The following is a 70,849-nucleotide window of genomic DNA, read 5'->3' as shown; positions in this document are numbered from 1 at the left end:
TGGTGAACCCCTCCAGTCTCTGTTCTCACTGTTACTGACGCGCACCCTCCTACTGCAAGGGAGAGTCAATAAATTATGATGAGCACTTTGTAATTAAATTGTTTATTATATAATCTTGAAAATGTTGCAGTCCAGTATACCGTGTACTATGTTTTATACCCTGTGCTTGCGAAACAGACTCTGGACCACCAGGACCCTGCGTTGGGGGAGCAGTTGTTCGTAGTGACTGAATAAATGGAAATAGAACAGCAAGACGCACATCTACTATGAGAAAGACAAAGTAACGTGAAGTTACCGACAACTTTTATTCGCCTCTGGCTGTCTTTTCCATTGCGACATTTGGTGAATTTGTGGTCCAATGCCGGACCAAAGGCCAAGTCTCTGCCAGATCGCTACAAACAGATGGTGAAATGGAGCAAGACCATTCCAAGAGACACTGATGCAAATACCCTCCTCAAGCGCAGGGTGTTATATAATGCCTTGTTAGAGAAGAGGGGAATGCGAGTGATGTTGGGCCTTGGGGAAGACATTTGGGCCCGAATTAAGCCAAAAGGGCTTGACAATAGACTGCAAGACTTAAACTGGCAGTGTCTACATGAAAGATTGCCCGTAATGGAGAAACTTTACAGGTACGGATTGACCGGACGTCCCGACTGCCCGCGACCCCAGTGTTTGGGTGCGGAAACGATTAAGCACGTTTTTTGGGATTGCAGTTATGCTAGGACAGTCTGGTCATTGGTTGAGCCCGTGTGCAGAGAGTTAGACAGCGAGATGGCATTGACTTTTGATAATATCATGAAGGGACTATCCCCCAAGGTAAGTAAAGCAACCTCTGGTAGGATTTGGTTGATTGTGAGTTTAACAAAGAAAGAATTGTGGAATGCACGGATTAACCTTGTCCGAAAGGTATTGAAAGTGGGAGCTTATGGTGCCTTTCTGAAGATTCGAGCTGAACTGAAGTTCAGGATAAAGCAGGATCTCATTGCCAGAGGCTACCACGAGGCAAAAGACAGATGGAAAGACCTCGTGGATAAATGTTTGAAACTCTGAGGTTGGATGTCTGCTTTATGGAACTGCATTCTTTTAAAACATATTGTACTTTCTTGTATGTTACCCCTTTGTATATTTATTTTTATATTTGTTTCTGTGGTTTTTACTTGTATAGTATTTACAGATTTTAGTAGTTTAGGGTTTGGGTTTGTGCACTTTTAACTAACATTTTTTTAACTTGTGTGGGTTTTACTTGCACAGCGTTTTATCTATAGATTTTAATGGTTTTGTTTTATTAGGTGATTCTGTGCACTTTGAGTTTTTATACTGCTAATTACTCGTGTATGTTTGTTTTGTATTTATGTTTTTAGGGGTATGATCAAGTTTTATACTGTAATTTAGAAGTATTTCATGTGTTTTGAAGGAAGCATCTATTATGATGATGACTTCGGTTGAGCTGCTACTGGGGGACAGTCCTTTTGGGTATGTTGGTGTGGGGAAGACATGGGTCAGTTATATTTTTTTGAAGCCAGAAAGGGATTGTTATGGGAAAGACTTTGTCTTGACAATGTATTTTATGTAATGGTTGTTTAGTAACTTTGTTGACCAACTGTAAGAAAATGGTGTTGGGTTTGTTTGATTGTGGATTTTAATGTATTGTTTTAGTTGTGTATTATTGATAACTTCATCAAAGTTTGGGGGAAAAAAAAAAAGTTACCAACTGAGAAAACGGGTGTGACACTCCGCCTGTCGTCTGCGGACACCTCCATCATCATGTGTTCGGACAGTGTTTTCTTCTGACATTATTATAAATAAAACAGTTTTACACGCGGTCTCTCTCGGATTCAGTGGTTTATTTCTGTAACCTCCTCCCAATCCTTCACAGTAAAAGAAAAATACATCTACTATAGGGCGAAAGTGCAGAAACCACCACTTTGTCTTTTTATATACTAAGCAGAGACTTTTTGCCAAAAATTGCCAAAAATTTTGGTAAATCTCGAAATGATTTGTTTTTCAGCACCGAAAGAAGATTCCTAACAACAATAAGTCTGATATGTCAGTTGTGATATGAGATTGACATTAACATGGTAACCATGATGGTTGAGATTGTCAGTGTGATACAATATTATTGTTCCGTATTACTTCACAGAAAACAAACTTAATTATGTACAGTACACTGTGTACAGTCAAATGAATCGGTTGTGTTCTGTAATTTCTTAAACGTCCCCATGATTGTTTACTGAATGTTTATATAACAGGGTGAATTAGCCCCAATTTCAGGGAACCTCACCGGTGTAGTGTTCTTGGGGTTTCAAGACACTTCATATTTAAACTCGGACACAGACATTTCTTTAACACTGCTTTGTGCAGGCGCCGCCATGTTAGTTTTTTTTATCATACCAGAATGAGGCAAAATGAAAGAAGCACCTCCCATCCCCTCATTATACAACGAAAATAAATTTGTTTGTAAGGTTACTTACAAACTTTGAAAAGATCGTACAAGTGAAATATACAACTGCGAGGTCCATTAACAGTATCCTTCAACATAAAGATGCTTCCACAAAAAGTATGTATCCGATGTATGTATCCAGCCTGGGGTCCAGGTTTTTAGGACCCTCACTTCTTGGCCGTGGTACAGTAGTGGAAGTGGATCTTTCCTGCATGGGCATCATACTGGTGCTTCACCGTCTCATTTCTTTGCATGAGTCTGTTTTTGACGGCGTTCTCTGCGTCTCCTTTTCACGATTGCAGAAGGGTAGCAATAGTTCTGCCAAACAGCATCTCAGCAGGGGATGGGAGTTTATTGTCAACTGGAGTGGCGCGAATGTTGAGAAGAGCTTGTGATATGCTTTCTCTGGCTTTAATGCACTTTTTGATGCACGACGTCACGGTTTGAACTTTGCACTCGATAAAACCATTGGATTGGGATAGTGGGGCAATGATGTTTGTGTTATACCGCATTCTTTGCAAAAGTTAGTGAATTCTCTTGCTGATTATTGTGGGCTGTTGTCAGATCTTATTTGGTCAGGCGTCCTGAGCACGCCACACAACTCTTTGAAGACGTTCGTGACAGACTTGATGTCACTGGACTTTGTAGTTCCTTTATGAATGGATACTTTGAGTAATAATCTGCAATGATGATGAACTGCCTTCCTTTAATCTCAAAAAGTCCATCCCAATTGTCTGCCATGCCTTCAATGGCACCTCGTTCTCAATCATTGGCTCTTTCCTATTTTGATCTTGGTCCTCTTGACAGAATCGACATGCTTTTACAGTCTTCTTGATATCCTTGCTCATGTTTTGTGAGTAGGCAGAATCCCTTGCAAGCAGTCTTGTTTTCTCCATACCAAGATGGCTCCTGTGAAGCTGTGTAAGGATGTCATGTCTCATCCTTTCTGGAATGATGACTTGCCTTCCTTTAAAGAGAATGCCATTATCAATACCGATTGTGTCTCAATATGGCCAAAATATTCTCAGATCACTGGGTAGCTCTGTGAGTTTCTCAGGCCATCCTTGGTACACCACCTCAGCCAGTGCATTGAAGACTGGGCACCATTGAGTCTCAATCTTCAACTCATTTTGTTTCTCGAGGCTGAAGTTTATGAGGTCAAAGGTGATTGCGTGGAAGGTTGTTCCATCTCCACGATGGTATTGTCCTCTGGGTTTGGCAGTCATGATAGCATGTCGGTCAGAACCATCTGATGTCCTGACCTATATGTGACAGTGAAGTCATATCCTTAGATTCGGAGGAGCATGCATTGCAGTCTTGCAAGGGCTGTTGTTATTGGTTTCTTGCAGATCATCTCCGAGGGCTTATGATCTGTGTTAATGTAGAAATGCCGGCTATAGAGGTAAGTATGGAACCTCTCTATTCCATGCACAAGCATTTCCCGTTTGATGTTGTAATAATTTGTTTGAGTAGGAGTTAGTCTTTGTAGCGAATACCACTGGGCATCTGTTTTGTAAGAGGGCTGCACCCAGTCCTTTCAGTGAGGAGTCAACTTCAAGTGTTACTGGAGTCATGGTGTCGAAGTATGCCATGCTAGAGTGCTCTGATACTGCACCTTTGAGCATATCGTAGGCTGCTTGCTGATCTTCTGCCCAGTTGTATGGCGTTTCGTTTTTCAGTAACTCACACAAGCTTGCAGATTTTTGGCTCAAGTTTGGTATGAAAGAATCCATGTATGTCAGTATTCCTAGAAAGTGTTGGAGATCTTCCTTGTCCTGTGGGCTAGGCATGTTTTTATATCTTTTCCCTTGTCTGGGTCTGGTGAGATTCCATTTTTGCTGTAAACATTCTCGAAGAATGCAATTTGTCTCTGCTTTATGAAGCATTTGTCCAAGTTGAACACCAGCCCTGTCTCTTTCGCCCTTTCAAGGAGTGACAATAGGCATGTGTCATGCTCTTCTTATGTTTTGCCAAATATGAAAATGTCATCTGCAATTCCAGCACACCCTTCCAGGCCTTCCAAGATTTCGTCCATGCGCTGCTGGAATATGTCTTGGCTTATGTTGAGGCCAAAAGGTAGGCGAGTGAAACAATAACGCCATAGGGGTGTGCGGAATGTAGTAAGCATTTTTCATCGAGTTGTACACTCCAGTACCGCGCTTTAGCATCGAGCTTGCTGAATCACCTTGCGCCATGGAATCCTGGATTTATCTCTTCTAGTGTAGGTTTTGTGGGGACATCTCGTGATCGCTTTGTTAAGTCTCCTAGGGTCCAGACACAAACGGAGTGACCCGTCTTTCTTGAGGCTGCATACCATACTGGAACACCAGTCTGTGTGTTGTTCTCTCACTTTCTTGATGACCCCTAGTTTCTCCATGCGACAGAGCTCATCTGTGATTTTTTTGTTTAAGGTTGATGTTGAATTTTCTTGGGCGATCAACGTGTGGCTCTGCGTCTTCCTTCAGCATGATTTGTGCTGGGCCTTGTAACTTACCAGTCGTGTCAACCTACGTTGGGTATAATTTTACTAGATCCTCTGTAGCGCTCACCTTCATTGGAGACTTTTCTATGGCTTCAAGACAGCAAGTGAAAGTGAGCAAATTCAGGGCAGTGCACATGGGTAACCCAATTAACACTGGGCCATTAGCACCTACGACATGAAATTCTGTATCCACCCACCCGTAGGTGTCGTACTTGCATTGCATGGGGAGCTTCTTGAAACATGGTATGGAGTGACCACTGTAAGACGTCAGCTTTGTCATACCCATCGGTTTGAGGACTTCTGTCGGTTCAATACCGCCGTATATCTATTGGAATGTACGGCGTGGGAGTGTATTCCCTTGTGCACCCGCATCTATTTCATCTTCATGAGTTTTGACTTGTTGCAGCCAGGATATTTGATTTTTATTGTATAAGCTTCATCTCGGGTGTGAACCTCTGTGCTGTGTATGTCTATGGTATGAAATTTTTTGGCAAATTCATCTTTGGAGCTTTCTGAACTGTCATCGGTTGCCTTGGAGCTGTCATTGCTTACCCTCACAGCATCGACTTTCTTTACACCCTTTTTCTTCCTCCATCAAGGGTTTCATTTTCTCGCTGTCGATACTGCATTAAGCTTAATCTGTGAATCCTGAAATTCACAGCAACCTTTAATTGATTTTCAAATAACTCCCATATTTTTTCGGGCCGTTACTGCTCGTTATCGGTCAAGCCGGACTCATTCAGTTTCCGTAGTCCTTCATCACGACCCCTATTTTAATCTTCCTCGCTAAATCGGGACCGTTCATGATGCCATTATCCTCGCACACCAGTAGCATTTTCTGCTTGAATAGCTTAAATGCTTCTGCGAGATCAGCAGCATCCAGCTGCATAACTGGATATTTCAACATCATTTGCACGGGTAAATTTTGCTGAGTGGCGGCCGAATTATTAAGCGATTTCGGCTTGAATGCGCCTACGGCGGCGGTGCACTTGCTGCCATGTGGTGAATTTCAATACGGGAAAAAAAAACTGCCATACTCACAGCCTAAAGCTTCCACGTCCGCTGGGACTGTATGTTCTTTGGTCCTTTCTATCACCACTGCCACCATGTAGTGTTGTGTTCGTGGGGTTTCAAGACGTTTTATATTTAAGCTCCAACACAGACATTTCTTTAACACTGCTTTATTGTGCGGGCGCGGCCATGTTAGTTTTTTATTATACCAGTAGGAGACAAAATAAAAGAAGCACCTGCCACCACAACCGGAAGCCAAAGATTTACGCATGGAACTACGGACCGAAATTTTTTCAGGAAAACGGGGAATTACAAGTTTATATCTCTTATGATGTTTAGTTCCTTTTTATAGTGAATGTTAGCACATCACATAGCTTTCTGATTTCAGTTGTTTAAATACAGTTTTTTTCTTAATCTTTTTTCTCAGTTTTTTATTTCTGTTTATGGCATCCCCTGTAAAAAGTGCTTCTCTCAGTCGATGTTCTTGTCACAACCCCTCAAAATCGGACTTGGAATGAACGTAGGGGGTGCTGCTCAGCCATATCAAGTACACCTGAACCCAATAAACACTAAATCCCCAAAGCTATAAAAGGAGTGACGGATAAACATCTAGTTGTATATTCTTGATCAGCTGTTTACTGAATTTTCTGGCGATTACTTAGCAGGTCTCGGCCCATGTTCTGTTCTCAGCCTGTTTGTGTCCTAGTCCAGAGCTCTAGTCCCGTCTATGTTTGTGCTCTTGTTCCAGTCCCGTGTCTCCACCCAGTCTAAGCCACTGTGTTGTCGTAAAGACAAGGAAATTCCCTAAAAATCTATCCATGTTGGTTCTTTTCACGTAAATTATCTGCCTCCAAAAGGAATTATGATGTCAGGAACAGGGAACTATTAGCAAATAAAGTTGCCATGGAAGAATGAAGCACTGGTTTAGAGGGGGCTACTTTCCCATTTGGGGTTTTGGCTGACTACTGCAATCTGGTGTACCTACAACAAGCAAAGGTCATTTTCCAGGCAAACAGGATAGTTCTTGTTCTTCATCTGCTTCAATTCAGTCACGTATTGTCCGGGAGTCAGGAATGGTAAAGCAGATGCTCTTTCCTGATTGTACGAGGTGTCCCCAAGTCCGCAACCTGCAGAGCCCTTACTTTCTGCCACACGTTTTGTAGCCCCAATAATGTGGACCATTTTCCATGACATCAGGGCAACCTAAAAGGAACCAGCTCCCAGCGAGAAACCACAGGACCAAGAGTATGTGTCATGCCCCCAGGAACAAGCGGAGTGGCAACACCTGTGGCTTACTGACAACTCTCGGGATATAAGGAGCTCCGTGTCCACATCACGACGTACATTCTTGCAATCGCTCTTGTGGTTTTCAGTCTCAACGTTCTCGTCTTGCTCTGCTTTGTTCTCTTGTTCCTGGTTTTCGACCGTCACCTGTTTTCCTCGACCACGAAGTATCGCCTCTCCTGGATAGTGACATTTGCACCTCGTAGACCTTTGCCTGTACCTTACCTTCGAGTTTGTCTTGCCCTACGAACCCTGTCGAACGAATAAAACTACCCGCACTTGGGTCCACTACTCATATGTCTGTCTCCAGTCAGCCTGTTGAAATGACAGAAGAATCCGTCTTTACAATGGACCCAGCGGAGTTGGAGCATCTGCAGGAAGCGGTGTCCGCGCAAGGAGCCCTGTTGGATGCACATGAGCTGTTCCTACAGCAGAGCCTTCAGAAGCTCTGAGAACTGGTACGGAAGCCGCCTGTCTCCAAACCCGCCATGACGCTGAAACTGATCGCGGGAGTATGCCTGTGTCCACTTTCACTGTACTATCTACGTCATCAGCAGTCGCCCCGCTCCTACCATTGACGGACCCCCGACTGGCCATGCCCGAGAGGTATGACGGGTCGCCCAAAAAATGCTGGGGATTTATTTTACAATGCGAGCTGGTGTTCGCGAGCCAGCCTCAAGTGTACCAATCTGATATGAGCCAAATCACATACATAGTTTCTTTGATGACGGGACCCACGCTAGACTGGGTGACGGCACTATGGCACAAGAGGGAGACTACCACCTATGCGCACATCCTTGAGCAATTTCAGGCTGTGTTTGACCATCCACTGTCTGCGCATGCGGCCAGCGACTGATTGATGGAGATCCAGCAGGGGAATCAGACCATGGCCGCTTACTCCCTCGAGTTCCGGATCCTGGCCGAGAAGAGCAGCTGGAACCAGGCGGCCCTACTGGCCTCCTTCCACCGCAGGCTGCATCTGCAAATTCAAGCCGAATTGACGTAGCGCAGGGAAGACTGGAGCCTGGACTGCTTCATTGAGCACGCTATCCTCATGGACAACCTTGCTCGGGACCATCTGCCCTGTCCAGGTCTGCCCTCCTGGGAGACGGTGATGCCATTGGAGGCTCCAGAACCAATGAAGCTGGGACAGGGGCACCTCTCTCCTGAGGAGTGATAGCGGCGGTTCCGGGGCCAGCGGTGCCTGTATCGTGTAGGGTCGGGGCATTACCGTGCCACCTGTCCTATGAAGCCACCCAGCGAGTCCCGACCTGGAAATGAGGTGAGTGCCACCCTCCGCACCGAGTCACAGTTAACCCTGCTACTAGAGGCAAGCTGAGGGTCCTCCCGGGTACAGACCCGCGCACTCATTGATTCAGGGGCCGCTAGCTGCTTTATGGTTGCAACAGTTGCCCAGCACCTATTCCTGGTTCTGACTGACGATAAGAACCTTGAGTATCTGCAGAAAGTGCGGCATCTGAACCCTCGGCAGGCACGCTGGGCCTTGTTTTTCACCCGGTTAAGATTCACGGTGACCTTCTGGCCGGGATTGAAGAACACCAAGGCCGACGCCCTGTCGAGGGTACATGGCAGGGACCCGGACCCAGCAGAGCCCACCCTAATCTTGCCAGAGCAATGGATCATGGCTCCAGTTCAATGGCATCTCCAGCAAGAGCCAGAAGAGGATTCTGGACCACCAGACTAACTGGAAGGTAAGGAGTACGTACCAGTCCGACTCCGACCTTCCCTCCTGCAGCGGGTGCATGACTCACCAGCGGTAGGACACCCGGGCACCCGACAGACCCTTTCCCTCCTCCAAGGCCGCTATTGGTGGCTGTCCATGAGGGAGGATGTGCAAGAGTACATCGAGGCCTGTGAGACGTGTGCTCAAGCTAAGGCTCCCACACAGAAGCCCGCCTGTCTGCTGGGGCCTTTACCCATCCCTGCTCGGCCCTGGTCACATGTTTCCATACACTTCTTGGTGGACCTGCCCCCGTCCCAAGGTAACACCATTATTCTCACTGTACTCAACTAATTTCAAACTCCTGTCGCCTGATACCCCTGCCACAGCTACTATCAGCCTTGGAAACTACAGAGGCCTTGTTCCACCATGTTTTTCGTCTCTATGGCCTTCAGGAGGACATTGTCTCTGATTGAGGACCACAATTCACCTCAAAGGTCTGGAAGGCTTTCTGGTGAAAACTGGGGGTAGAGGTAAGCCTAACATCGGGCTATCATCCGCAGGCGAATGGGCAGGTTGAGAGGCCTAGGACGGTACCTCAGATCATATTGCAGCTGGAAGCAGCATCAGTGCGCCCAATATCTGCCCTGGGTGGAGTACGTTCGTAACTCCCTGTCTCATTCCTCTACTGCACTCACACGGTTCTAGTGCGTTCTAGGGTATCAGCCTTCCCTATTCCCCTGGAATCCAGAGTGTACTGAGATCCCGGCAGTCAACGACTGGTACCGGAACAGCGAGGAAATCTGGAGAGCAGTGACAGCCCAGCTACGTCGCAGTGTGTGCCAGTACAAACACCAGGCCAACTGCCACTGCCGTCCAATTACCTTCCGTCCTGGACAGTGGGTCTGGCTGTTCACGAGAAATCTGAAAGTATGCCTCCCATCCCGAAAATTCAGCCCCCGCTATATAGGCCCATATCAGGTCATCCACCAGGTTACTCCAGTAACTTACCGTCTGTGTGTGCCTCAGTCCCACCGGGTCCATCCAACTTTTGATGTCTCCCTTCTAAAGCCATACAAAGTGTCGCACCTCCAGGTCCCGCAAGCTTCAGAGCCGCCCATACTGGTGCAGGTGAATGGAGCCCCTGCGTTTCGGGTTAGACAACTCCTGGTCTCCGGAAGACTTCGTGGCTGGCTACAGTATTTGGTTGACTGGGAAGGGTATGGCCCGGAGGACCACAGCTGGATGCCAGCATGGGACATCCTGGATCCAGACCTGATCGCGTCGTTTCACAGAGACCACCTGGATCACCCGGCGCCCCGGCCTCAGTGGGTGGCAGGAGCCGCCCGTAAGGGGCAGGGTACTGTCATGCCCCCGGGAACAAGCAGAGCGGCAACACCTGTGGCTAATTGATGACTCCCGGGATATAAGAAGCTCCGTGTCCACACCACGACGTGGATTCTTGCAATCGCCCTTGTGCTTTGCGGTCTCAGTGTGTCTTGTCATAGTCAACTCCAGCCCAAGTGTCAACAATGTGAACATTGCTCGTTGAGGTTGCAAAATGTCAGTACTAGGCCTTGTTGTACCGGAACAGGCTGATGACATGATGGTGGGCTAAAATGCTATGAAGCATTTAATAAGGGAACTAAAAGGAACAGAGTGGTACTGGAACAGCGTCTTCTAGAGAGCCACAGAAGACTTGTTCAAGATGGCATTGTAATGACCCACGTTACTAAGGAGTTTCATGTTTGAGTGGCAACAGATGTTTCTTGTAAATAGTTGTGGATGTTGGGAATTATAGGGGGAAAGGTAAAATAGTTATCCAAATGCTGTGGTGGCTGACAGTAATTACAATGGGGGTGCGGTGACGGTTGGACAGTGTGAAAAGGTTAAGAAAAGCTTGAGATAGGCTAAGCAGGCTGGCGATGCTGGCTTGAGGAAAAGGGGCTCTCAGGCTGAGAGCATCATTTCTATTGCTGCACATTGGCATTCCAAAAAACATTCATAATGATGGGTGTCCATGTGTCCTTCTTTGCCCCATCTGAACATATGGTGCAGCACACTACACTATTATGCATGCCTGCCAATGTAGATTTCTGGGATAGTAAAATCCCGGAAAAGGATGGAATTGCTCTTCTGAAGCAGAGTGTGACTGTCATGCCACTGCAGGAACACTTAATATGGGGAGTATTAAAGGAACAGGTGCCTCTTTTGGTCAGCAGTATAATAGTGGTAGAGCCTGCTAAATTAAGGGCCACAGTTCTAATAAAATAACTAGGGATGGAACCATGTGGTCAGGAATAACCTATAAGGGGTTCAGTGATGTGTGCTTGTACTGTCTATGTCTTTGTCAGGACCGTGCAACGCATATTTAAGAAAGCAGAACGACTGCAGAACAGGCAGAAATGTTGTACTAAATTCATAACAATGCTGTAAGGAAAAAAGGTATATATTTGAACTCATTAGAATCGTTAATATTCATAGTACAGTACCATGTTATATGAGGGATAGGTGTATATTTCATTTACAGTGAATTAAGGGAAGACGCTTCAAAGACCTGTGGAAAACAGGCAACACCACCTCTCAGCTAAAGGACTCTGGTTTGAATCTTGCTCCTTCTACAGCACCACTGAGTAAGTTACACAGCACTCTAACAAATACTCCACACATATAATGAAATAGCACAGTATTAAAACAGTAGAGACATGAAAATTAACAAATATTACATGTTTTTTTCAGTATCTTTATTTCATGAAGATAAGAGTTGTCCACTAGGGAACAAAAACGATTGTTTCAATTTATTTTTATATAGCGCTCCTACTCCACAGGGGGGTGCAGTAGCACAGCGGGTTTGGCTTGGGCCTGCTCTCTGGTGGTTCTGGGGTTCGAGTCCCCCTTGGGGTGCCTTGTGGTGGGCTGGCGTCCCATCCTGGGTGTGTTCCTTCCCCCTCCAGCCTTGCCCCTGTGTTGGCGGGTTAGGCTCTGGCTCACCACGATCCCAATTGGGACAAGCGGCTTTAGACAATGTGTGTGTATGTCTTACTCCACAGTGACAGAGAGAGCTGAATAAAGGACCAAGAACCAGAACCATAACAATAAGAAATATAAGACAATATGTAACACTACGGGGGCACAGTGGTGCAGGGGGTTGGACCACAGTCCTGCTCTCCAGTGGGTCTGGGGTTCGAGTCCCGCTTGGGGTGCCTTGCGACGGACTGGCGTCCCGTCCTGGGTGTGTCCCCTCCCCCTCTGGCCTTACGCCCTGTGTTACCGGGTTGGCTCCAGTTCCCCGCGACCCCGTATGGGACAAGCGGTTCAGAAAATGTGTGTGTGTGTGTGTGTGTGTGTGTAACACTACATTAAATTACTGAAATAACTATACAAGATATTAAAGCTATAAAGTAAGCCAAATGGTCAAGGAGGAAAGGAAATCAACCTCAAACCTCCCAAATGGAAGGCAAGAGAGAAAAAAAATATCTGGGGTTTCAAGTGCCAGTGGCACATGCACATTGTATTATACACAGAGATACACAATGTTCTCCACATTATTTACATGTTTCTTTACAGATTTACAGCTTTAAGATACAATTACAGCTGCATCAGTTCAAGACATTAAAATTATCAGTGTAACTCTGTGTGTGTGTGTGTGTGTGTGTGTGTGTGTGTGTGTGTGTGTGTGTGTGTGTGTGTGTGTGTTACCCCAGTTCACAAAGTGACACAGCGGATCTCCAGCCTACCCCAAATGCGGGACAGAGGGGCTCAGTGAATGTGGAGGTGAACCTGTACAGGAGGGTCAGTTCACCAAAGGAGACGCTGTAGAAGGACAGAGTGCCTTGACACACAGTCCACATACATTCCTACTCTGGGGGAGGGGGGGGGGGGGTGCAAGTAAGTCAGTGTGTGTCTTATTGTGCCACACAGTGTAAGTCTTATCAGAATAGCACAGAACCCAGGACTTGTCATTGAGACCAAGCCAAGAGTCATCGCTGTTTTCTTTCCACCTGATTCCTTTGTAAGTCACCCCTATTTCAGGCCCATTTATTCCAGTCCACTGAACCTCCCAGTAACAGCGACCAGACAGACCCTCTACACACAGAACTTGGGACAAACAGTCAAATCTGTCTGGATGATCAGGACGTCCCTGTTTGTCTTCAGTCCATGTCACCTTCCTGTTGTCCTCAGACAGATACAGGTGTGTGTTTGCTGTGTTGGGGTCCAGTGTGAGCTGGAAGAAGTCTGCAGATGAAACAGTTAAAAACACTTAAAATAGTGTTAATCAGATTAAACACAAATTTTACCAAATCCTGTTAATGTTACTGTGCAGTACTGTAATACAGGCATCTGTACCAGACAAACTAACTATACTTTGAGAATCACGTTTCTATATCTGTATCTGTTGTTGATCTGTAACCCACACTGATTAACTTGAACTAAATTGCTTGTGGAGTATGGAAACTGAACCTCAGTGTGAATGATGCCTCTTCCATCAACAACCAATAATTGGTCCTCTGTCATATATATACATGTACTTTAAGACCTATGGGTGTGCAGTGTGTATAGCAGAGCAAGGTATGTTTGCTGGAGGGGAAATACAGCCCAGCAGCTGCTGCTCATTGACAACAGAGTGTTATACAATATGTGTATAGAATAAACATGAAAGAGAGCAAATAATGTGGATCTGATATCCTTCAGAAAACACTCCCAAGTGTCCTGACATCAGTGACACAGCAGTGATGAAGAATACACCAGTCACACAGACAGGAGGAAGAGTCACACACACCATCATCTTGATGGGAAGGCAACACTTCAGTACAAACACACTTACATTTCCTTGGTCCTGGTCTGATCCTGCACTGTCCAATATAGTCCAAACTGTAGGAGAAGCATAAGGACACATAGTGAGTGAGAGACACACACAGCCTGTCTATGAAGTGTGTGTGGAAACTCAGAGCCCTGTGACAGTGGGAGAGCAGTTGACACTACGAGCACTTTACTGTTCTCACACTTGGACTCATTCATGGAACAACTTCTACACACAAGTATAAAGGTTAGTGGTAATCACACACACACTACTTACAGCAGTATCTCCAGTTTACAGTGTGGATCCTCCAGTAAATTAGAGAGCAGCTTCACTCCTGAGTCCCCTGGGTGATTGTAGCTCAGATCCAGTTCTTTCAGGTGTGAACAGGGGCTGTGACACAACAGCCAGACAGTCTGCAGAGAGAGAGAGAGAAAAACACATATTATGTTTACATTTACATTTATTCACTTAGCAGATGCTTTTCTCCAAAGCAATGTACATCTCAGCAAAAATGCAAATTTGTGCATTACATTAAGAGAAAGAGACATAACTGCAGACGTGATTCTTAAGTAAACCTGTCGTTTGTTACTTTCCACTTGATGCACCGATGTTCATCACTCAAGTAGGTGCATAAAACGCAGGATAGACGAATCCTGATAACCTTCCTACAGAATTTTTTTTCTTTTTTTTCACACTAAACCCTACATTCCCCTAAAATACACTTCAATGGTTATTTACAGCATTTATTCCCCAGTAGTACTGACCTCAGTATCTCCAGTTTACAGTGTTTGTTCCCCAGTCCAGCAGAGAGGATCTTCATTCCTGAATCCTGCAGGTCATTGTCACTCACATCTAACTCTCTCAGGTGTGAGGAGTTTGAGTTGAGAACTGAAGCCAGAGCTTTATAGCATCTCTCTGTGACACCACAGGTAGATAGTCTGTAAATACACAGACTGAACACTGTATTCTCACTGATACACAGACATTACAACATTTTGTCAAAGTTGTGACATGAATAAACAGTATTACTGCAGTGTTTGGCTCCAATTCAATAAGCACAGTGTGGTACACCTGAGTATGCTGGGTTCAGGCAGTGACTAGGTGTAGGGCACTAGTGGCTGAATTTTTACTTGTTCTTATTAAGACAATCCATAAGAACAGCCAAAAATCTCTATTCAAACCATTTAAATATCAAGGAAATGGCTTTTCAGGTATCACAGAGTATCATATACACATGTGTGTTGTGTTTGTTAGTGTTGAAGTGTACAGTGTGTAGGAATTCATAAACACCTGAATGAATGCAGTTACACAAACATTATTATTATCATTACTATTATTATTATGGGGTGCGGTGACGCAGTGGGTTGGACCAGGTCCTGCTCTCCGGTGGGTCTGGGGTTCAAGCCCCACTTGGGGTGCCTTGTGATGGACTGGCGTCCTGCCCTGGGTGTGTCCCCTCCCCCTCCAGCCTTACGCCCTGTGTTGCCGGGTAGGCTCCGGTTCCCTGCGACCCCGTATGGGACAAGCGGTTCATAAGGTGTGTGTGTGTGTGTTAGTGTTATTACTATTACTACTACTAATAATAATAATTTTAAAAAAACAATAATAGTGTTCTGCCTTGCTCACTTTGTCATTTATCCTCCTTCTTTCTGTTTAATCACTGCTGGTTAATTGTCACGTCCCCCGCAGCCGGCACATCGGCGACACCTGCCGCTTCCTGATAGGAGCGGCAATAAAGAGGGAAGCCGAGGAAGCCCAGACGCGGAACCTTGTTTTGCCTCCTTGTTTCCCCGCGAGCCATGTTTCCGAGAACCTATTCCCGACCACGTTCTTTGCCTAGCCCTTTGTACTACGTTTGCTGATCGCCTGACCCATGTCTGCCCCTCGACTTTGCTTTTGGATTCTGATTCGGCTTCATTGAACATGGCTACGGGAACTCTGCACTTGAGTCCGTCCTCGCTACGCGCAACCATGACAAACACAAGACAATTTCTCTTCATTAATGATTCTATAACATTTTATGGCATGTTGTTGTTAATAATATATAAATAACCCAGTTTATGTTTAAAGCTTGTTGGTCACTCCACTGAGACCGTATCTGACGCTCTCCAAGGTGCTAGAGCTGCCTCCCTCTTCTCGGTCCTCAACCTCCTCGATCTGTCTGCAGCATTTGACACTGTTAATCACCGGATTCTATTCTCCTCTCTTAACCAGCTTGGGATTGAAGGTGGGGCACTAAGATGGTTTGAGCCATACCTCTCTGACAGATCCTATCAGGTGATCTGGCGGAGCTCTCGTTCTTCTCCTCTGCCTCTCAACCGGTGTTCCGCAGGGCTCGGTATTGGGTCCTCTTTCCTCAATCTACACCTCTTCCCTTGATCCGGTCATAGCCTCCCATGGATTCAAATACCACTGCTATGCTGATGATACCCAGCTCTTCCTCTCCTTTCCACCTGATGCATCAGACATCTCCGCACGCATTGCTGCCTGCCTGTCGGACATCTCTTCATGGATGTATGATCACCACCTCCAGCTCAAACTCTCCAAAACAGAGATTCTTTACCTCCCAGCTGGCCTGTCCTCCTGCCACGACCTCTCAATCAAACTGGACAACTCACTCATTTCGCCTAGCTCCTTTGCTAAGAGTCTGGGAGTAATGATTGATGCGAGTCTGTCATTCTCTCAACATATCGAAGCCACAACCCGGTCCTGCAGATACATCCTGCATAATATTTGAAGGATCTGTCCCTACCTCACAATTGATTCTGCCCAACTACTTTTCCAGGCCATGGTGACTTCCCGTCTGGACTACTGCAACTCTCTCCTCTGTGGCCTTCCTGCTACTGCCATCAAACCTCTGCAGTTTCTACAGAATGCTGCTGCACGAGTTATGTTTGATTTGCCAAAGCGCTCCCATGTACCTCCTCTACTCATCTCTCTGCACTGGCTTCCTTTAGCTGCCCGAATCAAATTCAAAACCCTGGTTACTGCGTACAAATGCATCAATAGAACTGCTCCCAGCTATTTACAGGACTTGATCAACTGGTGCACCCCAGCCAGGCCCCTTCGCTCATCTACTTCTGCTTGCTTGGTGGTCCCGCGCACGAAAGGCAAAGTTTGGAGGTTCTCGGTTCTGGGTTCTGTGGTGGAATGACTTTCCCCTGTCACTCAGAACTGCGGAATCTCTGTCTGTTTTCAAGAAGGGTCTGAAAACCCACCTTTTCCAGATCCACTTCGCCCAAGATCTCTCCAGCTCATCTATGGTGTAACGCATCGTAACTCCAGGAGCATCCCCAGATACAACCTTTATTCAGCCATTACTCTGGTATTGTACTGCTCATGTGTGTATCTTATAAAATTAAAAATAAATAAAATTTGAAAATAAAAAAAATTGCTGTGGGTATTGGGATTTGGCTATCCTGTGTCTTATGCACCTACTTGAACAATGAACCTCGGTGCAGCAACTGAACTGGTAGGGAACAAACTAGGTTTGCTTGAGACTTTCATGTCTGCAGCTATGTCTCCTTCTCTCAATGTAATGCATAAATTGTAATTTTGCTGAGATGTACGTCGCTTTGGACAAAACAAAAGCATCTGCTAAGTGAATGTGAATGTAAAACTTGCCTTCCTGAGTGAAAGCCTTCGTCAAATTTGTTTTTCTTTTTTGTACTTTATACATTTATTTTGTCATATTACCGTAATAGCGCACAGTAATCAAACAGGCTTTTTTTGACACGGTCTCCTTCCCAAAATCTGGAGTTTCGGATTGCCGGTAATACATAATGCGGCTGGCGCTCAGATACAACTTAGGCCAGCCTGTAGATAGCTGTATGTTTCAAAAATAAAGGAATTCGTTTCATCATATGAAGATTTAGCAGCCATCCGAAGAGGCGTAAGGTTTGTATATGTAATCTATTGTTATGAATACCTTTTATTATATTTAATTCAGTTGTATTCATTATTGTTCATTATGTTTTCATGATTATATGAAATCATGAGACGATCGATTTGTGTTTGTTTCATACGTATAGTGAGTGTATATTACATTCACATACATTGTGATTGCTGAAGGAAGGAATGGAAATTAAATGTTAAACATCTGTATCTCTTTTTTTTTTTACACCAGGTCACGTTGGTGGAAGCTGACAAGTAAGGTTTCAATATGATCAACCGAAACCATCATCACTCAAGTCTTCATAGTGCGTCTCACTGTCACGCGCACAACACTCGCACCTGCCTCCATAAGGAGGCACTGACGGTAGGTATAAAGAGACCGGGACTCCACGCCTGCTTGCGGAACCTCTTTTAGAGGAACCGCAACCCACCTGCGATTCGCGGTCCTGATTCGCTCCTGTTCTTGGGTTTTCTGGTTTCCGACCCTCGTCTCTCGTCTCATCCCACGAAACCCCGCTCGCTCCACCTGACCACCCCTGAGTGTTTCCGACCTCTGCTCTGTTTTTGCCTGTTCCTTTGCTTTTGTTATTAATAAAAGAACCCGCGATTGGGTCCAACTCTCCAACTCCCCGGCTTCCCTCCGGCACTCAGTAATAAAATAAAAGAAGTTTCCTTTAAAATTATCTGCTATATCTGACAAAACAAATGTTAGGTACATTTGGAAAGGATGTAGAGAATTTATACAAGTTTGTGTTCTAGGGAAAGAAACCACACACACACACTTTCTGAACCGCTTGTCCCTTGTGGAAAGAAACCATGACGCATTTATTTTTTGACTGTATTTACAGTAAAATATTCTGGTTGGAAATGGAAGAATTTACTGTCAGGACACCTAAAAGTAAATGTGAAGTTCACAGGTAATTTCCTTGTATTTAAGTGAAATGACAGTCAAAATACACACACACACACACACACACACACACACACACACACACACACACACACACACACACACACACACACACACACACACACACACACATTTTCCGAACCGCTCGTCCCATACGGGGTCGCGGGGAACCGGATCCTAACCCGGCAACCCAGAGCGTAAGGCCGGAGGGGGCCAGGACGGGACGCCAGTCCACCACAAGGCACCCCAAGTGGGACTTGAACCCCAGACCCACCAGAGAGGAGGACCTGGTGCAACCCACTGCGCCACCGCACCCCAATATACAATCAAAATATGTGTTTTTAAATAAATCTGCATATTATTTTCAGCAAAAAATTATATTCACAAGCAAAAATTGTTAAATGCTAAACATAACATTACCCTTTTGAAAACTGAACTGAAGCAAAATGTTAAGACTTTAAAACATAAAAAATAAGAAAGATCCACTGCTGAGATGTTTGAATTGCATAACTTGTGCGGAATATACTGTAAACTGACAAAAGTAATTAAAGGCATATACAGTAATGCTTGCTCACTGTTTTGTTCATTATTGTTGTAATTATACATGAATGTTTGTTTTCAGGGGGGTGTGGTGGCGCAGTGGGTTGGACCGGGTCCTGCTCTCCAGTGGTTCTGGGGTTCAAGTCCCGCTTGGGGTGCCTTGTGGTGGACTGGCGTCCCTTCCTGGGTGTGTCCCCTCCCCCTCCGGCCTTACAACCTGTGTTACCGGGTAGGCTCCGGTTCCCCGCGACCCCGTATGGGACAAGCGGTTCAGAAAATGTGTGTGTGTGCGTGTGTGTGTTTGTTTTCATGTTGAAATAAAACAGAAAAAGATTGATTTGCAGATTAACATATTTTAGGGTTATGTTGGGGAAACAATAATAAAAGTATTATAATAACTGGCGTTACTGTGTTTGAGTGGGAAATGTGTTTATTGTAAATGGTTAGATTTTTGTGATGTATGGGGAATATAGGTGGGTGATTGCATCTGCCAGGAAAAAAAAGGGAGAGAGTTAGGCAGGCTGGGAAGGAAACGGGGTCCTCGGACTAAGAGCATAATTTCCCTGTGTGCCGGTGTTCATTAAAACGTTCCACATGAACGCTGTCTCTGTGCCCTTCTTCACCCCATCCAAACCCACAGCGCTGCATGCCACATTGGTGTTAGAAGTGGGATGGGGCAGGACCATGAGAGGCTAGATTCAGGAGCAACTGAACCCTGAAGATGAGGAAGAGGAAAATGGTGTGAGAACGAAAGCCGGCGGGATGGAACAGCAGTGTCCAGCAAAAGAAGAGCCTGCGACGGTGGAGGTTGCGGCGGAGGAGCTGTTGCGGAGCATGGGTGTCCAGGGGGACCCCAGGGAAGCGCACACTGTGGTGAAGATGGCAGAGAAGGGCTGCGAGGTGCCGCCGGAGACGGGCAAGCAGGTCAAGTGGGGTTTCCCTGCGCTCAGGAAAAACGCGGCAGAAAGAGGCAGCAAACCGCCGGCGGGTGCAGAGGAAAGTTGCCCCACGGAGAGCGTCACTTTCCCTAGGAGGTCGGACGATGTGGTGGACGACGCGAAGCAGCGTGCCTTGTCTGTGGACAGGCAGGGCTCTATCTATGGTTGAGGTGAACAAACCTGCCAACGCGAATTCGGCCGCAGATGAACATTTCGCCACTTTCATAGAGAAAGCACCCAGCTTGCCTAGAGCCCCAACGCGGCGGAAAAAACGTGAAAAAACCAGGGGGACTGTGCAACAAGAAGCAGCTGGTTTTGCGAGCATCACGGCACCTCGACATGCGGCGAAGCGGCAGAGATGAGAATGGCAAGCCAGGTGGATTGCCCAGGTCCTCCGCCTAAAGGTGGAGACGGCAAGGGGCGCAAGAAAGATGTTTGCCCCCGAGGATGGAGCTGGGACGGCGCGGAGCGGTCACGGAGAGTCGACCCAACAGTCCTATAGGGAGCTGGTCAACTGTGGCGAGCGCAAGGTGGTCGGCAAAAGCGACGTTGGCGCCACCGAACTTGGTATGTGTCACGGGCAAGGAAAGAAGCCGTGCTTGGACCGAGGCCAGGCAGACAGGGGACGAGGATGGCTACCTCGCCCCCCGAGCGCACTGTCATGGCAAGCTACTGCGATTGTCCCCGCCCCAACAACCAGCGCTGAGCTTTCGGGGCCTGCAGTCCTGACTGGAGGCATTTGAGACAGCGTTGGACAGTGGGACATTTGTGGGGCAGGCAGCAGCGGGGACGCTGCTCTTTTTTTTGACGGGGGGCAATATAACTACCCGTGTTACTGTGTTTGAGCGGGAAATGTATTTATTGTAATTGGTTAGATTTTGGTGATGTATAGGGAATATAAGGGGGTGATTGTGTCTGCCGGGAGGAAAAAAGAGGAGAGAGCCTGGGGGCGCTAAGCAGACTGGGAAGGCTGGCTAGAAGCTCAGGTCCTGGAGGAAACGGGGTCCTCAGACCGAGACCATTATTTCCCTATGTCCCAGTGTTCATTAAAACGTTCGAGATGAACGCTGCCTGTGCATCCTTCTTCGCCCCATCCAAACCCATGGCGTCGCATGCCGCAGTATTAAAAATGAATTTTACAGAAGTTATTGCAATGTGCTCCTGTTTACTCACTGGAAAGTTTCTGAATATAGGGGGACAAAAATGGCCACTGGGCATTGACGTTGTTTGATGCCTCCTTCTCCCATATATCCTTCCAGTATTGCTCAGTCTCAGTCTTGGATGGGTCTGCTTTTCTCGTGTATCTCTTCAGCCTAGCAGACAGAGCTGTGAATCTTTGTTTGGCAGTTTCAAGGGCCTACTTCTTTCTCATCCAGGATCTGTCTCATTACACCCTTCTGCACGTTTGTTAGCCAACTAACGTCACTCCGGGTTTCCTTGATCTTGGCCTCCAGCCTTCTTCTCCATGGGGGCAATCGCTGCATCTTGTTATCTTGATTACAAGCATCTCCAGGATTATTGTTGAAGTGGCATATACAAGCTCACTGGTTTCTGTGATGGTGGTAGTGGGGATAGTGAGTAGCGCTGTGTTGACATCTGCGAGCATGTGTTCTGATGGGAGTTTGTCAGTGAGCCAGGGAAGCTGGGCCTGGGGATTGACTGTATTCAGTCTGGCCATGATTTGCATGGTGAGGTCAGAGGATTCAGCTGTCATGGTCAGTAGGGTTGCGTCACCTGATTCTGTGAATCTACTCTCCTCCATTAGGGTTAGCCCTTCATTTCCATTCTGCTGAGTGCCATGGCCATTCTTTTGTAGCCTCTCAATCTCCAGCTATGACAGCAGCTTCCTTCCTTGAGCACTGAGCTATCAGGTGCTTCTTGGTTAGTGTGGATGTTGGTCTTCTGCTTAGCCATAGTTCCCACATCTGATGTATGTAACCCCTTTCCTTGGGTCTGTTGTTATAGTAGCACTCCATTAATTCCATGTTCTCAGTCCGTGTCCATGAATACTCTGTTTTATCTTCTTGCTGCTTGAAGGGAATTATTTAATTTTTACTTCCACTTTTAATGTTGTTGCATACATATAGAAAAAATAAAAGATCAAAACTACAAAACCGAATTTCTTACAGCTGAGATATTTCAGTCCACACTGACCAAATGAACACTTTAAACTATTGGGTCGTGTACAGATCAGCATTTTCTATATTTTTTTCTTAGTTGAGTTTAGCTGGGTTTTATATTAACACAGGGAAGTCTCTGAAAAAAGCTTAAAACGGCAATTAAATTTTAAAATGTTACTCCTGACAAAGACATCCCTCTGTATCTTGACTGAATAAAATTTAGAGATGAAATTCAGTTATTGTACTGTAACGTGTTAGTTATTGCACTGTTTGTCTCCTAATTACAGTCTTTACAGTGTTTTTTTTGTTATTTTCTTATTATCTTTTGCTTCCACTTCTGAATGGTTTTTTTTCTTCTGTTGATCCTTGTACACCTTCAGTTTTCAGCAAGTTTTCTTTTCAATCTCTGGCCCAAAAGGAGTTGTGATGGAGAAAGGCCACACTGCAGGGGTGTTGTGCGAAATACAAGCAGGCCTTTGTAGATGTCACTCTTTCAGTCTTTATCTTCCTTCATCAGCTGCTTCACTGTTTTTACTGACTTCTCCACCAATCCATTTGACTGAGGGAATCGTGCACTTCAGGTAGTGTGTGCAAAGTCCCTGTCATGGTTGCGCTTTGCGAGGACGGACTCAAGTGCAGAGTTCGTAAGCAGATGATTAATAAAGCCAAATCGGAATCCAAAAGCAAAGTCGAGGGGCAGGTGTGGGTCAGGCGATCAGCAAACGTAGTACAAAGGGCTAGGCAAAGAACGTGGTCGGGAATAAACAGGCAAAGAGTCGATGTCGGAATAAGTTCTCGGAAACACGGTTCGCAGGGAAACAAGGAGGCAAAACAAGGTTCTGCGTCTGGGCTTCCTCGGCTTCCCTCTTTATTGCCGCTCCTGTCAGGAAGCTGCAGGTGTCGCCGATGTGCCGGCTGCGGGGAACGTGACAGTCCCAATCCTCACTGAAGACTTTTAACTTCTCGTTAGCAAAGTCTGGCCCATTATCAGTAAAACCGTCATTTGCTGTGCCATGTCTTGAAAATATAAACTTTATGCACGTTATCACAGTATCTGCAGTGGTAGTATTCAGTTTGCATGGGTGGCACAGCAAGTAGCTCTGCTGTCTCACAGCACTTGGGTGGTGTGACAGGATGTGGGTTTGATCCCTGCTTAGTCTGTGTGGAATTTGCATGTTCTCCCTGTGTCTGTGTGGGGTTCCTCCTGGTGCTCTGGTTTCCTCCCACAGTACAAAGACATGCTGTTCAGGTTCCCCCATAGTGTGTGTGACACAGAGAGAGTGTGTTCCACTGATGTATGGATGAGTGACCCATTGTAAGTAGTGTATCTAGCAGTGTATGTCACCTAGGTAAATAAGCTGTGTGGGCTGAGTTCATTGGAAGTTATTTCGGAGAAAAGCATCTGGTCTCTGTAATGCACAATGTGGTTTTGCTGGGTTCCCTGATTGATATTTTTGACATGGGTCCCAATTTGAAATTTTAGCCATCACATCCCGGCTCAACCAATACATTTCCTCACATGCTGTCTTCTTGCATGCCTCAGTCTCTAGATGTCCTTTGTGAGTCTTTTTCAGATTCTTTTTTCTCAGGGTCTTTGCTTCCTATGTAGATTATGTTACTCAGTATGTTAGTCAGTTCAGCCCTGCAGTTCCAGTATTCTGTTCATATCTGATGAACAATCCTGTTTCTCTTTTGGTCATCCACACACACACACACACATTTTCAGAACCGCTTGTCCCATACGGGGTCACGGGGAACCGGAGCCTACCCGGCAACACAGGGCGTAAGGTTTTGGCCATCCATTTAGTATTATTTGTTTCAGTCTGTTTAATGTTTCATCATTTCTTGTCTCAGCTCAAATAATGTCCATTTTGGCATCTGAAACTTGAACTGATTCTGTGATCAAGTCTACATAAACTGTCACCTTGTCAAATGGAACAGAGGATGTGGGGACGGTTGGACCCAAGTGCAGGACCGTTTGTCAGGAACCGAGGGGTCATGCGAGTTCTCGTTGTCGGGGATGGGCGAAGAGTTGGTCGATAGGCGGTCAGAGTAGGAGCGAGAATCTGTGGACGTAGTCAGGAGACAAAGTGAATGGTCAGAAGCCGGGGAACAAAGAACTGGGACTAGAAATGAAGGCAACTTGGCCATGAGCAGAAGTCTCATGTCTTTCTCAGTCTGTGATCGTGTTCTTCTTTGGATCTTCCCCATATACAGCATTATGTCATTCATTGATGTGTCTATGCCATTGAGATGCTCATAGATTATGTGTATAGTTTCATGGTAGACCTCAGGAACTGATGAAATGCCAAATGGGAGTCTGATGAACCTGTATTTGCCATACAGTGTTAAATGTACACAGTTTTGAGCTGGATTCATCTACCTTCAACTGCCAAAATCCAGAACATTCATCTAAGTTGATAAAATATTTGGCTTTCGCAAACTGTGACATTATTTCTTATCGTGTTAGCAATTTGAAATGTTCTCTTTTTATTGCACGGTTCAAGTCTCTTGAGTCCAGGCATATACTCAGTTTTCCATTCTTTTTGTCACAATGAGCAGAGAACTTACCCATTCAGTTACTTTGTCTACCTTCTTTATCACATTCCGCTTTACCATCATTTCCAACTCTACATTCAGCTGATTTTGGATAGGAAATGGTATATTTCTACATGGATGAATGATTGGTGGTATGTTTTTGTCAATTTGTATTCAGTGTTCTCCTGGCAGACAACCTAGTCCATTGAAGAAATCACTGTATTCTTGTACCAGTTCATTGTACATTGTTTCTGACCGCTCTTCTACAAAAAGAACTGTCTTTACTAGGTTCAGTCTCGCACATGCTGAGAAGCCCAGTATTGCCTTCAAGTCCTTCTGTACTACAGTAAATGAAATAATGTGCTCTCTGTTCTTGTAAGACACCTTGGGCATATACTTTCCTTTCACAGGTATGCATGTACCTCCATATGCTTTTACTTTCACTTTGGCTACATGCAGTTTTGGTATGGGTTGCAAGCTCTTTAAATCCGTTTCAGAAATAATATTCACGTCTGCACCTTTATCTAATTTAAATTTTATGTACTTGTCCTTTACTTTCAGAATCAGAATCCTTTTCTTTTTCTGGTCTCAGTTTTCTGATACTGCATCCACGTAGAAATCTTCGTCTTCATTTTTGTTGACTGGATCTACTTGTGTTTCTGGTTTGCTTTGGCTCTTACAGCACTTGGCATAATTATTACTTTGTTCCATTTGTTGCAAGTCTTTCCATAAGCTGGACATTTTCTTAGAAGATGTTGCTTTCCACATTGACAACACAATTGCTTCTGATCACTTTCCATGTAATTTTTATTTTTAATTGTGTTCTTGCATTTTATCGCAAATGTATTCTTTGTCTTTAACACGTGTGTCCTGTTTTATTATAAACCATCCACGGTTCACGTACCATCACTGACAAGTTCTTTAACTTGTGTTTTCACTGTCTCTGCAGCTCTACACAACATTTGGGCTTTTTCCAAGTCAACATCTTGCTCACTCTCAGCACATTCTCTGGAATTTCTCACACAACACATTCTTTTATGAACGAGTCCATCAGTGCTCCGGATTCGCCAGTTTTGCTTCTGTTGCACAAATCTGTCAGAGAACAAAGAGTGGCTGTAATATAACTGTAATATTTTTTGGATGTGCTAACAATCATGGTTGCTGTGTTTTGACCTGTTGAGAGAGAGAAACAGCAATTTGAGCTGCTGGATGGCAATGAATTACAGAAATGAAACCTGCAAGCGATAAAGACATGATCCATTTTTTCAGGGATCTGAAGGAAAGGGCTTTAATTTGGAGGATTTCTTCTAGTGCAGGAAGAAAGTCTGTAACTAAGCTGATATGGAGTTTAAATTATAGCTGCGGTTGAAAGACAAGATCATTTGTAGATGATGCAACACTGAAATTCAGGCCTTCCAACTGACATAGTTTGCTGCTGGGAAAATTTCGGCAGTAAAAGTGAGATAACCAGTGTCCACCCAGGTCTGGATGACAATGAGACAGGTGCAATGTACTTATTATGTTTGATTGCTTCGTGGACAGGTAGAACGGTGTATCATTGACATAGGAGTGGAAGTTATTATTATGTTTGCATAATATGCAGTAGTACAAGAATAACAGACCCAGCACGGAGCCTTGAGGTGTTCTTTATTCGACAGGAGTTAATGAAGACAGACTTGTGTTGTCATTAACATCTAAACACTGAAATCTATTTGTGATGTAGGATCCAGAACACAACTTGTTTTTCCTGATACCTGTTGAGTTTCCTTTATAACCTTTGTCACATTATCTGATATTTTTTATTCATTCAATATTCTTTTCTGAAATAATTTAATAATTTTACTTTTTGCAGTCTGATTTTTAAGTTTTATGTACTTTGCTCTATGAGGGGTGGCGGTGTGGTGGCGCAGTGGGCCAGACCAGGTCCTGCTCTCCAGTGGGTCTGGGGTTTGAGCCCTGCTTGGGGTACCTTGCGATAGATAGATAGATAGATAGATAGATAGATAGATAGATAGATAGACTTTATTGATCCCACAAGGGAAATTATTATGTTACAGCAGTAGAATACAAGTCTGAAAATACTTGCAATATAAAAAAATATAAAAACAAGTGGAAAAATACAAGACAAAAATATGTACAATTATATATACAGTTGGAGGAATAGTAAGTATATTAAATAAATAAATCAAAACAGTATGTAGTGCAAGCAGTGCAACAGTATATAGTGCAAGTTGTGCAGAATGGAAATATAATCATTATGAGTAGTAACAAAATGAACTAACAATAGTGCTGAATAGTTCATTTGTCACACAGAGGTGAGCTGTTGTACAGTGTTATTGCGAACAGTAGGAATGATTTCCTGAACTGTTCTTTACGACAGCGGAGCTGAATGAGTCTATTAGAGAATGAGCTTCGCTGTCTCCGCAGTGTGCTGTGAAGCGGGTGGGATGGAGTGTCCGTGATGGAGAGCAGTTTGTTCAGTGACCTCCTATTCCTCACTGACTCAGATGTCTCCATGTTCTGTCCAATGATGCTACCGGCCTTACGGATGAGTTTGTTCATCCTGCCGGGATCTCTGGCATTGATGCTGCTCCTCCAGCAGACCACGGCAAAGTAGATAGCACTCGCAACAACAGACTGGTAGAAGATCTCCAGCATCTTGCTGCACACATTGAAAGATCTGAGCTTTCTCAGAAAATAGAGTCTGCTCATTCCCTTCTTGTACACAACATCAGTGTGGTCCCTCCAGTCCAGACTGCTGTTCAAGTGGACACCTAAGTACTTGTAGTTCTGAACAGTCTCAACCTCCTCCCCCAGGATCTTTATGGGTCTAACTGCAGTTCTTGTCTTCCTAAAGTCGACGACCATCTCCTTGGTCTTCCTGACATTTAGGAGCAGATGATTCCTGCTGCACCACTCCACAAAGTTATCCACCAGGTGCCTATACTCCAACTCCTGACCATCTCTAATACACCCCACCACTGCAGAGTCATCAGAGAACTTCTGCAAGTGGCATGATTCAGTATCATACTGAAAATCAGAGGTGTACAGAGTGAACAGGAATGGCGACAGGACAGTTCCCTGTGGTGCTGCTTTGTTACTAACCAACACATCAGACAGGAAGCTCCCCAGCTGTACAAACTGAGGCCTGTCTGACAGATAGTCAGAGATCCAGGAGACCAAAGATGCACAGACACCCATCCCCAGCAACTTCTCACTCAACAAAAAAGGTTGGATGGTATTAAAGGCACTGGAGAAGTAAAAAAACATGATCCTCACAGTGCTGCCACTACCATCCAAGTGAGAATGAGCTCGCTGCAGCAGATAGGCGACGGTATCATCCACACCCACATGAGGCCGATAGGCAAACTGAAGAGGGTCCAGACTAGGTTTTACCTGTGGTCTCAGCTGCTTCATCACCAGTCTCTCCAGTACCTTCATAACATGTGATGTTAGGGCAACTGGTCTGAAGTCACTGGGGCCAGATGGGATGGCTATCTTTGGCACTGGTACTAAGCAAGATGTCTTCCATAGCACCGGAATCCTTTCCTGCAACAGACTCAGGTTGAAGATGTGTTGCAGGATGCCAGACAACTGGGCCGCACAGGACCTCAGGACCCGAGGGCTGATGTGATCCGGGCCTGCAGCCTTGCCTTGGTGGAGTCTCTCCAGCTGTCTTTTCACCTGGCCGATGGTCACAGTCATGGGGGTTGGAGTTGGGGGTTTGTGGTTAGACGTACATAGTGGGGGGTGGGGGTGGGTATGATGCAAGGCATGAGAGGGTGACAAAGAGGGTGTGAAGACTGGTCCAGTGTGGGGAGGGCCAGCAGGGGGTCCAGTGCTGAACCTGTTAAAGAACAGATTCAGCTCATTGGCTCTGTCCAGGCTGCCGTCCTGCTGACGATCTTTGATGTTATAGCCCGGGGTCCTGTCCTGGGTGTGTCCCCTCCCCCTCTGGCTCCCTGTGACCCCGTATGGGACAAGTGGTTCAGACTCTGTCTGTCTGTGTGTGTGTGTGTGTGTGTGTGTGTGTGTGGTGGGTTGGACTGGGTCCTGCTCTCCAGTAGGTCTGGGGTTCCAGTCCCGCTTGAGGTGCCTTGCAACAGACTGGCGTCCTGTCCCGAGTGTGTACCCTCCAACCTTATGCCCTGTGTTGCGGGATTAGGCTCTGGCTCCCTGTGACCCTGGATGGGACAAGTGGTTCAGAAAGTGTGTGTGTGTGTATAACATGATCTTGAAGATTCTTGTAGCTGTTAAGAAGACACATCTCATCCCCAAAAGTGTTATACCAAAGTTCAGTAGGGGCAGCTGGTAGCGTAGTGGTTAGCACTACTGCCTTTAGATCCGAAGGTTGCAGCTTTGATCTCTGCCTCTGGCTGTAGTACCCTTGAGCAAGGTACTTACCCTGAATTGCTCCAGTAAAATTACCCAGTTGTCTAAATGGGTGGGTAAAGGTATAACCTTAACAGTGTAAGTTACTTTGAAGAAAAGCATCAGCTAAATGATGCTTAAATAAATATATATATATATATATATTATATGGTCAATGTAGGTGTTAAGGGAACAAGATGAGTCCCTCAGGTGTATAAAGGGATGTTGCTCTGGTCCCAGGGTTGGCTCTCTTTGGCTGCTCCAACACTGCTCTTGGTGAACCATGTGAGGAACAGCACTGTGTAATAATTGATATGGTTATAGACAAGAACAATATTCTACACAACTGATATGTTTTCACACTGGTTTAGGAAAAGGCTTCATAAACAATGTTCTGTTCGCTTTTTCAAATTTCCACACTTTTCTCCTCACATCCCCTTTCTCCAGAAGTTTATACTGTTAGTTTTCTCTGTTTATATGTGTACTATATGTCTGTTTATATGTGACTGTTAAGATTTTCAGAAAGTTTTGTAGCATTTTCCTGTTCTCTGCTGGACTGGTGTTTAATACCAATTTATTGGCTTGATGATGTTTGCATGGTTTCTGCATCTTTGTATATACCTTTTACATACAGTATCTTGCTACATTTGCTGCCTCAACTCAGATCAGAGAGCTTTCTTGGTGTGGTAAACAGGAAATGAATTAGCTGCCTGTTAAATTTTGCATATGTAATAACGAAGACAGAACATTTTGTTTACTACTGCTGTCCAATTTCAATATTTCTTTTAGTTGCTTGAAGACAAAGCTATGAAATTTCTGAGAGATGAACTGAAAAAATTCAAGAGGAATCCGAGTCAGGATTTCTTATCATGCCTTGAGCCTCACGATGACAATGACATGGACAGTGAAGCTGAGATCCAGAAGATGTGTGGCAGAGAGGGGGTTCTGAAATCACACTGTACTTCCTGAGGACCATGAATCAGAAGGACCTCCCAGACACACTGGAGAAGAGTAAGAACTTTGTCTGTTTCCGTTAACCATCCTGTATGACTGAAATGTTGCTGAGATACATTTGTTCAGGACCATCTAAACAAAATTTTCAGTCCCGATATTTTTTATGATAATTTCAGACAAACTGTATTATTGTTCTATTATTTCTCAACTTGAAGTACTTCAATGTAAATATTTTCAATGCATTTCAGAACAAGGGTTCCTGCTATTTAACATATACTTATTTATAGTGATTTCATTTACACAGTAACTCACAAATCAATAATGTAAAACTAGTTGTACTGTTGTTGTCACGAACCACATTGCAGCTTCTCAAGTTCGCAAATGACGAGACCGACTCCTGGGTTTCTAAAAAAACGTTACATTTACATTTATTTAATTAAAATACCAACAAACATCCGTCGCTCCACTTGTACACTCTGAGGCAGTACACTCTTCTTCTCTACTTCTTTTTGCATTTATGCAAAAGACCAAGGAACGTAATTAACGTATGGACATCTAGTGGCAGTTCTATAAATCGCATTTCAAATTGTACAATTAAACTCAATGCCAGTCATTCATCAGCAATTACAAGTTGACAACCAAATACAAACAACACCTTTCCACACAACACCAACACCACCAACTCAAACAATAAAAATACAACATGTACATTGACTTTAAATTTGTTTTTTAATCTAGAATGCCCAGGACGAGTGGGCAACGGGTGGCACTTAGAACCCCAGAGGTTTTTTTTCCTTCCCTTGACTTCTGGTTAGGAGTTTTTTTGTTCCTTTCCTTCATGGCCAGAAGGCATACTTATAGCTTTAATAAATGCATACATCATGTAGTAATTTAGTATATAGCCAACTATCTTTTTTGTTTATTTCTCCTATCCCTTTGTTCAGTGCTCTGTGTCACTGTTCGAGAAGGGTGCTCTGTGAAAATGAATTGAATATTATTATATTTTTTCTACTTTTTTGCTGTATTGTTCTGTCAGATGAACTCCAGATGAGATATCAGCATAAATACAGATCCAATGTGAAGAAGTTTGAGTGTGTGTTTGAAGGGAAAGCAAAGCAAAGAAATCCAGTCCTGCTCAATAAGAGTTACACAGAGCTCTACATCACTAAAGGTGGAACTGGAGGGATCAATGATGAACATGAAGTGAGACTTATTGAAACAGCCACCAAGGGTCCAGCAATACAAGACACTGAGATTCAATGCAGTGACATTTTTAAACCCTTACCTGGAGAAAAGATACCTATCCGAACTGTGCTGACAAAAGGGGTTGCAGATATCGGAAAAACTGTGTCTGTGCGCAAATTTATTTGTGACTGGGCAGAAGGAAAAGCAAATAAAGATATTAATTTCATATTTGCTTTTCCTTTCTGGGACCTAAATCTGATGAGAGGTAAAGACTATAGTCTAATAGAACTCATTCACCACTTTGTCCCAGAAATGAAAGAGTTTCAATCAGCTGAACTTGAAAGGTGAAAAATCTTGTCCATCTTTGATGGTCTGGATGAGAGTTGACTTCCTCTAGATTTCCAGAACAATCACAGCTGGTTTGATGTAACAAAGTCAGCATCTTTGGATGTGTTGTTTACCAACCTCATTAGGGGTAATCTGCTTCCATCTGCTCTCATCTGGATAACCTCCAGACCAGCAGCAGCAGGTCAGATCCCCCCTGAGTGTGTCCACCAGGTGACAGAGATACGAGGGTTTAATGATCCTGAGAAGGAGGAGTACTTCAGGAAGCGATTCAGTGACAAACATCCAGTGCCTTAAGCAGTTCCGGGCAAATCTCATCCACCCCTGGTGCTTTGCCACTGTGGAGCTTTCCAACTACCTCAGTGACTTCCACCAGGGAAATGGGCTCTGATACCCCAGAAGCCTCTGGCCCTGACTCCTGTAAGGGAGGCATATCTCTCGGGTTTAAGAGTTCCTCAGAGTGCTCCTCCCACCTCCCGACAATGTCCTCATTAGAGGTCAGAGTTTCTCCAATTTTGCTGAGGACAGCTTGAGTGAAGCTCCTCCAACCCCTCCTGAGCTTCCAGATGGCTCTCCAGAACCTCTTTGAGGCCTGTCAATAGTCATTGTCCATAACCTCTCCAAACTCTTCCCATGCTCTGGATTTTGCTTCTGCAATTGCAGTCGCTGCTGCCTTTATTGCCTGCCGGTACCTATCTGCTGAGTCAGGAGTCCCCAGACCCAACCAGGCCCTAAAGGACTCCTTTATCAGCTTGATGGCTTCCCTTACCACCGCTGTCCACCAGCGGGTCTGTAGGTGGGGCCCTGTCCAGAGCCCCACCCACCCTCTCCAAGTAGATTGAATACTCTGAACTGCTCTTTGGTTCATAAGCATGCACAACAGTCAAAGTTTTCCTCTCTGTGACCTTAAATCGTATTGAGGCAACCCTCTCGTCCACAAGGGATAAACCCCAACTGTATGGCAGCTAGCCGTGGGCTTGTGAGTATCCCCATGACATAAAGGGCTAAAATGTTATGATCAGCCATTGGGGTACGTTATTACAAAACAAAACAGCAAAATAACACTAAAATAAGATTAAAAAACTGGCCATTTTTTTAATCCATTAAACCCCCCCCCCATGAGGACACTGCCCACACTGCTCCACTAGAGTCCTTGTCTGGCAGGTATGCCTCCGAGTTTTGTGTCACCTGTCCTCCCTCAAACGACCACCTCCGACTCTGAGACATCGACAGGAAACTCCGCAGGATATCCATTTACTCTGGGGAGGAGGGACGCTCTCAGCCTTCTTCCAAAGGGGACCCAGCTGCTTCCATGTTTCAGCACTTGAAGTGAGTGGTCTGCTTCATTTTCGGAGCCATGCTGCTGGTAGACTGCTCCTCCATCTCCGAAGATCCTCCCGAGGCAGCGGAGCTCTTCTTCTTGGGCCTGGCCGACTCTTCTGCAGGTGAGGCCGTCGTCGCTTCCACCCCTGCAATTGTCATGTTCCTCCATCGTTGACTCCGCCACAGTGTTTGGGTTCGCCACCTCCACCACCAACCCTCCTCCAGCTGGCGGTGGTGTTGCAGCTCCCTCATCCCTGGTGGTCCTTCTTCTTTTGGGGAGCTCTTCAGGTGGGCGGTGACTGAGGGAAAGCAGCTTGATGCTGCTTTCCTAGAGGTGATGGCCTCACCTGCTCCCCAGCAGTCGTCTTCGCCCTTGTCGTCCTCGGTGCCATCTTCTCCGCCGAGGCCATCGTCGTCTTCTTTCTCGCTGCAGTCGTTGTCTTCGTCCTCGTTGCTGGCATTATCATCGTTGATCTCCCTGCCAATGTCTGCAATGCCTTCATCCCAGTGCAGGGAAAGTGCTATAAGAAGCCTTTAAAAAGGCTGTGAAAGTGCGCTTTTATACCCACTGACGGCAAACCGCAATACTACACTTGAACTTAGCCAAAAGACCAAGAAGTGTAACCTTGACAAAATACAATAGACAGTACAAAACAGTCTTCTGAATAGTTAACAGTTCCCTGAGGTCACTCTCAGCTTCCTTCATTCCACACAATGGTTAGGGGGTCACCCCTTGAACCCCCAGAATCCCCCAGTGGCAAACAGTGCATCAGTAACATGACAACCAATCAGAAAGGAACACAGGACTACGTACCGGAAGTCAAAGTCAAGTCAAAGTCTCACTGCCACAATATGTTTAAAACATACATCGGAGTGAAGTAGCATTTCTCCTGGACCAAATAAATGAATAAAGTGTAGTGCTGTGGTCAGTACAATAAATAGAAATGTAAACAGATTTAAAAGTGGTAGTTGAAAAAGAGTGAGTTTTTTGTAATAAATACTTTTGCGGCCTTACGCCCTGTGTTGCCGGGTAGGCTCCGGTTCCCCGCGACGCCATATGGGACAAGCGCTTCAGAAAGTGTGTGTGTGTGTGTTTGGAATGTTCGTAACAATAAATTTTCTGATATAATGTACTCTTGTGTTCCTCCAGAAGAAATAAAAAAGGATCCAGTCTATTGTATTGTCCTACTAGTTTGTTTACCAAGTTGCACAGATAGAGCATCATATGTTAATCTAACGATGCCCTCTGCCTTTGTAAATAAGACTCTACGTTTCAAAGAAAGGTCTCTTTGGAGCTAGAAGTGGAGTGTCTTCTCAGTCAGTAATTTAGTAACTGTACTGAAATAGAATTTTAAAATATATATATATATATATTTTATACGGCAAATACTGTAAAGTTCACAATCTTTAACTGTAATAACGTGAAAGGGAAATAAAAAGAATTTGTTCACTATCTCTTAGAAAACTTGAATTGACATACGGATGACATCAGGGTACACTGTTGAACCGGAAATACTTCTGTTCTATGTCGGAGACGCGCCCGATTCTGGTTGAATGCTGTATTGCGCTGACAACGACACGATGGATCCCGGAGGAGCAGAAAGCGACTGGCGGAGTCTGGCTTTCCGTCAGAAAGTGGTCGCACAGATGTAAGTATGGCTCTTTGTTTTTTTTCTGAGCGTAAAAGTTTATATTGAGTAAAACGGCGAGTTATCGCTGGTTGAAATAACTATGGTGGAAGTCGAGAGAAGGCCGCAAACACCTCCTCGCGCTCGTCGTGAACTCTACTGCTGACGGAAGTCAGATGATGTCGGCTCTGCGAGTATAAACACCCTGCGGCCTGGTTACCGTCGTTAGTGGGTGTTTTCAAATCAACAATTTCACCCGTTAGTGTGTGACTTTCGAATCGATGTCGGTGGTAATTATTTGCTTAATAAGTATTACTTTTAGAAGCATTGCTATCAGTATCAGTAACAAAACTAGCTCAGTTTGACGATCGGTGTGAGTACACACACAGCTAACGTGGTGGGAAGTGTTTAAATGTACGGATATGTTAAGCTTGCTGGCACGTGACCTGGTGTAGTGGTTCGAGCTGCTGCCTTTGTCTTTGACCAGGTCGCCGGTTCGAATCTCACCGGCTGTCGCCTGTTGCAGCAAGGTATTACCCAAATAAATCGCTTCAATAGCTGAATCATTCAGTGAATGGGTAAATAATTGTAAATATTAATATTGTAAGTCATTTTGGAGACCGTCATCAACTGAATAAATGTATTGTAAGCCGAGTCAATATTTAATGACTAGGATACAGAAAAACCCTGGCCTGGCCTGGGTATTGATTTCTGGGAAGGCACTATACTCGTAGGTCCCCAGGATTTTAGCTACAAATGAACAATGATGGAAAAACAACAGTGTACATTGGTGGTAAACAATACTGTTCATTGCTGAAGATCTGCTCTGAAGTTTTTTGACAATGACAGTGAGTAGTGCTAATAACAATGACAGTAAATAACGGTAACAGTAATTACAATAATACCAGTAGACAGCCAGAGAACTCAGAATGTGAGAATGAGAATGCTTAATGTGACAGTGTAATTTCCCAATGTGCTTGGAGGGAGCAGTCCAACTCTAGTTACTAGAGGTGGCATATTGGTGAATGTTGTATACTCTTACAGCACTGGAGTAAAAACTGTTCCTGTACCTAGCAGTGTGGGTTCGAATAGACCTAAGCCATTTTGCAGATGGCAGGGAAGAGAAAAGTGCCCGTGCGGGGTGACTATGATCTCTCATGATGCGCATCGTCTTTCTGAGGCAGTGTGTGGTGTAGGTGTCCTGTACTGCTGTTAGCTGTGCGCCGATGATTACCTGAGCCGTTTTGACCACCCTCTGTAGGGCTTTCTTATCCTGTATGGAACAGCTGCCACCCCAGGATGTAATACACCCTGTGAGGATGGACTCCACAGCACACCTGTAGAAAGTGGTGAGGACTGTAGTGGACATCCTAGCTTTCTTCAGACGCCTGAGGAAGCGGAGACATTGATGGGCGTTTTTGATAGTTGATGCTGTGTGCTCAGTCCATGTGAGTTTGACAGTGAGGGTGACCCCTAGGAATCTGAAGCTGTTGACCCTCTCTACAATGTCCCCTCCTATGTAGATGGATGTATGAACCGTATCCTGTTTCCTGAAGTCAATCACCAGCTCCTTAGTTCTACTGACATTTAGAGACAGGTTGTTGTCCCGGCACCACTCTGCCAGGAGCCTCACCTCCTCTCTGTAGGCCGGCTTATCGTTGTTGGTGATCAGACCCACGATGGTGGTGTCGTCGGCAAACTTTATGATGGTGTTGGAGCTGTGCCTGGCGACACAGTCATGTGTGAACAAGGAATACAGCACCAGGCTCAGGACGCTTCCCTGTGGAGTGCCAGTGTTGTGGGTCAGTGGGGAGGAGGTATTACTGCCAATCCGCACACGCTGGGCTCTGTTGGTGAGGAAATCCAGGATCCAATTGCACAATGTGGCACTCAGTCCTAGTCCTAGTAGTTTGTGAATCAGCTTGGTTGAGATGACAGTGTTAAATGCCGAGCTATAGTCCACAAATAATAGCCTTGCATAGCAGTTTTTATTGTCCAGTTGAGCCAGAGTGGTGTGAAGGGTGTATGATATTGTGTCTTCAGTGGCTCTGTTGTGGCGGTAGGCAAACTGCAGTGGGTCCAGAGTGTCTGGGATGGTGTCCTTAATGTGTCCCAGCACCAGCCTCTCAAAGCATTTCATTGCAATAGGGGTCAGTGCCACTGGGCGATAGTCATTAAGGCGGCTCACTTTGTTTTTATTAAGAACGGGGATAATGGTGGTGTTTTTGAAACAGATGGGTACAGTTTAGCTTTTTAAGGAGGTGTTAAATATGTCCGTGAAGTCAGCAGCCAGTTGCTCACTGCATGTTTTTAAAACTCGCCCTGAAATTCTGTCCAGACCAGCAGCTTTGCGGATGTTGACTCTGTTAAAAGTTTTTCTCACTTGTGCCACAGAGACGGTGAGACTGGGGTCATTCAGCGCTATAGGGATTTGGACTGGGGGGGTCTTTGTTCGCAAGCTCGAAACGGCCATAAAATGCGTTGTTTGTCGGGGAGATACGCAGTGGCAGCTGTCAATGTTTGCATCTGTGGTTTATAATCTGTTAAAGTTTGGATTCCCTGTCACAACCAACGTGCGTCCTGAGTGCAGTTAAACTCTGATTTCACCTTCCTGCTGTATTCCTGTTTCGCGCTGGTGATGGCTTTGTGGAGCTCGTACTTACTCTTCTTGTACGCGTCCGTGTCTCCGGACTGAAATGCGCAGGTTCGCGCACAGATCTTACTTCAGATTTCAACGGTAATCCACGGTTTTTGGTTGGGGAATGAGCAGACTGTTTTATGACATTCACACAGTACCAGATGAAGTCCGTGACCACTGTGGCATACTCGTTCAGATCGTCCAGAAATAAACTTCATTATCAGTGATCAAAATAGGAAAAATAAATGATGCATTCATAAGCCAGGATGGATTCACTAATTTTTCCTCCAACAGTGGTAAGATGTCATTCAGGATCAAGTCCAGAGTATGAGAACTGCCCTGGACACTTTCTGATCCAGGCTTCAGACCCACATGTTCGAAATTGTTTGCATGTAACACATCTCTTCAGCTTTTTCCCCTTCCTTTTTCCATTTTTTGCTCGTCATTTGCCTTACGATTACAGGCACCCCTCTACTTACGTAAATTTGATATACGCAAAAAATTCCCAGCATGCACATTATTTATGGATAGTGCTTTTACTTTACACAACACCTCTGAAATATGTTAAGCGCAAGTCGGCATAACCATTCAGGGCAGGAAGCTGCATCTTTCCAGTTACCGCGTGTTTTGAGCCTTGAACGCATCTCCTTGTTAGTGTAGTCCTTTTTTTGCATATTTTTTTCTCATTTCATTATTCACAATGCCTCATGGTAAATGTGCACTTGATGAAAAACGAGAAGCATCTTGCAAGTTTACAGCATTCGATTTGGAGATGAAATTGAATATAATGAGAAAGTGTGAAGGTGGACAAAGATTATTGTCTATAGCACAGCAACTGGGTTTAGCCGTATCGACTGTGAATACGATAGTGAAGCGTGCTGTACGTAAAAGGAACAGCTGGCATGAAAACAATAATAATGAAGAAACATCAAGGTGCAGTAACTGAGATGGAAAAATTATTAATGTTATAATGTTGAATGGTGGGGGAGGAGGAGGGGGAATTTGACATACGTAAATTTCGACTTGCGTAAGGCGTTAAAGAAACGGCCTACTTGCATAAGTCCAGGGGTGTCTGTATTGTTGGGAGGCTCTGCGGTGCTACAGGTAGTGCTGATGCCTCACAGGTCCTCAGAGGGTCCAGAGACATGTTTCAGGTTAATTGGTGACTCTGAATTCCTCTTAGTGTGTGTGTGTGTGTGAGTGAGAGATTGCCCTTTGATGAAGTAGCATCCTATTAGGATGCCTGTTTGCTATGTACCCTCCTTCGCACCCTGTGCTTTTCGGATGGGCTCCAGACCAGTGTCACCTTGTACAGCACAATCAGTTATAATGGAAATATTTTGTTGTTTTTCTGCTGTAATTTTTTTAAGTCATTAATATCAATTGTAAAACTCTGCTAGAACTGTGACTCGTGTGTCTTTTTCCTAAAGCATTTTGAGAGCTGGTTCCAAAGGTGCTATTTAAACTAAAAATTATTAGTTCTTTTATTATTATAATAGCCCTAACAAGGCAGTTCTTAAAATGTAACTGCTGTAATAATTCACTCCTTGTAACTCTTCTCTGCAGAAAGGTTATAAATGAATTGTAAACCTGAAGCAAATCACAGTCATTTGCAGCGATATTGCCTTTTATGAGAATTCCCTGAATGAATTGTATCATTTCAAGTTTTAAACTAAGTAAGGTCTTCCTCTATCTTTCCGTTCTCTTTTCATTCCATTCTCTGTCAGTGAGGAGGCCATGAGGAAAGCAGGTGCTGCTCACAACAAGTCCAGCAATGATATGGAGAACCATGTGTTTGTTAAGGCCAAATCAAGGGTGGGTGGTGTTTCCTTCCTAGCATAAACACTTGAATTAATCTCTTTGTGTTAAAATGAGTGCTTAGCAGACTGACTGACTAAAAGATGGTTTGTGTTTGGAGAACAGGATGAGTACCTGTCCCTAGTCGCAAGGCTGATCATCCACTTCAGAGACATCCGTAAGTATATCTTGGATCTGTCGAATGAGCTGTATGGTACATTTCATGTCCAGGCACCTAGCATGGTCACCTTTCAGTACTAAATACTGTTCTCTCTTTTACTTTGACTGTTCTTTTTCTTTTACTATTCTCTTTACATTATATACTGATCTGAGTGTCTGGAAGTTAATAGACTCACTTTTACTTTGCAGATAAGAAAGCACAAGGAGGACCAGGTGAGTTTATTCAAATCTTAAAATGTGTCTTTCTTGGGGCAGCTGATAGCATAGTGATTAGAGCTACTGCTTTTGTACCCAGAGCTCACAGGTTTGAATCTCACCGGCTGTAGGTACTTTCCTCAAACTCCTCCAGTAAAAATTATCCAGCTGTGTAAATGGGTAAATAATTATAAACATATTAACATTGTAAGTCGCTTTTGAGAAAAGCGTCAGCTAAATGAATAAATCTAAATCTATTGATAAAATATGTAGTAGCTATAATAGATTATGGAGTTTCCTCATTGCTAAATGCCCTTCTCTTCCTCCCCCGCTTAGACCCCATGAATCCTCTTCATAATCTGACGGGAGTCGGTGCGCCTGGGGCGGGTAGCATTGGCATAGGGCCCCGTCCCCCGGGGGCTCCCAACCTGGGGCCAATGCAGATGCCCCAGCATGTGATGCCTGGTGTTGCTGGAAATCCTCAGCCCAGTGAGTACCATTGACATATCAGAACTGTAACTGGAACAGAAATCATGACCATGAATGGTGAAGTTCTTCAGTTGCCTTTCATCCTACAGTGCTGAACCAATGTGCAGCAGGCCAGTTAGTCATTCCCAATTAGATATTTGAGTTTTTTGTTAAGTTTTTCACACCTAGTTCATGTCACTTCTGGGCCATGTATCTCGATGCTCTGTACATGACTGTGTGCTCTCTGTCATGCAGTTGCGGTTCCGGCACAAATCCAGATTCAACAGATGGTTCAGCAGCAACAGCAGCAGCAACAGCAGCAGCAACAACAGCAGCAGTTCCCCCAGTTTCAGGTACAACAGCCGCAGCAACAGACAGCCCTACAGCTGCAGCGGCTGAAGCTTCAACAGCTGCAACAACAGCAACAGCAGCAGAATCAGCAGCAGCAGAACCAACAAAGCCAACAGGTAAACACAGCTCTGATGTGGGAGGTGGGATACCTGTGGCTTACACTATTAGTAAATTTACATTTCAGCTCAGCTCTTGTGTAACTTCCATACACGTCCTTGGTGCACTGTGGACAAAGACACAACAGACGGCACAACCACACATGTCTACCCAACACCACATAGATGATTCGCTGCAACATTTACAATATAACAATTGAATGGCACATGTAATATTTTATTTCAGTAATCTATGCCCCTGCATCTAGCAAGTAGTCTTGATAGTGAATGGAAATAGATATTGTTTGTCCGTCGTGGTCGACGAGGACCATCTAGTCAGACTGGGGTAGGGGCGGGGATGCGTTGTGCGTGCGCAGATGGCTGATTAGACCAATTTGCGCATGAAATGTTCTCTGATACCGCGGACATGTGATTGTGCCATTTTGTTGGGAACAAGCGCCTCGAGATTTTTGCATGGCTAAAGTTGTTTTATTAGCTTTGTACAACACAGCGCCTTTATGTATGGAGGTGCGCCATCTCGTTCTGTTCTTTGCAGATTCTTCCCAGCTATCCGTGTCAATGCCAAATAGATAGATAGATATACTTTATTGATCCCACAAGGGAAATTATTATGTTACAGCAGCAGAATACAAGTCTGAAAATACTTGCAATATAAAAAAAATAGAAAAACAAGTGGAAAAATACAAGATAAAAATATGTACAATTATATATACAGTTGGAGGAATAGTAAAGAAGTATATTTAAATACACCATACAGGGTCGCGGGGAACCGGAGCCTACCCGGCAACACAGGGCGTAAGGCCGGAGGGGGAGGGGACACACCCAGGACGGGACGCCAGTCCGTCGCAAGGCACCCCAAGTGGGACTTGAACCCCAGACCCAATAAATAAATCAAAACAGTATGTAGTGCAAGTAGTGCAACAGTATATAGTGCAAGTTGTGCAGAATGGTAATATAATCATTATGAAGTAGTAACAAAATGAACTAACAGTAGTGCTGAATCGTTTATCTGTCACACAGAGGTGAGCTGTTGAACAGTGTTATTGCGAATGGTAGGAATGATTTCCTGAACCGTTCTTTACGACAGCGGAGCTGAATGAGTCTATTAGAGAATGAGCTTCGCTGTCTCCGCAGTGTGCTTTGAAGTGGGTGGGATGGAGTGTCCATGATGGAGAGCAGTTTGTTCAGTAACCTCCTATTCCTCACTGACTCAAACATCTCCATGTTCTGTCCAATGATGCTACCGGCCTTACGGATGAGTTTGTTCATCCTGCTGGCATCTCTGAATCTCAGCATTGTATCAAATGCCTTTATGGATTATTTGAGCGTGTCCTTGAATCGCTTCTTCTGACTACCTCTAGATCGGTTACCTTGGGATAGCTCGCCATAGAAGAGTCGTTTGGAAAGCCATAGGTCTGATATGCGTACCAAATAACCTGCCCATCTACGCTGGGAGTGCATTAGAATAGTGTGAACACTTGGTAGGCCAGCACAGGCGAGAACCTCTGTATCAGGAACCTTTTCTTGCCATTTAATAGCAAGAATTCTAGGTAGGCATGTTGTGTGAAAGTGGTTCAGTTTTCAGGCATGACGACTGTAAACTGTCCATGTCTTGCTCGCATAGAGCAGTGTAGATAGTACGACTGCGCAATAAACAGCGAGTTTTGTCTGCAGAAATATGCCGCCTCTTTTCCACACGTTTGAATGTAGTCTGCCAAAGGTTGCACTTGCTTTGGCGATTCTTGCATTCACCTCGTCATCGATGAGAACCTTTCGGGACAGTGTGCTTCCAAGGTACGTGACCTTATTCACTGTACTGAGTCTTTTTTCATTTATTGTGATGTTAGGCTCGTCATAAGGTTTTCCTGGAGCAGGCTGGTGTAGAACTACAGTCTTCTTCGTATTTATGGTCAGGCCGAAATCATTACAGGCCATGGTGAACTTGTTGACGCAATGCTGCATGTCGGCTTCTGTAGTAGCATTGAGAGCGCAGTCACCAGCAAACAGAAAATCCCTGACGGTATCTGTTGCAACTTTGGTTTTGGATTTCAACCTTTTAAGGTTTAAAAGTTTAGCGTCAGTACGATAGTTAATATGGATTCCAACATCTTCCTCGCTAAAGGCAACAGTCAGCATTGCCGAGAACATAATACTGAACAATGTTGGTGCAAGAACAGGAAATAGTGAATGAAAATAGAACAAGTGTTATCAAACCTTTTGCTCTGAAATTTAAATTTTCATTTACATTTTTTTTCTGACAATATTTTAAGTTTTTTGTCCTCCCATGACAAATAAGAAATAACTCCCTCACAATGAGAATCTACCCAACAGAGTAATGTATAGAATATATTAACCCTGTTAACATTCAACAATGTTAATAACAATGTTCTTATTCACTGATGAACTGAAACTTTTTTCCCTTTATGTAAATCTAAGTGGCTTACACAAGTTTCCACTGAAACTAACTGTATTTCTTTGTTTTTTTTTTAATTTACAGCTTCTCTCCTCACGACTGCAGCATCAGCAGCAGATTGTGCAGCAGCTCCAGCAGCAGCAGCAGGCAGCCCAAGCACAGGCTCTGCAGTTGCAGCAGCAGCAGCAGCACCAAGTGCAGCAGCAAGTGCATCATCTGCATCATCAGCAGCAGCAACAGCAGTCACTGCCTCAGAGTCAGGCCTCCCAGATGCCTCTGCACCCGCAGCAGACCCTTGGGGGTCAGATGCCTGGGCAGCACCTTCCCCTGGGACAGCTCAGCCAGCAGCCACAGCAGCAGGCACAGCAGCTCAAATTTATTCAGGTAACTGATATTATAAAGGATTACAATTGAAGAAAAAAGTTTGGACCTTTTGGAGTTACCCGGATTCCTGTACAAATATCACAAAAAATGTGGGCTGATCGCCAGCTAAGTCACAATAAAAAGTCTCATTGATTGTATACACAAAGAAAATTAAGTGACCATTTACTGACAGATCTTGGAAATGTTTATGGGGTGAGTGCTGGAGTATTTTTTCTTGAATATAATTGAATCTGATGTTTTAACAAAACCTATGAAGCAAATAAATTGAGAGAAATCTGTAATTAAGCTTTTATTGGGGGTAACTGGGGTTTTGAATGGCCTTCCAGCTCCAGATGTGTTCATAATGGAATGAGCTAGCGTACGTTCTCACCTGCATCATAAAGGCCAGGTTGAGCTCTTAATGGATAACGTACATTAGGGATAAAAGACACTTTTCAGACCATTAACCAAGCAAAGCTGAGCAAGTATGTGAATACTTGGCAAGTGAAGGTGTTAATCCTCTCTTTGAAATCTTTTTTTAATGACATTGTATCAGCGCACCACGCAGCATGTAACTGCTCTGCAGCAGGTGGTCGCTCAGCAGCAAGTGGTCGCCCAGCACCAAGCCCAGCAGCAGGCCCAGCAGCAGGCCCAGCAGCAGGCCCAGCAGCAAGCTCAGCAGCAAGCTCAGCAGCAGGCCCAGCAGCAAGCTCAGCAGCAGGCCCAGCAGCAGGCCCAGCAGCAGGCCCAGCAGCAGGCCCAACAGCAGGCTCAGCAGCAGGCTCAGCAGCAGGCCCAACAGCAGGCTCAGCAGCAGGCCCAGCAGCAGGCCCAGCAGCAGGCTCAGCAGCAGGCCCAGCAGCAAGCCCAGCAGCAGGCCCAGCACCAAGTCCAGCACCAAGCCCAGCAGCAGGCAGCTCACCTCCCCACTGCTGTATCTGGACAGGTGAGGGCCCTGCCAGCTGGTGCAATTGACGGGCTGGAGCCTGGAGTCCATGCATGCCGTGCAGTTGCTCTTTAAATCCTCGGATCGATAACTTTCTTTGGCATGGTGGATTGGGTTGACATTGGTACCTTGAACCATACCTGCCTGATTGATTGATTGTTTTTGCAACGTGTTTACTTAATATAACTGAAGTGTTAGCTTACTGTACTGCAGAGAGTAAAATAATGTGTTTTCTTTATGATACTCGCAACTTTTCTTTACACCCCTGCGATATTCCACAGTTTTTTGGTCATAAAGAGTCCAGGTTATTTAATTTTTTTTTTTCTGGATGGGTTTTCTATCCAAAATGAACAGAAGATGTGTCCAAGTCATCCAAACTGAGGACACGACTTTGCGCAGAATGCAGGGAAAAACACGGCAAAAATGACGGAGGGGAAAAAAACAATCAGGACCCTCTACCCACAGCCCCTTGGGATAGACCTTTGCAGAAGAAGGGGAGGGGGGTGCATATTTTACTTGAGGAGCCTGTGGGAGACCCCTTATTCTGACCTCATGGCATTTGTTACAGCCTGTGTGTGCGTTTGCGCGTGTGTCTGCCTGAAGCTTCTGCACGCTTGCTCTGCCTGTGTGTGCAAACAGTCTGTTTTGTGTGCCCAGTTTGCTCTGCTGGAAACGCAACACAATGACAGACGTTTTATTTGTTTTAACAACCCTGCTGTATACTTTTTGCTGTTAATATGCAGTTTTTTTTTTTTTTTTTTTGTCTGCCACTAACAAATATCACAAAAGAGTGTTTGTGGAAGAATATTTAACCAAGTGTCGGACGTTGGTAGTGTTTGCCAATACACAACAGGAAAAGCATCACAACAGCTTGTGAAGACACACAATTTTTATGTACTGGGCACATTGGTGTCTCACAGTAGGTTCTAAAATTTGGTGGCGGAAATCTGGCTGTTTCCTGTGCATGTTCACCGAATGCTGGAAGCAGTGGGCTTTAATCTAGCAAATAGTTGCATGATCATCTAGCCATTATCATTAGTTAGTAATGCTACACAGCAGCCCTGAGAGCACAGTTTCCACACTATACAGAGAGAAAGACATAGGCAGTGATCTTGGGAACTTTGTTACCAATTTATTGTAGTCTTGGTAACATTGTGACCTGTTTCTGAACCATTTTCTAAGAATGTTGTCAAGAAAGCACAAAAGGCATCAGAAAAGGCAGTCATGCATAAAAAGTTATTTTAAATTTTAATGAATTTTTGGTGACTTTATTGTCCAGGAACAGATTTAATGTTTTCCCTAAGAAATAATGGTAAATTGACCCCCTCATAATGCACTGACTTCATGGAACAGATTCTTGCTCTTATGTGAGGGACGGATTAACAGTGAGTAGCTCAACAGTTAGCTTTTTGTAATGTGCTGTCAGCTACTGGTTCTACTGATTACAATTATTATAGTAGGCTGTCTGGTTTAACTTTTTTTGTTCCTTTTCACTTATTGTCTCACTGCTGGTGAGAAACTCTGAAACCTTTTAGTGGGGGGAATCCTGGTATGGAGCAACCAACATTACTAGATCTGAGTGGTTTACCACCTTATAACCTGTATCTTACCATGCTTTTTCCTGTACACTTGTGTTCGTGTTTTCAGTGGTCAGATCACAAGTTTTCCGGAGTATTTATTTGTTACATGGCATTTTGTTCACCAGTAGCAGTGAAATGTATGTTCATTCTCTGAGCCAATAGATGGCAATAAAATTAACAGTAGCAGTGTAGGACCTCTTTAATTTAACTCACATCCACAGTGTTTACAGCTCTTGTCTGGTGTTTGTGTCGGTGAACAATAAGATGAGCAACTTTGTAGAAATGTTGCACATTTTCATTCATTTTAAATTGGTTTTAGTTTAATGTAATCCCCACCCCCAGTTTTGTATTTTGTAATTGTAATGTCTATTGATTTTTGTAACATTTATTAGGACATACTGAAATGTAAAGAACTAAAGGAACTGTAGTTCACATTAAAGGTGTATTGAATATCTAGAGACATTACTTCTGTAGTACTATAGATGTAAAATATTTCACAGTTTGTAAAATTTTGTTAGGAAGAAATCAGTCTTTGGTAAAATATGTTTCACATACTCAGTATGCTCTCACTGGATTATTATACTGTTACTGTATCGATTCAGAAACGTTGTGTAAAAATATAAAGTCTGTATCAGTAGGGAGGGATTTCTCAGCTTTTCATCTCTGAAATGAGCTGCATGTGTGACAAGCAAGAATGACAGCATGGCAGCGGTTTAGCACTGGGGCTGGGGGTGTATCCTCTTCCTCCTCTGGGGTAGAGCCATATATGAATCCCGCCTCCCCCACAGAGCTGCTCCGTCACTGACCCCGGAGCTGTACTTTGAGTGCAGACTAACCCATGTGTGCTGTGCTCCGTGTTTGTGTGAGCATGACGTGTGTTTGCATGTGCTGCCCCGTCTGCCCCCTGCCTTGCAGCTGTTGCACTGCGGTCCTTGTTTTTTTGCTTGTGACATGTCTGTTGTCCCTTTGTCCTCCCGAGATAATGATGGGCCGCTCTGGGATGCAAATTCCGCCCCGCCCGCCCCGCGTCGCGCTGGCATCTGCCGCGCCACCAGGTTCTACTATGGGAGGACAGCAAATGCCACAGGTATTTACCCCCTGGGGTCCAAGGGCAGAAGCCCCGAACATCACAGAGCCCTCCGTGTGTCTAGCCCTGTATCGACCACCACACCCCAGCGTGCAGTGGGTTGTAGCACTGGACTGGAGTCTCATGGCACCATGTCTGCGTCAGTACATAGCCCGCTATCGAAATACATTTAAAAAAAAAATGAATCGGTGTTAATTAAATTAAGCAGTAGGGTAGTGTATGGTTGGAAGCGGCAGGTAAGGTGGTGAGCATCATTCCAGCTACCTGTCTGTGTGTGCGTGATGCTGGCTTGTGTGAACAGTCAGAGCGGTCGTTGCAGTGTGTAGAGGAGCTCACTGATTGGTCAGTACCTCTGATCAACCCTAGGGGGGTCTGGTAGACTCCACCGTGTCTGTGTTGTGCTGTGTGTTGTGCTGTGTGTTCCACACTAAACTCTTACATTTTGCCACCCGAAATATGTAATAATTTGTTAAAATAACCCTACACAGTAATTTTTTTCCCACTTTTTCAGTTTATAGAATTTTTTAATGATAATATAGAGCTGTTTGTGCATTTTCCTCCCTTTTTGAGCTTCTCCCCAGGAAATTTGGGTTTTGAGTGAGTTTATGAACTCTTGGAAGCGTTTTTGTGTGTGAGCACCAACTGCTTTAGGTGGCCTTTTGGGTCACCAGTTCTGCATTTATTAATGTTGTGCTCCTCTCACACACTTGGCAACACCAGGTCTCTGCCATCCACTTGTACCCCATCACACCTGAGCATCAGTGAGGTTTACTCATGTTGCCTCCATGTTTTCTTTGTTACACCCCCACCCCCCCAACCGCTCCAGCCGCATCAGATGATGTCGTCGCCCTCCCCAGTGCAGGTACCAACACCGCAGTCGATGCCCCCACCACCCCAGCCGCAGCCCTCGCCACAGCCGCCCACCTCCCAGCCCAACTCGGCTAGGTAGGAATGACGTGTCTGTTGAAATGAGCCCCTGCCACAGCCATATTTGTGCGATTTACTGATACATCTCACTTCTTTCTCCAACATTTCTCTATGGTTTTACAGCTCTGGTCCCACTCCTTCTCCGGGGGGCTTCCAGCCCAGCCCCTCCCCACAGCCGTCTCCGAGTCCCATCACGGTGCGCACACCTCAGAACGGTGGCGTGCTTTCCCCAGGGCCACTCAACACCCCAGGTAGGCATGGTCTCCAGTTGCAGGGCTCTTTGGGTCCCATGTGCATGGGAAGGGACTGACGCTAACCACAGTCCTGCCCTCATCCCGGTAGGAAACCCAAGCTCAGTGATGAGTCCTGCCAGCAGCTCCCAGACAGAGGAGCAGCAGTACCTGGAGAAGCTCAAGCAGCTGTCCAAGTACATAGAGCCGCTGCGGCGCATGATCAACAAGATTGATAAGAACGAAGGTACGACCACCTAGCCCTGTTTACACTCCATATTTGCTTCTGACTGTTCTCTAGTGTGTAACAAGTATTTACCTTCTGTCCTACAGATAGGAAGAAGGACCTGAGCAAGATGAAGAGTTTGCTGGACATTTTGACGGACCCCTCAAAACGGTACGATTTCCTGTTGCAGGACAAAAGGAAATTTAAGGTGTGACCACAGCTGGAGCAGGATTTAAGGCCGGTGGGTGGCAGAGTGGTTAGGAGTGATGGGTTTGAATCCCACCTCCTACTGTAGAAATCTTTGTCACCGAATTGACAGTAAAAATTTTGCTGCTGTATAAAGGGGTATACAAACCTCATACATGTTTCTTTGGGGAAGGTTGTCACATAATTGAGTAAATATAGTAATGAGAAGAACTGATGTTCCCTCGCATACAAGCTCCCGTCGGCCGTCCTACAAAAATGACCGTCCTCTAAAGGAGCTGGTGGAGAACATACCTGAAGCCTTTCTTAGACAAATACTGTGGTAATACAGTGTACCGTACAAAAAAGAAACAACCAGCACATAGAGATGCACATGGATAATATAATTCATTGTTAGATGTTCCATTTTTACCATATCAATTTAGGGTGAGTACGTTGATCAAGGGCACTATAGCAGGAGGTGGGATTTGAATCCAGGACCTTACAGCTCCAGTGTGAAAAGGTTCTTTAACCATTTTTTCAGCCTCAACTTGTTCAGAAACATTTTTCCTGGCTTTAGGTTGATTTTTCTCTTTTGTCTGTAGCTGTGCTGTTCACTGCTTTTTTACATGTAGAACACTTTGAAAGCTTTTTTTGTCCACAACTACCTGCTTGTGACCCTGCAGGTGCCCTCTGCGAACCTTACAGAAATGTGAAATTGCCTTGGAGAAGCTGAAGAACGACATGGCAGTGGTTAGTGGCTCATTTTTACCCCAGCTGTGACCAGTGCTGTGGAGTCGGAAGCCATTATTGGGTTACTGGAGTCGATGTCGGTTAAAATAGACCGACTAAATTTACCGTATAAGTCGACCCCCAGAAATTAGAGGTATAATATAGATTTAGGCCTATATTTGCCGGATAAATCGACCAAATAAGTTGCCCAAATTAATGTGCAACTTTTGGTCAGTGCTGTGGAGTCAGCGACGGAAGCAATTATTGGGCTACTGGAGTCGGAGTCAAAGGTTTTGTGTACAGACTCCACAGGCCTGGCTGTGACCATGTTTTGTGTATGCGTATGCAGTGATGCGCTGCAACTAAACCTCTGCCCTGTCGTGCCGACCTTTCACAGCCCACCCCTCCCCCACCACCCGTGCCCAGCACCAAGCAGCAGTACCTGTGCCAGCCACTGCTGGATGCCGTCATGGCCAACATCCGCTCGCCTGTGTTCAACCACTCCCTGTACCGCACCTTCGCGCCAGCTATGATGGCCATCCACGGCCCACCCATCACGTGAGCTCCCTTCCAATTCCTCCATCGATTTACATCTGCCAATGTCCTTCATCGCAGCCCTAATTCCTGGCTTTGGTGCAGGGGGCCAACTATCGCCGCCCGGAAGCGGAAACACGAGGACGACGACCGCCAGACCATCCCCAATATCCTGCAGGGTGAGGTGGCTCGCCTCAACTCCAAGTTCCTGGTGAACCTGGCACCGTCACACTGCAGTAACAATGGGACCGTGCACCTCATCTGCAAGCTGGGTGAGTCTGCTCTCTGTGCCTCACACAACGCGGTGAAGTAATGCCCCTTAGGCCTCTTGCAAGATTCAGCTGTTTGCAGTCGCTTAGTTCTGTGAGAACTTGAAGCAGACTGAATGTGGTTGATGCCTTGCTGGTGTTAGGTTGTCGGGTGTTAGGAGGTCCACGACCCCTCCTTTCACCATAAATACACTGCATCCAACAATGGGGTTTAAAACTATGTGGATCCCTACAATCCTTTTGGTTCTCATGTTTGACCCTGATCCATTAGATTCGGCACCCTATATCCCCCAGAGATGCTGAATCCTTCTCAACATTCAAGAAGGGTCTCAAACCATCTCTTTGAGAGCCCCTTCTTTTCTGATCTCCTGACAGCTCCATAAATGCGTCCAACGCCATCTTCTATGATTATGTATTTGTTCTTTGAATGTCACTTCTGTAGGAGCTACCGGAGGGATGTGAGCCAGCAACATGTGGTGTCAGATACACAAGCTGTCTCTTAGTCCTGTGTCTGTCTATAGCTCTTTGTCTCCTGTCGATGCACTTTGGTTACTCTGAGTTGCACTTCAATGTGGAGAAAAACGTTCAGTAAATGAGTAAACTGTATGTCTGTGGTGTCAAATAACTAATATTAGAGGTTTTGTGTGTGCGCGCAGTTTTATAACTCATGTTCTGGATTTTCCCATCCCTGCTGTCCTTTGTGGTGTAGATGATAAGAACCTGCCCAGCGTACCCCCACTGCAGCTGAGCGTCCCTGCAGATTACCCCGAGCAAAGCCCCCAGCTGACGGACGATGCCCAGCAATACGGTGAGCGTGAACCCCCGTCTGCCACCATTGCTTTTTACTCAACTTCTTTTAAAAAAGCCACTAGTATTCACTCAGAGGTGTGCTGCATTACCATGAACCGAGCAAACGTGACATCCTGTTGTCCAGAGCACTGAACCCCTGTACCCTGTCCTCCCCCAGAGGCAAACCCCTTCCTGCAGACGGTCCACAGGAACATGACCTCCAAGCTGCTGCAGCTGCCCGACAAGCATTCCGTCACAGCGCTCCTCAACACGTGGGCCCAGAGTGTGCGCCAGGCGTGCCTCTCCCCGGCCTAACAGCAGGGAGTAGTGCTTCAGGACCAGCCCTTCTGCACTTGCTTCTCCAGCTCACTTCCTGATGGAAGAACACTTGTGCTACACAGAAATACGCTTCATTACATGTAATCCTTAAGATGTACTCTGGTTTGCTGACTTTTCCTTGGTGTTTTACCTCATTTGTATCACCTGAATAAATACTCTTTAGTTTGAACTACACTGCTATGCTTCTCATGCAATAGCTGATGTACCTTCAGAAGAACATGCTTACACATTTACAGCACCTAACTTGGTTTATATGACAAGCAGTGTGGCACCATGACAGTCAGGACACTCGGGCTGGTCTTTAAAACCTCCATTAATGAACGAGTGGCATTTAAGCGGCTTTGTCTGTATTTGTGGAAAGGTCAGAGGTCAGGAGATGCACAGTCCTCCATGTAGGTGTGAGCAGCGCTGATGGCCTTGAAGGATGCTGGTCCGTCGCCCCGTTTGTCCCTCTTAGTGCACCGTCCTGCGCAGTCTGCCTCTCTGCAGGGCCTGCACCTTCTTCTGGCGCTCGGCGACACTGCTGCCAAGGCTCTGCTTGAGAGGGGGCAGGGAGAGCCTCCCGCCCACACTGGACTGCAATTCGGGCCTGAGAGGGAGAAGACAGGGAGCACAGCAGAATGCCTTATTAATATGCATACATCTGTCTGTAATGGAACAATTTCGATTGTAATGGTTTGCTTCTCAGACGGCCACAGAAAGCAACTAGTTACCATTTTTGCACTCCCCGTAATCCTTGCAGGCTTAAAATGGACTATATTTTATACCCCCCTGGCCAGTTTTTGCAATATCATACAAAACTTACAAGCTTTTAGGTATCTGACCCCAACTGTATTGTGCATTTATTGTTGTCACTGCCTTTGTGATATGTGGTCATGTGGCTGAAATAACACTCCACCCTGTTGGCGAGTTTGTGTTAATGTCTGTAAGAAGGAAAGGTTTTCTGCTGCAAAACTCATGACAGACTGGATAGAGAATGATTATGTAATGACGTTCAGAATGTTGTATTAGCAAAGTAACTTGGAGGTGGAGCTTTAAAATTTTGTGGGGTGAAAAATTTTCCCACATGTGTACAAGTATGTGTTTTTTTTGTATGGCATTTAAAGGGTTAATACAGACAGGAAGTCTAGGAGTGGAAGTCTTGTTTTCACCTCTAAAGTTACTTTTACCATTGAGGCACAAGAAAAGGCTAGTAATACAGACATCCCTTGATTTTTGTTTGATTAGATTCTATAAAATTCTGAGATATAAAAGTACCTTGTAATGATTTTATTAGCTTTGGGCTGCATTGAAACTAATTTAAAATAAAGGTAAAGATACTGTCTCCACAGACTCCTACTGACTCCTGATTGTTGACTGATTCGTCACATGAGCAACAATTTGCATCTTAGTGATCACCAACACTCAGGACCACCAGACAAGAGCTGTAAACACTGGATGTGAGGTGAATTACAGCAGTCCTGTATTCTTATTTTGTTTGTGTGATCTTTGCTGCCATTTGTCACCTTGGAGGCTAAATGTAGATTGCTTTCACTCCACAAAGTTTAGACACAGTAAACTGTCATACATCATAAATAACCTAAAAAATCTGTTATGAGATTAATCTGTCTCCAAATATAAATAGCTGGGCTATCTCTTATGATGAGCCTGTGTACACTGGTGAAACAACGCTACCATGGTACAACCAGGTCAGGTCCAGTAAGTGACTGGAATTCTGCTAGTGACTTGTGAAGGACACTGCTCTTCCCTCACAATCACTGACTTCGCAAAGGTGGACAATGTGGGTCCTACAGAGAAGATCTGGCTACCCTTAAGAAAGCCAAGCAGCAGATTCTTCAGAGCAGACAATTTAAACAGTAAAACCCAAGTCCCTAAAATAACACCTCGGTGAAGACTATACATGTGGAAATATGTTTGGATGCGCTGTCTTCCATAACCCAGGACCCCCCGGTTCAGCTTACAATCTTCTGGGCAGGGGCCGACGTGGCAGTTCGGGAAACCTCTCCTGCTCTTTAGCTCTGTTGGAAAGGAAGACTGGGTCAGCGACCTCAGTCACAAAATCATGTCCTTCACCGCACTGCTGCCTGCACAGCCTGCAGAAATGCAGAACTGTGAACGAGGAGGGGGACAGACCTGGGGTGGTCGGTAATAAAGGCCTTGGTCATGACGAATGCTTCCGGGGTGACCTTTTTGCTGGATATGATGTTTTGTAGGATGGCCCTCATACGTAGTATCTGAAACGGTGAGAACAAGGGGTACAGGTGAAGGGGGTGGAACAGGTGGCGATGAGGACCACATGTCAGAGGGGGATCTACCTCTTGGGACTGCAGGCTGTTGGTGTGGTAAAGCTGCTGGATGATAACCTCACACTCCTGCAGGGTGGGGGCACGGGGGGGCTGCGAGGGGCTGTTGTGGATCCTCACGGGATGCAGGGAGGTGATGAGGCCCCTCCTCAAGGTCAACTCAGGCTCCTGCTTGGACTTGACCGTGGGGTCGCCCTCATTGTCCATTCTACCGCAGCGTGGTGAGGAGAACAGATGGAGATGCTGAATGTCCCGATGAAGGGCTTCACTTTGCATGTCAGAATAGTCATAACTATTTTATAGAAACAAAATATACCAGTTTCTCATCTCATGAATACAACTGGGGGACTTTTGTGTCTTGTTCGTGAATCCAAATGCCATTTACCCTTAAGTCACAATCAATCAATGGGAAATAGAAGACAACCCTCAGTGTACAGGTTAGATTCTGCAAAATCCCCAGATACAGCTATAATACACATTTTGTTAATTTTGTTTTAATTTTTTATGAACTTAAAGCTAAATTAAAACTAATTTAAAATGACATTTTACTACTACCTATTGGCTCGGAGGGTAAACGCAGGTTGTGTTCCCTCCACTATGGACTGAATTTTTTAAAAATACAGTAGAGTCTGGATTATTGAGCCTAAATGGAATCAGTGGTGGGCTGGGTAACAAAAAATCTGCATAATACAGAACCATATGTGTTACATGTTGTATTTGGAAACAGATTGTTAGGGTTATTTCATTGTATATCATTTATTCATTTTCAGCCCTAGGTAATATTTTCTGAAGCTTTTCCCACTCCTCACTCTGCAGCTATTTTTCTTGCTAATTCCCCAGCATCCAGACTTTTTATGACTTAAAGCTTCTGTTCCATGGAAACTAAAGCATTCTTTGTGTCTGTCAGGCATTTTCACTGTCACAGTTCAGCGCTCAGCAAGCAAAGCGTGTAGTAAGCTTTTCAGAGAGGAGGGGGAACCCCTACAGGTTCAAGAGGGTAGTGTCCCTTTCACCTGAGATTGGGCTCCTGCGGAATAGGTTGGTCCAGGTTGTCTTCTGCCTTCTGTGGACCCTCTGTTTCCTGCCGTGGGGCTTCCTCACTCTCGATGGAGCCAGGGGTTGCTGGAAGCCCAGCAGATGGTCAGTTACGGCTGCTACCTGAGGCCAAAGGGGGATCACCATCCACACTGCTACCAGCAAGCCTCACTTGATATCACACTATTATCCGTATACTGTACACTCATTCATCCACCCACCCAACCACTGATCATATGTCCATCATATATTACACATCCATCTATCAAACAAACAAACCAACCATCAATCCAACCAACCAACCAGCAAACCATCTGGCCATCCAAAAAGTCCAACCAATTAAGCATGGATCTTCAGTAGACACTTGTCCAATTCAGGGTCACGGTGGTTCAGAACTTATCCCAGAAGCACAGGGCGTGAAGCAAGGTACACCCTGGGAACGAACGTGCCGATGGTGACAGCAGCACTACGGCCCTTACTTGTTCCTTGCGGTTGGGGAATCTCCATGATGAGTCTGTACTGCAGTTCTGTAAATATCAAGGAGAGGGAAAAGTTTCAGTCGAGGGGCTTGGCGGCCTTGCCGGTGGGGGGGTGTCGCAATGCATGCTGACTCTTCACTGAGGAGGTGACCATTCAAAGCAGGTCTTCAGGCCACGCATGGGGCAGAATGACACAGAGATACAAACCTGTAAAAAGATACTTCACCCCCTCCTCCCACAACTGCCCTGCCCTAATGACCTTTCCTTTCCTCAACACTACAGCTTTGTGTTGCCAAGCAACCAGGATCCAGTGTCACCCACTTCAACAGGGGCTCCAACCAGCTTTACACTTTTATTCCCCAATGACATGGAAGAAAAGTCTAAACATGAGCAACTTTAGAGAAATACACATTTGGGTAGACACACACTGACACACAGAAACTGATACCAGAGGTGGACAGTAACGCACTGCATTTACTCTGTTACTTACATATTTACTTAAATGTAAATTTCTCCATTCACTGTTTTTCTGTGAACGTTACATGTAACCAACATTACAGCAATGTGTTAATACCATAAAGGGTTAACATTTCTCTGTGCAATGAGCTTGCTCACAGACCAGTGTTGATCAGTTAGAGATGTTGTTTCATCCCACCTTCACTGACAACCTTTTTTCTATATTCATAGAGTTCTGTTACATACACATTGTAAATATTTTTCAGCTGAGTTATTTTGTAAGTCGCTACAATTTTAAAAAAAAAAAGGTGTATGGACTGACATGTCCTAAATTCTAAAGGTAAATATGTTAATATTACATAATTATTATTGGGGCGTTACCTCCTGGGTGTGTCCCCTCCCCCTCCGGCCTTACGCCCTGTGTTACCGGGTTAGGCTCCGGTTCCCCGTGACCCCGTATGGGACAAGCGGTTCTGAAAATGTGTGTGTGTGTGTGTGTGTGTGTGTGTGTGTGTGTATTATTGGGCTGAAGTACTTAAGTTTGCTGATGACTGCTACTATAGAGATGTAATTAAACATAGAACTTTAGAACTGAGCTCTAGAAAGTTTGCAAAGGTATCTTAACCTTTATTAATACATTAAAAGCCAAGTAATATACTACTAGCACATGACTGGTAAAAAAGAGAGCAAATGGTCACCAATGGCAGCACACAGAAGTTGTCTCTTTTGTTCAGCGCTGTGTCACTGTGTGAGAAATGAAATCTGTGTACTCTATAAAGTGAACTTCAATTAAAGTTATCTTATTGAGGGCTAAATTTAATTTTGGTGAATACATATTTCCATTTACAGACATCCCACACAGACATGCACACACACACAAATCGTCTGAAAGCACTTGTCCCAAGCGGGGTCATGGCGAACTGAAGCCTAACCTGGCAACACAGGGCGTAAGGCTGGAGGGGAAGGGGACACACCCAGGAGGTAACGCACCCAGGAGGGGACGCCAGTCCGTCGCAAGGCACCCCAAGCGGGACTTAAACCCCAGACCCACCGGAGAGCAGGACAGACCCGGTCCAACCCACTGCACCACACCACACCCCCTACAAGCACCCCATGATTTACAAAATTAATGTTCCTGAGAATGGTGCGGCTATCAAATTTTAGGACAAGAACAGCCTATTTCCCAATATTTTAAATGGGAAAAATAATAATACGTTCCCAGCCTATCCAAAAACGCCAAACAAATTTCCCCCACATATCATTAGAGCACTGTAAAACACCTGTATAACAATTGACGTATGACTTCAGCTTGCTATAAAAACTGTAAATATAACATTTATACAATTAATGCTTTGGGGTAGATCCCACTTTTTTTATTCATCAGGTCTCCACAGGTGTGGCGGGGGTTTGGCCGGTGCCTGCTGTGTGGCAGATCTAGGGTTCGAGCCCTGCTTGGGGTGCCTTGCTGCGGACTGGTGTCCCCCCTCCCGCTTTGGCCTTGCTCCCTGCGTTGCCGGGTATGGCTCCGGCTTGCCATGACCCCGCTTGAGACCAGCAGTTGTACACATTGGTATTGGTATTGGTCTCCACAGGATGAGGAAAAAACAAAGCAAGGATCCACTGACCGCTTCATATTTATTGTGAACAACTTTCTAAAACTGCACTGCTCCTAAAATGCATGTGCATACCCCACAAAAATACCATCAGCTCCCTGCTAATTGCACTGCTGTCTCCACAGTCATTGAATTAAATAACACACCCAATATGGGCGGCAGACACCCCTGTTGGATTTAATACACTTCCCATAATGCCCAACACTCTCTTAAAGCATATTCTCACATTCCTAAGGAGGTCTGGATGATGAGACGCCAACTACAGTACAGTACAGCACTTCCACTTGACTCACGTGACTTTAATATTTACCCCTTTTTTTTAACAGACTTTACATAAATTTCATTACACTGATTTTGTTTTGTTCAGTAAATCGAAAAATTGAGTACCAAAACCCAAGAGTTATTATCCCCAAATTTCAGATTTTGTAAGAGTTTGCAAATAAAGGGTCGCCTGTACTGAAAAAGGCTACAAACAGGGCCGCGTCATGACAAGTGTCTGAGTACTAATTATGTGAACTTGTTTGGCATTTATGGTAATTTAATTAATTTCACAGCATATGGGCTGCATGATTGGGAGCAGGTTCAAACCTCTTTCAGTCTGTGTGGGGTTTGTGTGTTCTCCCCATTCTCCCCATGTTCACGCAGGTTTCCTGCCACAATCCACAGACATGTTTCAGATCAGTTGATGACTAGATTGCTCACAGTGTGTGCATGTAAGACTGTGAATGTGTGTGACTGCCCTGCAATGGACTGACTTTAAGGGAATGTGGGTGGGTGTGGGTTTGAATCCAACTCAGAGTGTGCGGACTTGGCATATTCTCCTGTTGTTTGGACCCCGCAAACATGCATGGAAGAAGTCAACGATAAACCACTCCTGTAACCCTTCCTTGACGGAAATCCACTATAAGTCGGATTTGACATCCATCCATCCATCCATCCAGCCACTTTCTTTGGATGTTAAGCATCTGAATTGATTGGTCTTTTTCATTTATTGGTTGTTTGAATAATGTCACTCTGTGTCTGGATTTTATTATTATAGGAAAGTCAGTAGTGTATCGTTTGCGATAATGCCAACCTAAAGTTTGTTGGTTTCAGTTCTGCTCCTGCCAGTTGGAGAGCCCTTTGGAAAAAGGTGTCAGTTAAGTGAACGAATGATATATACGTTCACGTTGGACAGGACACAGCAAAATGTTTAGATCTGCCGCTGTGCACTCAAAAGACGTAAGTTTGAATCCAACTCCAACTGAAAGTGGAGCGACTAAACAGTGGATGAGTCGTGTTCAGTGTCTAAATATGTAACTGGGTGCTCATGAGTGACAGCATGTGCAAATTCAGGGCAACAGGGTAGAACCACCAACCTTGCTGTTGAAGGACCTGAGGTTTTGACCTCACCTCCTGCTTTAGTGGCCATGCCAAAGTACTGTACTCACTCTGAACTGATACAGTAAAGTGACCCAGCTGTATAAAGGGGTAAATCAGTGTAAGTTGCTTAGTGTACAAACCTCATATTGTAAGTCACCCTGGACAAAGGGGTCACCTAAATAGTAATTAATAATAATACCCAGCAGATTATGATATTTTATTTGTTTTGTACTTACTTGACTAGTATATACTGTGATTTACATTTCTATGCTTTGGAAAAGCACGTTTAATTTATTGAAAAAAATACAGATATATTTCTATAAGACAGAACTATATACTAGCAGCTAACATTGCGTGGTTCGGTCTTTAAAGTGTCAGTAACTTTATTCGATCTTGATCTTCTACTTTAATTACTGAAATAAATTTTTGGACCGGACTTGGTTATATTATTTTAGCAGCAACTTTTGTATGAAAATTATTTTTGACTGCAGGACCCCCCCCGACTGACTGACTGACTGACACACACACACACACACACCTTTGTTGTCCCGACGCAGGTGCTCCAGCTCCTCGTGCAGCTTCTCCAGCGTCTCCTTGTGCTGCTCCTGCAGGAACCTGATGTCTCTGTGCAGCAGCGAGAGGCGCAGCTCCGCGCGCTCCTGCTCCTGCTCGCGCTGCTGCTCGTGCTCGTGCTCGCGATCGCCGTGCGGGGGACTCGTGGCCCGGGGCTCCGAGCCGGGGGCGGGTCTCAGGAGCCGGGGCCGCTCCGCGGTGGGCAGCCCGCCGACGCGGGGCCAGTGCGGGAGGTGGCCCACAGGGGGCAGGCTGGAGCTGAACATGTCCGGCTGGTGAAGGATGATCAGGATGATTGATGATAATGATGAGCTCCCGAAGGGCCGCTGGAGTGGAGAATCAGCGCCTCATTCGCGCCGCGCAGACCGGCCGTTCCACGAAGGACGCGCGTGGGGAACGGTCACGTGACGCCCGAGTAGTCTCACACGTCTGCCCGGTCGCTGTCCAGGAAAAAAAATAAAAAACACCTCGAACAGCACGAGCCGAAGCGACGGGAGCGTCACGTGTCCGATCGCCGTGTGGGAGCGCGCGGAGACGTTGCCATAGGTTGCGAGAGGTTGCGAGAAGGCCACGCGGAAGCTCCAGCGGAAAGGAGGTCGACAAGGCTGGGAGCTTAAGAGCGGTGTGTGAGACGGCGGTCAGATGGGTGTGAGGTCATTACCCGGATGCGCGCTACGTTTCTGGAGCTCGATCTTCCCCGATGCGCTGAACGCAGAAAAACGAGCCAACTGTCCCCTTCGACCGGTTCAATGTCCAGCTCAGCTGTGCGTTTAAGGTTAATAAACTAGATTTTTGACGACGCGCCCAGGAACCCCCCCCCCCGCGAGCACCGCACCTTCTGTGTACACGTAGTCATGGCAACGGGCCGCTTGTTTCAGAAATAGAAATGAGGCAAAGTCCATTTAAATAACAGAAGCAAAATGCAAGTTGAAAATAGATAAACAGTGAACAAATGTATCAAATGTTATAAGCAGTAAACATGCTGTAATTACACCACTCTAGACACAAAGTCACAACTGGTATTTAATACCAGCTGTTTCATATTCATAAAAAAAGAGCAGCAATAACTGACAGGAGAGAGATGAATGACCATTTTAATGTATAATCCACATTTTATTCATAATCACCAGTCCTGTCAATTCTCACACTATAAAAGCACATTTTGCCAGGCAAGTCACACTCATCCAGTAAAGCTTTTTGTTATTTACAAATTAAAATACAATTTGAACAATTAAAGCAAGAAACACTAGTGACTCCTTTTGGTTTTGTGCTAATGTGTCTTCAGTTTGTTGCCAAAGAGGGTCATGAAGAGTCCGTGGAGGAAAAAGGAGACTAGGAGGAACGCTGTGCTGGAGAGTGGGCCGAAGGACAGCAGCGCCCCCAGCATGTAGAGCAGCACAAGGCCGAAGAGGGTGCGGTAGCTGGCGAGCGTTCGCAGGCTAAGCCTTGGGCGCCACTGCCTCTCCGTGAAACGCCTCGTCACGGGACTCTTCTGCTGCCGCTCGCACGGGCTGGTGAGGTAATAGCGCCCCAGGCGACCCAGCAGGTCTCTTCGCGAGCACAGCGCCTCCATGTGGCTGGAGAACTGTAGGAGGAAAGTGGGTCGGTCACTGCTGTGCGAGCATTGACAACATGCACATTTTTACCACATGTAACAGTGATCAGTTATTTCTGTATCCATGGATACCACTCTGCTAAAGCGTTAGCCTTTTTCAGAATGGGAAGCGACCAGCCACTGCGATCATCTCACCCGCTCGTTGAGCACCGACGCAACGCGGAAGAGCAGCCGCACAAGGACTGCATTCTCATAGCTCCGAATGGGCTGCAACTCCAGGTCCCCCTGGTACTCGATGTCGAACCTGCGCAGCCCGTTTATGATCTGTTCCAGTTTGAAAAAAAAAAAACGTGACTATAACAGGTTTGAGTTCCCGCATGGCGCATCTGTAAGAACGTGATTGCATGCGGTTGACCGTCCTACCTGCAGGCGCCCCAGGTCGGTGAGGATTGGCCCATTCTCGCTCTGAATGCAGTCGGGCAGCTGCTTGGAGCCCAGGTCGTTGGGAGCCTGCGACAGGTTGGCCACCAGCTGTGCCACCTGACCTGTGTTGAGCTGCGAGGCAATGGCACAAGAGACAAGTGAGTGGGGTGCTACGGTGCGGGAAATCGGGTCCAACACAGACAGCCCAGGAGGATGATCAAACCCTTCACCCCAAACACACCCAGTCAGTCCTATCAGATCTAACTGTACACTCACGCGAGATCCAAAACTGACAGTCCATAGGTTCCAGGTTATGGCTCCGATGTGGTGGAAAAAGCTCCCTCTGCCCCTCAGGACTGCTGAATCCTTCCCAGCACTCAAGAAGGATCTCAAAATGCATCTTTCGGACCCACTTCTCTCCTGATCTCCTAACTGCTCCATAAATGTGCATCACACCAACTGTCGCAATCAGCTTTGTACTTCCTATCAGATCATTCCCTAAAATGTCTGCGTGTTAGAGTGAAGGCAACCTGTCTATGTTTCCTGCCACCAGATGGCAGTAAGGAGCCTCCTAAAAAAAATGGGATCATGGGGCCACCTTAATTCAACTCATTTCCAGTGTTTACAGCTCCTGTCTGGCTTTTCCCAATGTCTATGATCAATTACAAGATAAGGAACATTCTTCATGTTTATGGGATAAATCTGTAAACAATCAGAACTGAACAGGAGTTTGTGGAAACTACACTGATTTCAGTCATTTTAGCTTTGATAAAAAAAATATGTCAGAGCATTATTTATTATATCAATAGCTGACATTTTTTACGGAACCAAAAGAACACAAACTGTGGGAGGGGTGTATTATTAACTGATTAAGACCTGGTGGTGAAAGTGACTTTGGACTTATGGACAAATGGAGTTTATAAACACCTGTGATGCCAGTGTCCTCAGTTTCCTCTGCTACAATGCAATTCCGCAGGACGCCCACACACAGTATGGAAGGAGAGCAAATCAATGGGCCTGCCTGTCTCCCAGCTCACCCGGAATATCTCACAGAGGAACTCCAGCGCCCGGTCCAGGAACTCGTGAGTCTTCCTGACACACTCGCCTGTGTCATCCGGCTCTCCGGCCGCGTATGTGCTGTTGAGATCCTGGGAACCGATCCCGAACCACGAGAGGAAGGACTGGTTGGCGGCAGCCTCGGCCGAGTGGTCTGATATCCGCTTGGCCGTCTGGCGGGCCTGTGCTATGATCTGGACCAGCTTCAACACCTGTTGATGTTCCGCAGGGAGGCTCCGTTCAGAGGCGCGAGACTCAAACACACAAGCGTGAACACAGTGCCCCAACAGCCACTCACCACATTCCGCAGTTCGCTCCCGAACATCTGCTTGTACTGGCAGTCCTGCCCCTCCAGGCTGTACACGTGGCTTTTGACCTTGAACACGGCATCAGCCTCAGCAGGTTGGCGACTCGACAGGAAGCTGCCCCCGTGTGATGGCGTGAGGAACTCGCGGTGCTGCCGGTGGTGCAGCACGTGCTCTGGCTCTAGGAACAGCTGCTCGGCTGAGATGGCACCAGCCGGCAAGGGGCGCGTCATTAACATTTTTATTAATACTGCTTTATATTGTTTGCAGTCTCCAAGGCAACTTACAAAACTGTAGGAACTTGAGGAATGGGGAGGTATGTGGAAGACCTGTCTAATTAAACATGTTCTATGTGACCACAACATCCCAGCAGGTCACCTCTGATACCTGTCCCAAACCACAATGGCTAACACTGTATTAACCCGCACAAAATGACAGCAGGTGCAAGCACGATATGCTCACCCTTCTGGATCATGTCTGGGAGGTTGGGCTGAGCGAACACCTTGGCTACCCTGAAGACCATGAGTGCGTTCTTGGTGTTGACCAGGTCGGTGCGCACAGCACGGTTCAGGAAGCCCTGGAAAAGCTTGCTGTACATCAGGAGGTTCTCCTGCACGAAGGAGGCCCTACGGGAAGGACGGAGGGAAGCAGATCACTCCATCAGGACTTTTCATTAAAGGACAATGGGTTGCGCACTCACACAGGCTCCAATACCATGGTAATACCAGTACCATTTCTCTGGGACTGTTCTGCTGTGGCTGTCTCCGGAGGGGTTACTCTTTTCGCTCGTATACCTCCAGGGCTGGATGTAACTCAGCCACGTTTCCAACACCTTGGGAGAGAAAGGATCAACCAACCACGTGGGTCTGCCCACTCTGAACAAACCTCTTCTCACATGTCCTGCGGCTGCAGCATTGTGAACATGTCTATTTCCCTGCTCCTTCACCACCCATGTGTGGTTAGAAGAAACAGTACTATGACCGATTTAGTTTAAACTCATGGGGTCACACCAAAGTGTGGTACATTACCTCAGTAATGGACTGCCTCCTACATAATCATCTGTTTGGGTCGGCAGTGGAGAGGGGGTTGGGAAGCAGGGGCAAGGAACACTTACGGCTCTGAAGGAGGCATCTAGGGGCCAGTGACCAAAGCAGTGCTGGAGGAAAACGTAGAGCTTCTGCTGGACGAAGCGGGGGACAACAACCCTGTAGCAGAAATGGAGGCAGGGTTAAGACCCATCCATTCTGCACTAAAGATGGCAGCAGGATTAAGGCCCAGCCATTATGGTGAATGAACATCAGTATAGTCAGGACCTGCCTGGTATACAGTTGCAACGGCGGGTCTTGACTATACTGATGTTTAGGATCCCCTTACTGTATAATTCAGTAAAGTTAATACTGGTACAGTGTAAAACAGCCTTCAGCACAGTATTCACAGTAATGCACTGAAACGTTGTGCTGTCCGATACAGTATAGGGTCCTGTAGTGTACCATGGTGTAGTGTTCTGTCCCACAGTGCTCTGTAAAGTTCCTCTCACCTCTTGAACTCCTCCAGGGGGCTGGCATGTGAGTGGGCAGAGGGCGACGATGACACCTGCTCTGGCTTCAGACTGTTAGAGAAGGCGTGCAGATGCTTGACCAGGAGTCGTACCACCAGCACGTGGTCCTCGGTAGGACTGAAGGGCTCCTAAACCCAGCCCCACCCACCCGCCAATCACAGAGGGTGTGTCAGCAGGCTCACAAAACTTCCAACTACGTGGTCCAACTGGCAACCGAACACCTCCCCCCAAAGGCTGCATTATATTGTTCTGTGAAAACTGTCAATCACTCCACAAGCACTAACCACTCCCCACTGAAGAAAATTTAATATGGAACACAACTAAGGATTACAAGCTAACAAATGCATAAGGCTTTCGCTCACCCTAAAACCACACAGTCAGATTTGAGTCTGAATCCCTCTCTGCAGGAAGCATGCTGGAGAAATGGTACAGAGATTTAAACTGGTTCCCTCTGTGCATCTCTGACCCATTCCAAATGATTTTGGAAACAGTGAAGAAACACTTCATTTTGGTAACCATTTTTCAAGAGAAATATTTGGTTTTGAATGAGTACAGTTAAAAGCTTTAAAAAAAAAAAAACACACACACACAAACATGAATACGACTGACATACAACTTAAAACACTGCTGAGCACAGGCACACATGCCAGAGAAAATAGACACACAGACAGAGATGCACAAACACCATGTGGTGCACATCAAGCCTCCTGTCCTGTCCTATCCTGTCCTACGGCTGTCCCCGAGTGCGAGTACCATGCCTGCCTCACGGTGCTTCATGGAAGACAATGTAAAGGAAGTACTTGGTAGGTGTGGAAGGTCCCAGAGCCGCACAGGGCAGGGGGGGCTGGGGAGCCACACGGCACGCTGGACATACTGAGTCGATACTGCAGCAGCGCCAGCTGAGAGACCCAACACAACCAGGGAAGGGGGTGGGGGGAGAAATATCGACAACAGTGACAACACAGTGGGGGGAGAGAGAGAAAGAGAGAGGAGGAGGAGGAAGGTGAACACAGGACAAAGAGAAGTGCAACCCAAATAAAGAAGTGGTAAGGGTCAAATGGGGGGAGCAGACAAAAACAAACAAAAATTCATGGGGTCAGTTGCCATGTGCATTCAGAAGTTACACTAAATGGTTTTTAATGTTAAACCCCACTGCAGCGTGCAACACACTGTTTACCTTGCTTAGCTACTTTTGTGTTGGTTTCATTTAAGCTGTATGTCGACAGTCTTCCAGTATTACACGACCTCTCCTGCACATCACAACTGTCTTTGTTATAAGCCTGCTCACAAGTACCTAAAACATCTTGTGACACTTGATCATAGTGTAAAAATATCATCACTGGCGAGTCTCTTTCCAAGTGACTTCAAAAGACAAGAGAATGGGCAAAATTTTTGTTGTTCAGGAACATAGCATCTACCTTACATTTACATTTATTCATTCAGCAGACGCTTTTCTCCAAAGCAGCGTACATCTAGAGAAAATCTACCCCCGACTTAAATTAATGGTAATTAAAAGATTTTTTTATGAGAATCCCATACATGCAAGAGAAGCCTGGATTTTTAATTTATAGAGTACAGTGATTTTTTTTACAGAATCAGTTCCAGATAAGATACTATCAAGATACTATACGAGGAACAGCAAATCAAATCTGCATTATATGATGGTAACACCTGCACTAACTACTAGGCCATATGCTGCTGCTGTTTAGTTTAACATGTCCTTGAAGCATATGAATAACAAAGACTTAAAACATTTTTAAATTTTTAATTACACTGTAAAGCAGACTGCTTCGTTTCTCACCTCTACACAACTATTTTAATGTAGCATAGTTTATAAAAAGGACTGACAGGCCATAGCACACTTACTGATGCACCCTGCAAAGGGGTTTAGACTCTACACCCCGCTGGTGTTACACAGTGCATTCAGAAGTTATATTACATGATTTCTAACATTAAACCTGACTGCAGCGTGGGGTGTTACACTGAGCTGAAGTACACACAGCAATCATAACCAAGCCAGCAATGTAAATAGGTAAACATAGTAAAATGACAATCCTACGATGACTGTGTAACGCAGTGGAGCCATGGTGACTGCTGGAGCAAAACTGCCCTGTAGGTGGAGAGGCAATGTAGGGCTGCCTGGGGGGTCAGTCCCTGTCAGTCAGCCAAAAGGAAAGCTTACACCACGGAGGAGCCGCATGAGCACGTGCACAGGGGAATTATGGGATTCTTTGGAACATGCATGGAGGCCAAAATGGATTTGAGATTCCCTGATAACCCAGACAGGAAGCTTGCAAGAGCAATACCCTGCAGTGTGTTCAGCATTTGAATTTTGTTTTTCACAGTAATGAAATCTTTCTGGAAAATTTTAACCACTTTCATTTTATTCCCCTCACACAAATCTTAAAAAATTATACACAAAAAATATAAAAGTTATGAATAAAATTATAGAAAAATGTAAGCTACACCAGCCCCTCGTCTTATGAACACATTTTTTTTTAAAACATTAAATGAACAGAAAAATACATCTTGACAAACTCCTCTTAGGTGCTGACTGTTGACTGATTCACCCCATACAGAGAAAACGGTTCCCATCTTGTTATTGACAACTGAGACTCAGGAACAGCAGACAGGAACTGGAGTAGACAGCGTCATGCTCCAGTTCCATTTGAGCACGCTCTACTGCCCACTATTGGCTGGCTATGGAAACGTGGGTTGCTTTCACTCAGCAACAGAAATGAACAAAATGCCAATAAAATAAATAATTTGGGAAATATCTGTATCTTTTCTCAACCATTCACAATGCGAGGAACCAGTGGTTGATATAGAAACAGCACAAATGTTTCTATACCTCAGTTTTTTGACTCACTGGATTCTAGAATGATCAGCCAACAAACTACAGTGTCCCGCTGTCCCTGAAGAGCAGTGTATTGTAAGCAGGAGTTTGATCTGGACAGGAGGACAGGCGGAGAATCACTTTATGCAGCCAGGTAGCCAACCGCTGAGACAGGAGGACAGGGGCAGAGAGACAGACAGAGAGATGGACAGACAGACAGACATGCTCCATGCTGGGCCACACGGAAAGCAGCACTACCACCAAACTGGAGCACCATGGCACTGGCACGCCAAATCATCCAGAAATGGGCCTGCCTCCCTTGGCAAATCAGGAAATCGACCGCAGTCCCCCTTGTACAGAAACACCTTGTCCACTGTGACCAGTTTCACCGGTCCAGTGGGAATGCAGTAAAAAGACAGTAATCATACAGCAGTGTGTCCCATGAGCTGAGCTTGAGCGCTCTGGCATGAGAGCAGTGTTAGAGAGCATCAGTGTGATTCTGTGATTTGTCCAGCTGATGGAGGCCTGTCTGGATCCGAAGGTCAGAGAGAAGCCTTGTTACTGGTGCATTGGAGGAAAGGAGGAGGACCTCATGTGGAAGCTCACCCAGCACAGCCACGGGGCAACAGAGGGAGAGAAGGGGAAAGGGAGGGATTGAGGGCAACCACCCCGGGAAAAGCAATGCTGGGGGGGGTAAGCGGTAGCTAGTTGTGTGCTGGACTGGTGTGGGTGCGAGTAAGCAGGGCATCCAGGGCCTTACCTTCACCTGGGGGGACTGAAGCTTCTGGTACATCTCCAAGGAGTAGTGGTGCAGCCATATCTCCACAAAGACCTGCAGAGGAAGAACAGGGACATGTATCTAGACTTGACATCTGATGGTCCAGCCAATGTTCCCAGAACTTCTGAGGCAGAAGATTCCTGAACAGGTTGAGCATATTACAGTCTGCAGGGCAGAAGTGGTCTAAATCCAGGGTTTTACACACAAACACACCTGCAAGAGCGTCTCCGATCTCCAGATCTCCTGGGCGGCAGGGTCGGCATTGACTGAGGGCTGATGGGAGATGTGTCGCTTCAGCAGGCTACTGCCATGGGAACCATAGCCTGTGAACTGCATGCTGGGAGACCTGTGGAGGCCACATGTCTACATGAGTGGTACTGCCCCCCCCCCCGACCCCCCACAGATCCCATTACTGCTCCACTCAACAGGTCCTTCAGTTAACCAAAGCTCATCAGTCTGAGGAACTTACCTGGGGGCAGGGGGGGAAACGGTCCCCCTGGCGTCCAGGAAAGGGTAGGGGGGCACACTGCCCTCTGTGGGTAAGAAGTGCTTCAGGTACGTGTCCACGAGCACAAAGTAGGCACTGTCCGAGGGGCTTCCGATCTGACCCGGGGGTAAACTCTGAAGAAGCACAACAGTAACAACCATTACGCACAAGAGGATGCAGGGGGGTGTAGTAGCTAAGGACTTGCTTAAAAGTTGCCAGGCAACAGCTTAGAGCAGCTCACTCACCCTGGGTGCAATGAGGCAGGAGGCAAAGTTGAACATGTAGAATTCAAAGGGGTCTGAGGAGAACGGTTCAGGAAGACAAGCCAGGGCTGGGTAGCATTCGCACGCTCAGCTCAAACAATGGACCGAAACACTCGAGTGTGAAGGATACTGAGAGAGAGTGAGAGGCTCAGCTGTCCAGACAGCGGGAACTGAAGCTTGTTGTGGAAGAGCGGGGAGTCGGGTAGCACCCCCTGCTGGATGGAGGCCTTCACTGGACCCTGGTGGGGAGAGGAGATTCACTGACCATTTAGTGTTCTCCTGAAACAGTAACGCCTCCTAATGTGGACTGCGGTCAAGAGGAACACAGGAGGAACCATCCTAAAATGCAGGAACCGTTCTAAAATGGAGCTGGTAACACAGTGGTTAGAGTTGCTGCATTTGGACCTAAAAATCACAGGTTCAAATCCCACCTCCAGCTGTAGCACCCTTGAGAAAGGTACTTACCATAAATAGCTCTAGTAAAACTGCCCAGCTGTATAAATGGGTAAATAATTGTAGGTACCTTAACACTAAGTTGTTCGGGTGCAAGGTGTCAGCTAAATTGATACATGTAAATCAACAACAAACAATTCACAATATGGGAAGATATTCCTATATTCAGTATCATTTCCTTATTCCTTTGTCCAAGGCAACAGTGTCAGACAGTGAATCTTACAGTGATTTACCCCTTCATACATTTACAGGTGGAGATCAAGGAAGCCACAACCCAAACTGCAATGGTCCCCCGCTACCCAAATCCCAGTACATCTGCACTGGCTCAGTGGTTCATTCAGAAAGTGCATCAATCTTTGATCCCAGGATCCTCTAGGTGACAGAACCCTGGGGTAGAACCAGAACCTCATCATAACTGAGCATGACAGGACGTGCTTGACCCCCAGGATGAGTGGCAGGTGAGACTCACGGGCAAGTAGGACACTGGCACCTCGTACTTGTACTCCTCTGCCTGCAACTTGTAGACCAGCTTCATCAAAGGGCCACTGGGAAAGACAGCGAGCGGAAATGGAAATGAGGACACGCCCAGTGAGACCTCGACCGCATCGCCACACGTGAACGGGAACACGCTAGGCTATAGCCCACCTGGGGTCCAGGAATTCCATGGCTACACTGTACTCGCTGGAGCGGGGCTGCAGTAAACGCAGGTTCCAACCCACCATAACGCCGTCCAGGCTGCCAAAGACGCTCTCCACCAGCCAGGGGAAGACGGGTTGAAGGTCCTGTGGAGAAGAGCTCCGTCAGCCTTTATCCAGCACGTGGTAACAAGAACGTGGTACGGCACAGTAAACTAAGTGTTGAAGCTCCACGTCTCACTGGACCTGCCCCCAGAAGCGCACCTTGGCCAGGTACTCATCGATCACCTTCACCAGCTCCTGACACCTCTGGAGGAAGGGTTTCGTGGCGGAGTCTGCCTTGAGGTTGGCCTGGAGATACACACAATAGGTCACACAAAGGGAGGAGGTGAGGAAGATGACAACAGCGAGGAAGGCAGCAAGCACAATGAAAGAACCGTACTGACCAGCAGGAAACTGGACTGTAGAGCAGGAGCCGCCATAGTGGTTGAGGGAGAAACTGGAGTGGAGAGCAGAGAGAGCTGCAACAAATATCATTACTATTATATTACTGTGATAAAATGTAACTGGTAACTTCTCAAATTTGGCTACAGTATGACAGAATGAGCTCCTTGTGTCCTTCAGAGCTGCTGACTCCCTGCCACATTCAAGTAGAATCTCAAACCCATGAGCTACTGCTGTCCTGATCTCCTGGCAGCTCCATAAACAAATCAAAGAGCACCTGCTATTACTATCTATGTATTTCTGTTGTAATCACGTTTGTTTACTCTAAGTTGCACGTGACGTTGCTTGGGAGAAAGCCGCGACACACACACACAGCTGTAAAATACAGGACGAGTACAAACAAAACCAGTTAGGACGAATCTTATGGTGTTATTACAATTTCTAATGTTAAAATTACAATAATTAAATAACACAATGTATACATTTTAGACTGCGCCATGGCTCGTCCCACCTGCCAGTGCAACACTCACAAAGACAACAAAACTCAGGAGACCTCGCCGCGCTGGTGCCGAAAACAACGCGGATATGTCTTCAAAACGGTCACAATTTATTGTAAGAAATAACAGTCTACAATAATAACTAATAATCTTATATGAAAACTTGCCCCAGAACACAGAGCTTTGTTGCGCTGCCAGTTCCAATCTACCGCGGTTCAGCGCGAGCAATACAGCATATAGCAACTACGTCATTTCCGATAAACAGCAGCTCAATGGCCGTGGCCCTACCGTCGTCATTTCCGTTTGACTGTGAAAGGCCGAGAGGTAGCGACACCGTCACCTGGTGGTGGGAGTTCAAACGTCCGTTTACGATAGAAAAAGAACGCCTTCCGTCACCGTCTTTGTCGGTTTAAGATACAAAGCTCGCGTTTTAAAGCCACCCAGTTGACGTTTCCGAACAGTTATCCAGGCAACTTAACGTATTTTATTTACACTGAGAGTGAGGTCGGGTGCGTCACTGAAAAATTATGTGAATTAATGTATAATCTTCGTTTGGATTGTGAGATTCTCTGAGAAAGCCATTTCGTCTTAACTGACTCTGGTACAAAATTTACTGCACTAACAATGTGAATATGTGTCATTTTCTTTAGTTTAATCAGAGGTTTAGGTCCTGTCATTTTAACGACGTGCTGCAATTCCTAACGGCGCCACTGGGAGACGCTGTCCGATCCACTGGTTATTACACACACACACACACACACATATATTTTAGTATTATTCGTTTTTATTGTGTTACAGAATAGTTCTATTTTGTCATTGCCTTCAGTGAAAAAAAATATTTACCCAGATACACACACACACTACTTGTCCCATATGGGGTTGCGGGGAGCCAGAGCCTAACCCGGCAACACAGGGCGTAGGGCTGGAGGT

General features: G+C 45.7%; 3 protein-coding genes across 7 annotated transcripts; 1 reads left to right on the top strand and 2 right to left on the bottom strand.

The window, feature by feature from the left end:
* Nucleotides 1-34,350: 34,350 nt before the first annotated feature.
* On the top strand, nt 34,351-52,140 carry med15 (mediator complex subunit 15). Its single transcript, XM_029253242.1, has 18 exons — nt 34,351-34,466; nt 38,811-38,898; nt 39,007-39,058; nt 39,250-39,273; nt 39,592-39,744; nt 39,979-40,190; nt 42,688-42,987; nt 43,523-43,912; nt 46,472-46,579; nt 47,406-47,524; nt 47,630-47,757; nt 47,849-47,983; nt 48,070-48,133; nt 48,832-48,898; nt 49,275-49,435; nt 49,517-49,683; nt 50,390-50,488; nt 50,648-52,140. The coding sequence occupies exons 1-18, from the start codon at nt 34,372-34,374 to the stop codon at nt 50,782-50,784; spliced, it is 2,499 nt and encodes an 832-aa protein (XP_029109075.1). The 5' UTR covers nt 34,351-34,371; the 3' UTR covers nt 50,785-52,140.
* ccdc74b (coiled-coil domain containing 74B) lies at nt 51,247-59,452 on the bottom strand. The gene is made up of 7 exons (XM_029253251.1): nt 58,595-59,452; nt 54,626-54,673; nt 54,125-54,233; nt 53,124-53,319; nt 52,942-53,042; nt 52,770-52,826; nt 51,247-51,397 (listed from the first exon to the last, which is right to left on the bottom strand). The coding sequence occupies exons 1-7, from the start codon at nt 58,893-58,895 to the stop codon at nt 51,262-51,264; spliced, it is 948 nt and encodes a 315-aa protein (XP_029109084.1). The 5' UTR covers nt 58,896-59,452; the 3' UTR covers nt 51,247-51,261.
* A 270-nt stretch (nt 59,453-59,722) lies between these two features.
* Nucleotides 59,723-70,161, bottom strand: smpd4 (sphingomyelin phosphodiesterase 4). 5 transcript variants are annotated; one of them, XM_018734520.2, is made up of 20 exons: nt 69,934-70,161; nt 69,425-69,499; nt 69,243-69,329; nt 68,989-69,125; nt 68,813-68,888; nt 68,021-68,129; nt 67,873-67,925; nt 67,610-67,761; nt 67,354-67,486; nt 67,123-67,194; nt 64,327-64,425; nt 63,506-63,654; nt 63,083-63,173; nt 62,700-62,800; nt 62,431-62,594; nt 61,962-62,167; nt 61,645-61,875; nt 60,608-60,739; nt 60,380-60,508; nt 59,723-60,214 (listed from the first exon to the last, which is right to left on the bottom strand). In XM_018734520.2, the coding sequence occupies exons 2-20, from the start codon at nt 69,458-69,460 to the stop codon at nt 59,900-59,902; spliced, it is 2,472 nt and encodes an 823-aa protein (XP_018590036.1). In that variant the 5' UTR covers nt 69,461-69,499; nt 69,934-70,161; the 3' UTR covers nt 59,723-59,899. The 5 variants fall into 5 exon arrangements, with proteins under 5 accessions (XP_018590036.1, XP_029109076.1, XP_018590038.1 ...); XM_029253243.1 differs by having other exon boundaries at nt 69,953-70,161; XM_018734522.2 differs by having other exon boundaries at nt 69,981-70,161.
* Nucleotides 70,162-70,849: the final 688 nt, after the last annotated feature.

The sequence above is a fragment of the Scleropages formosus genome, chromosome 6, assembly GCF_900964775.1.
Source record: "Scleropages formosus chromosome 6, fSclFor1.1, whole genome shotgun sequence".
In the NCBI taxonomy this organism is placed as follows: domain Eukaryota; kingdom Metazoa; phylum Chordata; class Actinopteri; order Osteoglossiformes; family Osteoglossidae; genus Scleropages; species Scleropages formosus.
This window is presented reverse-complemented; position numbering and strand designations above follow the sequence as displayed.

Bases quoted from the DNA above. Each gene is read 5' to 3' on its own strand.
- med15 (XM_029253242.1), top strand. From the start codon at position 34,372: ATGCTGTATTGCGCTGACAACGACACGATGGATCCCGGAGGAGCAGAA. The intron at 48,899-49,274 runs GTTAGTGGCTCA...GACCTTTCACAG, and splicing joins TGAAGAACGACATGGCAGTG to CCCACCCCTCCCCCACCACC. The intron at 49,436-49,516 runs GTGAGCTCCCTT...GCTTTGGTGCAG, and splicing joins ATCCACGGCCCACCCATCAC to GGGGCCAACTATCGCCGCCC.
- ccdc74b (XM_029253251.1), bottom strand. From the start codon at position 58,895: ATGTTCAGCTCCAGCCTGCCCCCTGTGGGCCACCTCCCGCACTGGCCC. The intron at 53,043-53,123 runs GTAGATCCCCCT...TCACCGTTTCAG, and splicing joins ACAGCCTGCAGTCCCAAGAG to ATACTACGTATGAGGGCCAT. The intron at 51,398-52,769 runs GTAAGCTGAACC...TCTCCCTCTCAG, and splicing joins CGGCCCCTGCCCAGAAGATT to GCCCGAATTGCAGTCCAGTG.
- smpd4 (XM_018734520.2), bottom strand. From the start codon at position 69,460: ATGGCGGCTCCTGCTCTACAGTCCAGTTTCCTGCTG. The intron at 67,487-67,609 runs GTAAGTTCCTCA...TGGCCTCCACAG, and splicing joins GTTTCCCCCCCTGCCCCCAG to GTCTCCCAGCATGCAGTTCA. The intron at 62,168-62,430 runs GTGAGCATATCG...GTGCCATCTCAG, and splicing joins CCCAGACATGATCCAGAAGG to CCGAGCAGCTGTTCCTAGAG.